At 44.1% G+C, this 71,468-nt stretch overlaps 1 protein-coding gene across 1 annotated transcript; it reads right to left on the reverse strand.

Moving 5' to 3' along the window:
• Positions 1 to 13,197: 13,197 nt before the first annotated feature.
• On the reverse strand, positions 13,198 to 39,711 carry GLRA1 (glycine receptor alpha 1). The gene is made up of 9 exons (XM_059825291.1): positions 39,599 to 39,711; positions 36,838 to 36,968; positions 32,796 to 32,863; positions 24,280 to 24,503; positions 20,433 to 20,515; positions 19,628 to 19,765; positions 18,884 to 19,098; positions 18,058 to 18,204; positions 13,198 to 13,488 (listed from the first exon to the last, which is right to left on the reverse strand). Exons 1-9 carry the CDS (start codon positions 39,667 to 39,669, stop codon positions 13,198 to 13,200), a joined length of 1,368 nt encoding a protein of 455 aa, XP_059681274.1. The 5' UTR covers positions 39,670 to 39,711.
• Between the last annotated feature and the right edge of the window lie 31,757 nt (positions 39,712 to 71,468).

The following is a 71,468-nucleotide window of genomic DNA, read 5'->3' on the forward strand; positions in this document are numbered from 1 at the left end:
TGAATGAGAAACATTCTTCAGTAGTGTCACATGGGAGGATTGCCCTTAGACCTGGGGGTCTGCTTTCCTTGGTGAAGAGGGTGGCTCTGGGTGCAGGTATGAAGACTTGGAGTTGTTCTCTGCAGCTGGTGATTCTGCATTTCTCCATGGGACATCATCTTTCTGAACAAAATGTGTTTTTAATTGTTTCTGTTTCTTTACACGCTGCTGCCTGGGGCTAAGAGCACATGGCACACTAGCAGTTTCCCTAAGTTGTTGCATGCTTTAGCAGGAAGTAATTATCTCAGTGATTATTTCATTTCCCAGCAGTACCATTCTTACCCTGGCTGGTAACTTGAAAAACTGCTCTCCTAAGGTCTTGATAATCTTGTTTGCATGTTGTGTGGAAGATCGGCAAAGTATTTGTTAATATCTTATCTGGTTATGAGACATGAAACAATTGAGTAAAATGCTTTCAAACTCCATCATTCCTTAAAGACAACAGATTTTAGAGTAATGGTGTGTTCTCAGAATAGATTTGAAGGGCAGGATGTTGCCCTTCTATTTTCTGTCACAAAATGCCACTTGCCAAGCCAAGTGGGATCTGCTGTTCCACTGATGATATTTCAAACTTGACAAAGCATCTGACTGTGGAAGGAAAAATACTTTATCGTGTCCATCTTTGAGACTCAGTATGAGTGGCAGTCCAGTAACATTCTGAAATGTCATTTTGGGTGTCTGCACCAAGGTCAGTTCGTCTACCGAAGAATTTTAAGGCTATGTATAAATAATGCCATGTCCTAGCTTGCCAAATGGTACATAATTTTTTCTTTATATGGACCCTAGGCCCAAACAGCTAAGCTCCTTGCCAGAACCTGTTTCAGCTTGCATGAGAATATAAGGCATAGTTTGGCTCTGTTTGAAAGTACTGCTGTTCATTTGTGTCTGATTTTAAAATCCAGGGTATTTGTAAAGACAACACAAACAGAACTTTCTGTTTGGGTACCTGTCATTGCTGTGTGAAAGACCAGAGGAACTTAGAGGTGTTTTATGCAGACTAGAGATGTGATACGTCCCTCTTGATCACACTTGTGGAAAACTTGCTTCTGCTGCCTGGACTTGATCTTGAATCCTGGGAAAGGAAGGCTGATGGTGTGTTGGCTAACTGTGTTAGCCTTGCAAGAGTCTGAAACAACAAGGAGCAGTTTGGGAGTCTAAATGCTAAGGCTCTCTCCACGGACAATGCTGATACTGCTGCTGTTGTAGGAATTCGTTTGTGGGGTGGAGCTCAGGAGGTCACAGATGGGAGAGATTATTCTTCAGAATAAAAGGCTTAACAGTAAAACTGTCTTTTGCCTTACTTTCATAAAGTGTAACGTTGGCATAAATGCACCAGTAGTGTGGGCTGCAGCATGGAACCTCTGGCACTAAAAATTTGTGGAGAGAATTTCAGAAAAATCTTTTATTTTTTTTATCGGAATCAGCATGAATGTATGATTCAATAAACATTTTATATACATATAACAGCAGAAACTTTACATTCCATCTTCAAACTGCTGAAATAGAAGTTCTGTTTTAAAATTTTTTACAAGCCAGAAAAATAATCTGCCACTGTTTCTGTGTGGTCATGCAAATTGTATAAGTTACAGGTTTATTTCATCATGATGTAAAAATGCTGCTTTTAAGGAAGCAGTTGCTCTGCACTCTGACCAATGTAGCAAAATATCCTTAAATGGAGTGTAAGGCCATACCAATTTTGCTATGCATATATAATAAATTCATACAGAAAAGTCAGGGAGGTCCCTTTTCAAGGTGTGTAGGGAGAAGACGTGTAAGCGCTTCATGACTAAGCTAGTTTATTCTTTTTGAAGAATTTTACGTCCTCAGTTTTAAGCCTGGGTACCACACTTTATATTCTGTATTTCTCTAGTCACTCCTCTGTTGTTGACGACAGAGTAGCATGAAAATTAATAAGCATTGACTTTATCCATTATTTTTTTCAGACTTGTGTTGTTAATGAACCAGTAGAGGTGCTAGGAGAGCACCTCACTCTTCCTTCTGACCTTAACTCTAGTGATTATTTCTAACTCTGAATACTTTTCTAATTACCTCCTGTGAGATGCTGATATTTTAGCACCTGCCTTGCAAGGAAGAAAACTAAAACAGCTGAATATGAACTATTTCAATGCTTGTTTTAAAGAAGCTTATTTGAAGTTAAAGGGAGGTGAGTTTTGTCCTCTCAACAGCAGCTGCCTCTTTCTCCTATGTTTAAAAGAGCTGATTAAGGTGGGGCAGTTTTAATGCCACTGCTTCCTTCTGAGGTCTCAATAAGATTGAAGAATGAAAAGAAAATGCTCTGGCCTTGTTGCCAGTCCTCTCCTGGTTAAGAACAAGCTTGAGAAAATACCTGTATCCCAACTGATATTTCTTTTAACAAGCACACCAGAAAAATTGCAGAAGTAGTTCAAATTTGGATTTAGTATTTACAAAAGAGCATTGATAAATGGGCTGTCATGGATGGGCATGTCAAGAGGGTATAATCTTCAGTGGTCTGTCCTGCTCCTTTGCGGGATGGTCTGCCCCACAGCTGAGGTCTTGGTCTGTGTTGGCAAACCCCATGTTTTTACCCTGAGCTCCACTGGAGAGTGGAGGGTGACTGGTATTGCCCTTTCTGTGGGGGACAGTGAGTTCTCGCAGAGGGATGGGGCAGCCAGTAACATCTTAACACTGTGGCTGCTAATCCCAGCCCAGTGCCTTTGTCAGAGCCTTTGGCTGTCCCTGGTATAAACAGTACCAAGGCGCTGTTGTGTTTTGGAACAAATGAGCTTTAGTAAGTCGAGCTTTGGAAACAAAGATTTTCTTCATACAAATGGCTTACAGATGGGAGAGATACAGAAAATAGGACAAAACAATATCACTACTTCATAGGCTTTTTTCAAAAGTTTTTGGGAGGTATTCTTCCTGGATACCAGATTTTTGGGGGTTTGACCAGTGAGTTGGATACTTCTGGGGAAACTGAGACAATGTTTATCAAGGATACAAGGAAAACACCCTCTTAAGTGCTGAACGGTTCCCACTTCTATTTATTTTGTATGTTTTCAATTAGAAAGTGTTCCTGCTGTGTGTGTGTTTGTATCTCCCCTCCAAAGTAAGACCAAATGTGCAATGGTTGTCCTGAACAGAAATATCTGAAGTATTTTTATTGTTCTTCTAAAGATAAATTCATTTACAAAACAATGTAAATGGGTGTGCGTTTATAGTTGGAAGGGAGAAATTCCTGGGTCCTCCCTTCCTTTTTTATATCACTTACATGTAAGTTTTTCATTACTCCTCATCTCAGTTTTAATATAATTAGTGTGATATGCTGTACACTGTGGTGGAATGTGAGTAGACAACACAGTCCATAAAATGTCACTGTCCACAACGATGTTATGCCTGCTTATGGCTGTTGTTTGATCTCAGGTGGGTGGTTACAGACAGCTGCTTGGGACAAGCTTGTGCATCTTTAGGATTCAAAGGCTGCTTCCAGAATGGTGTTCACCGATGCTGCAGGGATGGTAAACTGCGATGAAATGTGCTGTGACCTTTGCGTGTCAGGCCATTTTTGGGTGAAGTCCTTAGGGTGTTGCTTCATCTTTGCATCTCTCTATAGATCTCTTAATTCACTGAAATTTTGCTGTTTCTCAAACGCATGTGTGAATGGCTTTTAGCACAACTGCCTTCTGTTCCAGGTCATTTGAAACAGTCATCACTTTCCTGCAGCTCGGCAAGTCCATGAAAGAGGAGCTGAGCTCTGGCCATGATTAGTGCTGTCAGTATGTCATGGCCAGAGTCAGGAACCACACAAACTTATCTTTTTGCATATGAATTCCATTTCACAGTAGGCTTGAGATGCTCCAGGCGGTGCATTTTCCAGGATAATTAATTCCACATCTGTGTGGCGAGTTAAGTCACTTGGCCTTTGTGCCTTAACGTCTGTGTCTGTCACCTCATACGCCTCGAGTTGGCCCATGTCTCCTGACCTACCGCAGCGGTTGCAGGGAGTGCAGCGCCAATTGTACAGTGAGATGCTCTGACATTGCAGTGAGCAGCAAGATGGAGCTCAAAGGCAGAGTTCAAGCACAACAGATCGCTCTTCCCAGCGAGGGGAAGGTGGATTACATACCTGTCTCTCAAATTCTCACATAACATCACTGTTTGGACCTTAATGTTTATTTCTCAAAAATTCCAATTTGGATACTCCCAAAGCTGACAGATCCCCAAATTAACCTGCTGTCTTGACCTGATTTAAGGAGGGATGTATCAATCTCGGTTTTGAAGTGCATGTGTCTTTCAACTGCCCTGTCAAGCTAAGCAACCCTGCTCAGTGCTGGAGGACTGTGAAGGGGGCATCAACCTGGGGGGGGCAGGTGCTGTTTTTACAGTTCTCCACTTTGAGTAGGTTACCTTAGAGATTTGTCAGCTTGGTCCATGCTGCTTCTGAGCTTATTTTCCCTGCTTGCTTCTGATCTAACCCTGGAATTGGAAGAACGCAAGTGTTTCGGACAGAAACATAAGCAGGTTTGGGAAGAGGGGTACAGAAAGGAAACAGTACAAGTTCAGTGTAGGCAAAGGCAGAGCAAAGTCTTTCAAAGCCCTCGTTCAGTTGTTTCCCCAGCCTAGGCAAGCATAAGGTAAAGGAACTTGTGCTCCCTTCTGCTAGGATTTTGTTGGGCCAGCCTCTAGCTGAGCACTTCTTGTAGAGGTGAGCTCTGCTGCTGTGACCAATAGCACTGGCCATGGTCACTTAAAATGATAAGGAGAGGATATAACAATAGTCTAATTCATTAGTGGTTTTTTGTTTTGTTGTTTTTGTTTGTTTGTTTTAATTTTTCCTGATAAAAAGTCGGATTGATGGCAAGTGGAGGCATGCATCTATTCAAGGACTTGCCAGGAATGTTCATTATACTCCTGCCTGTGAAGGATGTACCGGTGCCCCTCACCTTAGTGTGCAGTTGTTCAGCGAGATGCATTTCCAGCACCATTCTTACATTACAGAGGCTGCCTCTTCTCCACTTCCTTTCTTTATGTGCTGGTTTCTCGAGCTTTGTATTTAGAGGTGACACTGCCCATGCTGTACCGTACCTCTTCCTCCTTGGGACAAGTCAAGCCTCATGAATTCTCTTTCCAACCCCTCAAAGAACAAGCAGCAGTATTTATAGCCTCAACTCCCCAGAGGACCACATGGACTGGGTTTGCAAATGTGACTGCACTTACTGCAGTGAGGAGTAAGTACTACAAGCTCTTGTGCCTTACATGACTCTTGATCTGCTCTTCCTTTCTCATCTCTTATCCCTGCCCTCACTCTACTCTTAGGTAGGGAGCTGAACTTTTAGGACTCCTCTATTTCTAACACTGCAGCCTCAGAGGAGCAGAGCTGGCCTAGAAACTGTGGTCACGACACAGTTGTGTCCATCTGTGGCACACCACAAGCTCCAGAGCTGGCCCTGCTCCTCAGGGGCTTCTGTGTTTGGTTCTTTAGCCCATCACAAGCAACTGTGATGAGGATACTTTTAAAAATGTGTAAGTGCATATCCAGGAGAGGTGGCTAAGGCACCGCCCTTGGCACAATCTGTTCAATATTGCATAGTTTTAGTTCAATAAAGGTTAGTGTGTGGGGATTAGGTGTCAAGCAAGGAATGCTGAAGCCCAAGCCCCAATTCTGCTATTGTTAGAAGTTATGGCCTGTTGATTTCCACAGGGCTATGATGAGGCAATGCTGATTTATGCAACAGTACTACCTGGCCTCCGCTATAATTGTGACTGGGAGGGTGTCTTCACTGCAAGGTTGATTCAGGCTTGAACCTGGAGCTGTAATTTAGTGCCCAAATTCTGTGGTGTGCTCAGCTCAGGCCAGCTGGCTCAGCTGGTCTGCAGCCTAAAGCTTGATTCATGTCTTTGTCAGACGAGTAACCCAACAGTGCCCCAGTATCCCCCAGTGCCTAAATAAAGCAGACATGTCCTCCCACTGACCCACCAAGGAAGGTGATTTCAGCTTGCTACAGTGCTAACAATCCTGAGACCAGCTTCCCAAAAGCTTTAGTTGCAAAAGCTACTTGTGAGCTCTGTGCCCCTCGGACCCGGCAGCTCCAGGCCAGCTCTACCTGTCCCTGCTTGTGCCAAGCTTGACTCACCTGCCATAGCAACGATGCACTTGCAGTGCTAAGCCAGAGCACGTAGCTGATGACGGTACCTCGTGCCCCAGCCAGGCTCAGCCAAGTTCCCTGGGTAGGTGAAGAGGGTGGCCTTGTTTGGCTTACTTCACTTATGTAATTCAGGTGGCAAATCTATAAATAAAAGCTAATTTCAAGCCAGGCTGCTGGCTTGTTTATGGTGGTATCATCCTATGCCCAGGAAAAGATGGATGATTTTATACTGGAGGTACCAACATACTTGAATGTCAGGCTGGGAACAGGTAATAGGGTTTTGTATCCTCTCTCCTTGCTGAGAACTACCGCTGTCGGGAAGCTGCTGAGGTCCCTCTCCCTTGTGCTTTTTGTGGCTGGCTTCTTACTGTTGGTAGGAGTAGTGGCAGCACCAAGCACAGCCTCCACACCCTAGCAGTGATGCTTTGAGTGCTGGAGGGATTGTTAAGCCAACATGAAGCCATCCCTGCCTTCCCCCCAAAGTGGCAACATCCCCTTGTGCTGAATCTGTTCCCAGTGCATGCACTCTCCCTGAGGTTAGCCAGGGTTTGACCCAAGCCATGCAATCTCCTGCTGGGAGCTGGGCCTATTCTGGGATGGGCTTCAGCCCTCTGTGATATTCCTGCTCCTGGATCTATTACAAACATAAGACTCCCTTACAATTTCTACTTGGAAGCCTGGCAGTAAAGCGCATGAGGACTGCAACTTAGGTTTGTTAGACTTGATGGTCGCGATTCCTTCATACAATCTCGTCATTCCTGCTGCCAGCTTTGACTCTTGCATCATACTTGTTAGCACTGTCTGCCTTGAATGCCAGGAGAAGACAATGATGTGGCATGCTAACCAATGTCTCCTATTGCTTTTCCTTTTCCTTTCCTCTGTCTTCCAGACTGTGCCAGAATCCTCATTTGACAATGTAACCAGTGATTTCCTCTGCTAGGTGCCGTAATAATCCCTCTCTTTATAGACTGCCGTGTGGTTTGTGTCCTTTACCATGTTACAGTACCAGGAGCTTTGGTCCTTTGTTGGCAGCATGATGCTTGGGACAGTGCTAAGGTGACTGAGGGTAGAGATGAACCAGGAGGGCTGCAGACCCTACAAACAAAAAGGTCAGCCTTCCTCTGCACAGGACAGGACGCCTGCTGCAAGGGAGATCACGGGTTGGGATTCCTCACCTGGCTCAGCCTGTGCTTCCCATTACCAAGCTCACTCCAGTATCTCCAGTCCAGGCTGTGCACTTCAATGTTGCCTCAGTGTAGGATCACCTGAGGGCATCACCCTGGGGCTGCTCATCCCAGCAGTTCTCAGAGGAGAATGACTTGCTTAGGACAAGCACCAGTGTCTCCCCATCGGCTGCAGGCAGAGCCTGTAGGAGCTCCAAGCAGATGCCTTGTGCAAAACATGCAACAGCTCCTTACACGGCATCTGGTTCACAACAGCTTATTTCTTCTGGGGCCCTTTGCTACACACCACGGTAGAAGGAGACTGGGCATATAAGATCTTGATTTCCAATAAACAGCTGCTATATAGCTGGATCACTGAAAAACATAGAGCCCTACAGGGCTAATAGCCAAAAAGTCTGTGTTCTCTCTGACTTAACGCTGCTTTGCTTTCACACAGAGCACGGTCAAAAAAGACCTTGTTGGCCACCCTTGCTTCCTCAGGAGTCCTCTTCATGCATGCTTTGCTATGAGAGTGCTTCCCTGATAACCCTGTTACCCTGCCCTCTTCGGAGGAATGGTTTTAATCATGTATTCTGCCCTGTATTTCCCAAGACACCTCTCTGTGCCAGGCCCTTCAAAGGTTGCAGAGCTGAGGAACTTAGCCCCATAGAAATGAAAGTTCAGGTGGTGAAAGAAAGGAGGTGAACACAGAAAAATGCAATACACTTGAACGAAGTAAGAGACTTGTGTAGATTCATTTGAGCAAGAGAGATATGCAACTGCTCTTAAGAAATAATTGTTAAGGAGATGAGGGGATGGGAAGACTTAAAGGACCTGAAGTAATTTTGAAGATGCTAAAATTAATGAATATTAGCTTCTGCTTTGGTGCTCATCCTAGCACCCTGACGAACAATCAAGTATCTCAATTTTCTACTTAAATAGTACAATGTCTCCATACAAATGATGGAAATCTATTGAAGCAGGAGCAGCACAAGATACCCCTTACATCTCCCTTTGAGAAGAAGACAGGAGAGTGCCAGGTGCTTTCTAGCAGGGAAGGGATCAGACACTTCTTTCACTGAACTGAGCTCTGTGGGATGCTCCAGCAGGGCAGGACCTGCTGCTTGCAGTTACCCAGGCAGGAGATGCCCAACGTCCAGCCGGCAGGCAGTGACCCCAGACCTGCAGCCACGCTGGTAGGATTGGCTTTTGTGGGAGAAGGGGTCCATATTACATTATCCACTGCTGCCCGTAGCAAGGTTTTGGAGTAAGGAATGGGGTATTGAAAGAGGTTGTCTGTCTTTGGCACAGGCATAAGAGCTATGTTTTATTAAGGAATGGTAGTACAGTACAAAAATATGATTGTATAAAATCTGTGAAAAATATGGCACCATTTAAAATAGCCTTTTCTCCTTTCATATGTTCCTTTCTTTTTAAAAAATATATATTGTAAATATTTCTAATCTTTTTTCTACTAGCATTAGGAAACCCAGCAAGGTCTTCAAATTACAGTTAAGATAAAGGACAACCAATAGTGTAATCTGAATTGTCTTGGATTTGCCTTGAAATTGAAGATAGTCAGAAGAGACAGAAGAAAGAAAACCTTCCAGAGAAGTCTGGGGAAAACAAAAAAATGTTTCTGTTCACAGGATGTGAGAATATTCAGCATTTGAAATCGTTTGATGCTTTTAGGAACTAAGTCCCCCAGCCCTGACCAGCGAACGGTCCTAGGACAGGAGGAATGAGGGCACTGGCAGACCATGGAGCGAATGACCCTGCCCGTGTGGTTAAAGGCAAGCTGGTGCTTTGCCAGGGTCAAGGCTGAGCCTTGCGGTCTGTAGCAGACCACGTGCTTACTGGTCTGTCCTGGACCCTCTTCAGCACCTCTCTCAGATTTCCATGGTACTGGGATCCCAGATAGAAAGCTGCTTTAATCAGGAGTTAAAATGGGAAAAACTCATCTACCTGACCAAAAAATAGTAAGTTTATCCTACTTTTTTTTTCCACAGTTATATGTAAGAAAAAATAATTCCTGCTCATGAAGAGATACATTTCCAGCAACATCTGGAAATAATATTGTTTGGGATAAAGCTCTGTTTTTTCCAGAGTCCAAGTGAATTGGGACCCTATTTTCTCTCTTTACTGCCAGACTGACTGCTGTCTGTTTTATTCACAGGTTTTGCTTCTGAGCCTTGTTCTTGACAAGAGCTAACAATTACCGAGTTAAATTCCATCAGTATGCCTGGAAGCTACCCTGCAATATCAAATCCTGTACATTCTTACTAGTAAAAGTAATTGCTGGCACTATTAAAGCAGCCTACTTTGAAGATAGATAAGTTATCAAAGCAAGTTCTGTTGCAATACAGAGACTAAACACAGCCTAGTACAGATGGAGAAAAATGTTTGATTTTGAAAACTGCACAGACTTGCCAGCGGCTCCTAGGACAGTCTAAGGTCTTGCCTACGTGGGGAAAGCGTCTGGCAGGAGGTCTGTGGGACAGCTATCTCAGCACCGTCCAACCTTCGCCAAGACCCCAGCATCTTTCATGTTGGGATGTGAGGGCTGCTCGCGTCACCGTGCAGGCAGCCCTGAGGCTGGAAAATGGCCCGGATGGAAACTGGCTGCTTAATGAAGAGAAAATAACACTGTTTATGGTGAGCATCAAACGTGCCTAGTGCTTGGCAGAGTCGAACTGGATGCAAAGCCAGGCTGATAAGTGTGTAATTCTTATTTCAGTCCCTAAACTCCCATGGGCTCCACTAGCAGCTGAAGTGCTTTTGTATGAGCAGGAAATGCAAGCATCTTTCTGATGATTTCTAGTCCCTAATTTGCCTTTCTCTGGTCTTACTCAGTGCCAAGAAGTGACACTGGAGCTCTAGAGAAGCAGTAACCGTGAGCTTATCTGCATCTCCAAGCATTAGGTCTAGATGAACATGGGATTCCTCTTCAGTCTCAAGGCCCTTCTCTAAGCTGGAGCAGAATGAAGTGAGGTGGGAATGCATTTCTTCCCCTTGCTCTGGTCTTGCCCTTGGGATGTAGGATCAAAACTCACTTGGGTGGGAGGATGGTGCATGGGATTTGTTAACAACCTATGGGCAACTCCTTAGAGCAGCTTAGGAAGGAAACCCGCAGCCCTGCAGCTGGCTGTACCCTGGTGAGCCATCCCAGGTAGCCTGGGGAGATCAAGAAGTAAATGAATCACAACCAAATTGCCCTACTCCTAAGTGCAAGGTCTGGGCATCGAGGCAGGCTCTTTTTTTTCCCAAATGACAGCAATTTGCAGTTGTTCCCCTGCGTGAGCAAGGTGCTGCGGTGCGTGGGCTGCCAAGCCTCTGCTCTGCTGCTGGGCAGGGAGGGGAATTCCCTGGATTTGCTCTTTCATCTCAGACAAGGACGCACCGTTTAAAGCAATTGCACAACCTGCAGTTGGCACGACTGGCTGTCGCGGATGCAGGGAGAGTTCAATAATTCAGCAAGCAAAACCAGAGCCAGCAGCAGACCTGGGCTCCAGCCAAGGCTCGGGAAGTTGTCCTAGCATCAAATAACAGCTCTGCTTGACAGCTTGAGATCTCCCTGCTTGGGAAAGCACTGTCTGCCAGGAGAAGGAGAAATCCTCAGCCCACAGGTTTTCTGCTGCTCCAATAGAGGGAAGGGGCTGATGTACTGGTTCACACTGGTATCGCATGACCTTTCCCTGTCTCATCAGTGCAAAGAGACTCAGAAAGCTAGGTGACCTTTGCCAAAACATTAGGAAATACTGCCATTTGCCCTAGTCCACACAGTGACCATCATGTGTTTTTCTTCTTTTCTCCCTTTTTTTTCCTTGTTGTTGTTATCATCTTTTGTTTCTTTTTTTTTTTTTTTTTTTTTTAAATAAAGTGTATTTAGTGCTGGTGAAAGGTGCTGAATTGGCAGCCTTGGAGAGCCCTGGTGCTTTCTCTGGGCTTCCTCCTCTTGGCACCCACCCTGTGCTAGGACAGCTCACAGGTCCCTGCGCTCCACTGCCCTCTCCCATAGCTGCCTCTTGCTGCACTGGTTGGGACACCCACGGCTGAGCATAGGCTCCCAACTCCCATCCCAGGATTGGAGGCTGCTGACCTGGGCCAGGCTGGATCTGACAGTGCCAGCGGGCACTTTGCTGTGAGCTGCTCCAGCTGCTATGGTGGATGCAGCTTCTGCAAGCAGGAACCTGTCTGTTCCTGGAGCAAGCATCAGATCTGCAGCCCAGCTCAGCTGTGGTCCAGTCCTGAGCAGGAGATGGGGATGAGGGGAGAGGAGGGAGAGTGGAAGAACCCCTTGGGTGCCACTTGTCTCTCTGCCTTCATTTAGTGCCTAATCCAGACCTGATCCCAAGTGCTTCAGTGCAGACTGATTGTCTCTTCCTTCACGCTCTCTTTTACCCGTCTCGCTAAAGTGCAAACGAACACAACCAAATCACCCCGGGTGCCGCAGCCCGGCTCACGGCCAGGGGCCCAGCGAAGCAAGTGGGACATCAAGCCCTTGACTTGCCCATGCCAGCCCCAAGCCAGGCTTTCAAATAACACCCTGGAGGCATTTGTGTGTACCCCCCCTCCAACCCAACCGCCAACACCAACCTGTGCTACCACTTGGCCAAAGGGAGACCCCTTTGCTCACCCCTTCCCACCTCCCTCCCCCCCTTCCCCATCCCCCCTAAACTGTGCCAGCCTTCCCCGGGGCAAAGCAGCCTGCTCTGTCTTCCCATCCTTGTTAAAGCTAAATGCAGCACCAAAATAGATACAAAAATAGAGTTTTGGGTCCTTCGGCCCAGCTTCACTATTAATATTACTGCTATGAAATGTCTGAAAATAAGAGCCGCTCTCTCTGTACACACCTTCCCCCCACCCACCCCTTACTGACAATATTGCCATTTGCCCGATCACGTCACAACAAGGCATGAATATGCCTGCTTTCTCTATATTTTAAGAATAATTTCTGCTTTAACTCATCCAATAATTCCATCCCCCCATTGTAAACAAACATGGCAGAATGGGATTTGGAAAAAAAATAATCCTTCATCATTTCTAGCATTCTGAATAGTATTTCTGACTCCTGGAACTCGAATCCTGCCAGGTCATTTAGAAGGACAGAAGGTACCTGCGATTTCTGATGAAGGCCCTGATGTCCTTCTCGGGTTTCCCATTGGATGCTCTCTGATGGGGATGAGAGAGATAATGTATTTGCTTTCCTCTATCCAAAAGTCACAAACTGTTTGATCGGCAAACCCGTGACTAAAAAAAGTAAATATATAAAATAAACAACAACCCACAGCCTCTTTCTTAAGTTTCCCCGTCTATCCAGTTTTCAAAGTGCAAAACCTAGAGAAGCATAGAATGATTTTCTTTTTTTTTTTTTTTTTCCTTTTGTTAGGGCTTTCTTTCCCCACGTGCTTGACTGGTATGGCCTTTCTATAGCAAAAGTCAGATAAAGCGTAATTGCGGTCGTTTCTGCACATGGAATTATGAATCATTCCAGTGACTTGAGAATCTAAGCTGTTAATAAGCTAAAAAAAGGAAATTTTTTTGTTTATCTTTTTTTTGATTGTTTTCTTTCTGCATTATAATTAAGCATGAATATATATTAATATATTACACTACTTGGATTGCAGCTGGAGCAATCCAAACCTTCCTATGCCGTAAAACTAACCCCCACCCTGCACTCCCCAGATCAAGAGATTTTTTTCTCCTCCCTGTGCCTCTTATCCTCAGTTCACATGATTAAAAGTCCCTCCCAGCCCCCCTCCCCTTTTTTTTTTAGTAGATATTGCCACATTCTTAAATTCATGCATTGCTGCATTGCTATTGCACATATATAAAGGATTGCTCTCTCCCTCCCAGCTGCTCCCCTTCCCTCACTGGTTGTGCACATCCTCTCTGCGGACGATCTTGTAGATGATCCAGTAGAAAATGTTGAAGATGAGGAATGCCATAGGGAAGCCGATGCGTGAGATCTTGTCAATCTTCTTCGCTCGCTGAATGAAGAGCTTTCGCATCTCCTCGGGGGAGCGGGACGGCGGGGGGACCGGGTTGGCCGTGTTGTTGTTGTTGGCGCCCTTGACGGAGATGCCATCCTTGGCTTGTAGGCAAGCTGGTCCCATCCCATAGGCAGTGAAGTTGAACCTGCCTTCACCAGCTTCATCCTCCTGAAACAGATTCAGCATGGGACTCTACTTAAAATGAGATATAGACAGTGCACCCTCGCTATAAGGCTCTCCACTGACAGCTTCCTGCTCTGCAAGGGAAAGACACCTCCATCATGTCCCGACCTCAGTGCCCTTGGACAAACCCTCTGCTCTTCGGAGATGAGCCTTATAGAGGGGTGCCAGCTGCGTGATGCACAGATGCAAATCAGGGGATCCAGGCACCCCATGGAGAACAGGACTGACTTCCACCCCACTTGTGTCTTTGACATCCTTGAATGGTTTGTGGTACTGCGTTCCTTTTTCCAATTGCATCCCCTGTTTTGCTTCTGCCTCTCCATCCCCCCCGCTCCTATCAGCACCTTCTTTGCTTTGCCTGTGCTGTATCAGCACGCCCAGAAGGAGTGGGCTCCATGTAACTCAGGTAGTCGAAGCCGCAGCACGAGACTTCCTACAGAGTTACATGGCTGCGCAGGCGCTGAGACCTGTCCAGGAAAAGACCTCTGCAGGCAACGTGCAACCAGCCCTCAGCTCGCCTGCCCACGGGACCCCCGAGCCCCACAGCCCTCCCCCCCAACCCATCTTTTAGGTGAGGAACAGAAGTGCCTTTCTGCGGGTCAACAGTATGACACAGCTGCTTCTGCTAATTCCAATTATTGAGCAAGAAAAAGAATTTATTTTCCAGTCTAAAGGCAAATGCTATTGCTGTTTTTTGGTGGAGGCCTTGCAGTCTTCTCAGAACAATTTAGCCCTATTTTATTGAACACAGGGATGTAATCACAGGAAAAAACAAGTTTAGCCCAAGTAATACAACCAGTGAGTTGCAGAGGCAGTGTCAGAAACCCAAGTCTCTTGACGACAGGTCACCGAGGCTAATTGTTAGAGCAATGGCACTAATTATCTGTCACAGAGGCTGATCCACGCTGTGTCTCCCAATGCTGACTTGTGTCCCCCAACACTGACCTACCGGCCCCCTCCCTCATAGCCCGCCTGCCCGCTGCGCCCTGCTGCCCCTTCCGCTCTCTTCTTTGCAGAGTGTCTTTTCTGGATGGCCCCAGTATCGAGCAGGCAGCTGCGTGGGATGGAGGCGCTGTGCCATGGGTCTGGGGTGGAGGAGCAGAAGGAAGAGCACGCCGGCATATCTGAGCAAAGCAAAACAACCCAACAAGCGTTCTTTGTTTTTTGGTTTTTTGGGTTTTTTTGAGAGGGTGGCAAGCTGGTGAGTTGTGTGATCTACCGGCAGGCTTATTTGTTTCAAAGTCCTGGCTGAGACAAATTTGCAGGCCTTTGGATAATTCTTCCCTGCTCTGTGTCCCCTTGGTGTGTCTCTGGTCCCTGGCATCTGAGACTTGACAATCCTTAAATGTCTGCCTCCTAATGATGCCTCCGCGAGGAGGCAGTGCTCTGGTCAGGGAAACTGAGGCACCAAAAATTAGGACCCAGCTGCTCTCAGGGCTGGGTGAGTCCAGGTGGTGAACATGTAGTAAGAGACACTTTGTGAGCTAGGAGTCAAGGTTCGCAGAAACTCTTCTCTTGGCTCACTTGGAGGGAATTTTTCCATTAAAAGGCTGATTTTCTGGTGATAGGTGACTCAGGAGCTCTAATTTTCAGGCAGCCAGAACCTGCGCTGCGGATGAGGCACTGGCAGTGAGGGTGGATGGGGACCTGGAGGGGTACAGGCAGTGGCGGCCACTTCTGACCTTCCTGCTGTGCTGCCAGCTCCTGCCAGAGCCTGCCGGCAGTGGGACGGGGCGATGCGGGAGCCCCGAGCTGTGCCGGGGGCTGCGCCTGGGGGGCAGCGGGCACCGGCATCCCTCGGCTCTGGGGCATCAGGGAGAGTTTTGCAAAGGTTCACTCTCATCCCTGACTTGTCCCCCTTTCCTTAACAGCACTCCTTCGTGCAGCTAATAATGTGTGCATGGGCTGCAAAGGCCTGGCCGTCAGAGATGCTTAGAGCTTATAGACCTTCTCATCACGTCTGTATTATGGGGGTTCAGGTAAAACTGCCTCTGCTCTTCTCTGGTTGCACAAACACATATGCACTGACACATGTCTGGTTTAGCCTAAATCACCTAATTCTCTAATTTACTGAATTTCTTTTCTCTCCTCATTGCCGAGAGGCCACTGGCTGTTTTCTGTGGCCGATCCATTTTGTGTGAGTGCTGTACCCAGGATAAAGAAGCTAATGGTGCCTTTTTCAAGGTGCCGTCTCAAAGGAGAAGGGCAAAGGCATCACCAGCCACACTGGGCTGGCCTCCTTGGGCTGGGTCTCCAAATAGACTCCAAGTGGGTCTGATCATGGTGTCATATTAATCAGACTAGTCCGTACCTCGAAGGGACAGTAACTCTCCTTAGCCATCATGGTCCCTACATCTCCCCATGCCAGGACCTCTCTGCCTCAGTACATACGGAGTAATGGGTTTGGAGAGAGCTGTCTAGTTGATCTTTCTAGTCTAGTCCTCCCCCTTCTTACAGAGGGAAGGACGTAAGAGGTGGCTCAGAAATGGAAAGGGCCAATTGAAACCTGGCAACAGATATTTGTTGATTTGATTTTTATTTTTCAGAGAGGAAGAAAGACTCTTAATGATGAGAATAAGCTAGCACCTTGCATCTAACTCTGAGGAAAGTAAGGAACAGATTTGTCTGGATTCACTTGTATTAATGCCAGAGAGTGGCACGTTGTCCGGTGCGTTGAGCTGTGAAGAATCGCTAGTAGGTTTTGATTTGGGCAGACCTAATAAAGGTGGGCATGGGCTGGTCCTCTCCCCGGCTGCCTCCACCAGCATGGACCACCGCAACATCTCACTTATTTTTAGCCTGGCATGACATAGCTAAATCAGGCAGAGCTACTCAGACAAGTCAGGACATCGGGACAGAGCAATTAGTTTCTTTGGCAGCTGCACTAACCCATTTGCATATTTGCAGTCAGCTCCTAGTTTTCTGATGAGCCTGCAAACCTTGCTCATTTTGCTTTTGCAAGTGTTTTTGTTTATGCTTTGTTCCAATTAAATTTCTGTGAGATTGGGCAGGGATTGTAATAACTGCCTTGTGTTCAGTGGAACATCTCTGGCAAGTATCTTTTAAACTCATCTCTGTATTAGTGGCTTTTTTCTCCTTATTGTTTTATCAACAGAGCAATCTGCATACAACTGCACGGATCCAGAGACAGGATGTCTGAATCTAAATGAAAAGATAAAGGCACTATAAGGCACCCGTGTTGGGTGGTTTTAGCTTTGGCTGTATTAAGCAGGCTGCATCTTCTGAACCAAAACTGTCTCAGTTGATTTTCAGATGGCAGGGTTTTGCTCTGGCCAGACGAAATCAATGGGTGCTGATGGTCTCGTCTGTTACTTCTTTTCCCTTGCATTTGTCCAACACTATTCATCCCTGGTCCTGACTGGGTTGGGGACAAGTGAACAATTATCTCCTGTTTTGCAGATAGGACAACTGAAGCAGAGAGAGGCAAATCTACAAAGAGACAAGCTTTCCTGCTCCTTGGCCCCCACTGTCTCCTGGAATGGTGGCAGTTCTCCAAGCGCACGCTGTGAACTGCTGTAGGACAGGTTAGACCCTGGGAAAGACTTTTAATGGCAGGGACAGTGAAGCAATGGAATGGGGGGGTGCCTGGATGGGATGGATCACGGAGGACTCTTTAAGGTAGAGGGTAGACAAATACCTATGAGGAATATTTTAGGCAGACCTTAGTGGTCTCCTAGGGGTTCTCTTGAGATTCCCACCAGCAAAATTTTCTCTGTGGTTTTTTTTTTTCTTAGCAAATTTACTGTTTTTTAATGTTAGCTTGAGGGCAGTCTCTCAGACCTGGTGGTGAAAATTTGATACCACCTACCTGATTCTACTAGTTAATTAAGAACAATTTTTAAGTGCCTTTGGTCTTGTGATCACAGTCACCTTTATGTTTCTTTCTAGTGCATCCTGTGAGGTGAAATCTTTGCTGTGGTATCTCAGCCTAAAAGCTAGTAGCGTCCAGGCTGCAGGAGATGAATGTCTATGTGATGCATGCATGCTTGGGTTGGCATCAGTCATGGCGAGTAAGCATGGAGTAAGGCTAAGGCTGAGAATAATGCTCTTTCCTTCCAAGAGGAATTTGCAGTCAGTCTGAGAAGCAGATGCTTTTGAACACGGAGATGACAGAGACAAAAGAGGTGTCACTTACCTCCAGGCTAATGTAGGCTGTCTTGTTGGGGCATGCTGTTCTCTGATAGACATCCCTCACACCTCCCTGCCTGCTTCCCCCCAGCCCTCGCTGTGTCTTCTGAAGAGAACTTAGACCACAACATTGCTGTGTGGAAATTGCTCTGTTGAGAACAACTTTTTTTGGCTTAGACCACTTGGCTAGCTAACAAAAACCAGCTTGCTAGACTCCTGGGGTCAGCAGACTGTTAGAAGAGACACAATTCATTGAGGTAGCCCTGCTTTTTGATGTGCGACCCTCCTTAACATCTGACCACATACTGAGGACTTCCCTGGGAGCTAGTGGCTAGTTCAGTTGACCATGTACTGACGTTCTGCTGGGACAGATTCTAGCCGTGTCTTTCATGCTTTATGTATTACCTTATGGTGCCTCCTCTTCCTTCTGAACCTGAGCAGCTCTTTGTGCTGCCGAGACACGAAGTTGACGGCAGCGTACTCTAGAAGTGCGGAGAACACAAACAGCAAGCACACGGCCATCCAGATGTCTATGGCCTTTACATAGGACACCTAGGAGTCAGAGGGAGAGATTGAGATGGGGTGGCTTCTTCACCCAAATGCCTTTTTTCTTGGCATTTTACATGTTACTCCCAAGGTCTTTGGAAGGAGTTGATCAAGCCATGATATGGTTGACATCTGCTCTTGGATACCAATATCTAGCTCATTTAACACGAATGTATTATCAGGCCACTGAAAGTGCTCCTGGGCTCTTAAGTAGCAATAATTCCACAGTTTTTAATTTATCCAGGTCTTGATTGTGATGGTTTATATGCAAGGAAAATAGTAATCCAGTCTGATCACACCAGAAGCTCTTCATAATAGGGAAATTCAGTACTTTTATAAAAGTACGATGGTCAAGTGAGTAAAAAGCTAGAATGTAGAGTGCATATCCATGTGTGGTTGTTGCAGGGGTTTGTAAGGGACAGAGCTCTTGGCTTCTTGGAGCTGTGGGGGATCTTGGGGTGAGTGCTGAATCTTAGAGGAAGTTTTGCTGTTGGTCATAGCAACTCTGCTAAAATTTTTGCAGGAGGGGACAGGAATTTGTTCTGCTTGCCCTTAAACTGGAATAGTGCAATGGCAGCAGAATGTCTCTTGTGTTAAGCAGGAGGATCTGTGTGGTGACTTACTTATGTGCTGTCCCCAGAAAGTGCACATTTTGCCCCTCTGCGAAGGTAAGTGTGTTCCCTACCTTGGGCAGCGATGCTCGGGAACCAGAGCTCTGCGTGGTCATAGTGAGCACAGTGGTGATCCCCAGGCCAACACGAGCAGGTGCAGCATCCATATTGATCCAGAAGGAGATCCAGGACAGAATGACAATAAGGAGGCTGGGAATGTACATCTGGATCAAGTAATAGCCCATCTGCCGCTCCAGGTGGAAACGAGCTTCTATACAGGTGAACTTGCCTGAGAACAACGGAAGATACATGGAAGATTACTGATAAGGCATGGTGAGCCTCCTGTTTTCAGCTATTGTCTGGGGACTTCCCTTGCATTGCCTAGAACCAGAGTCTTGTTAGAGGAGGAAATTAACAGCTGTTGCCCAGTTCTGAAATATGAATGTGCAACATCAACATAGCAAAGAAAGCTCTTGGCAGTATGTCCTTTGTCACTTAAATTTCACCTGCTCCCCTGCATCAAAGATAAAAGAAGATGTTGGGAGAGAAGGTACAGACCAAACACTCTTGAACAGATGCAGATGTAACTGGGTACAAGACGGTTCCACATACTTGTGTCTACTAGCCTTTTATTGGCTATTTATGTGTATGTTTACTGGCAACATATCTATGTCTATTTATATTTACATTGTCCCTAGCTGTGTAGGACAAGGCTTGCATCACCAGAGTGCCATCAGACATAGCAAGAGACTCTGGCAAAGGCACAATGCTGAATTCCTCTCTAATGAACCCAGCAGCTAAGGGTAAACAGCACTGACCTGTGTTGTAGTGCTTTGTGCAATATCTCAAGTCCTTTTCTTCTTTGAGGATAAACTGAGGCAAAGTCAGCCCATCAGCAACTTGAACAGCTCCTTTTTCTTGCCACTCAAATATGAGATCATTCATTGTGTAGCCAACTGTTGAGAGGAGGGAAAAAATACCATGTGAAACATATTAAATACTGATCTGGAAACGGACAGATTTGTAGAAGAGAGCTGTGCTTGGAGGCAGGGATTTATCCTGGCCTTCCTTGGCAACACTGTAATGAATGGGACTTGGGTTGAGGCAGAACTGGTTATGCATATGGTAACAACTAGGGTAATGACCTGCACTGGAGCTGTGATGGTGTGCAATGAATTGTCTGCAATAAATCACATTTTTTCTTGAATTTGGCTGGTTGAGTTGTTTGCTATTTTTTCAAACTTGACCTCTTTCTCTGAATGAAGTTGTTCATCGTCTTTCCCTCCTTTGGGATAAGCAACATGTACAAGGGGCAAATGTTCATCCAGAGAGAAAAAATCCCATTTGCAGCTGAAAGCACTTTCACCTTTCTCCTCCAAAGTGAAAGGGCAATGTAAACACAACCAAGCCAGGGTTCCTCTCATGGGATCTTTTAAGGTTTGGCTTCTCTAGCAAATGTCACATGTTGAATGAATGGAAAATCCTGAGCAAGTGGTTCTTGAGCAAGCCTCCAGTGAAGGCTGAACTGGGAATGGGTTGCAGCTGGGGAGGGAGATGGTAGGGGAGAGGGAGCGGGAAAACATGTTGTCTCCTCTCCAAAACAGGGAGGTGCGCAGGACTCACAGCTTTCTAACTGCATGATGCACGTCTGTACGTCCATGGGGAAGTTCTTCAGGTCCATGGGGCAGGCCAGAGTCAGAGTGATCCTGAAGAGAGAAGACAGCACAGGGGAATGCCAAGCAATTTGTGGTACTGATGGGGGGGTGAACCCTCTTGGACACCCAATGTTGCAACAGGTTGGTACCTTGCCCAAGACACGGTGGTGTGCTGGAGGAATGACTGATCATTCACCTCTTCCCTGCCTGTGTTTTCACACGTGGTGTTGGAAAGCATCAGAAATGCCAAGCATTAGGGTCTGTGATATAATTCCTGGCAGAGTTGCCTGCTGCAGATGGCGTTTCATTGCAATGTTGCTTTGAACTGTGCAGAACAAAGAGTTCCCACACCAAACAGTTTTGCTGCTTCTGCCTCCATTTCTTGCCTCAGGTTCACAACAATCTGAATTAGCAGCAAGGCCAAACTCATCCTCTGAACCCCTCAGATACCTTTCTAAAGACCGTGACTGGAAATCTTTGAACAGAACATTCTGGTGTCAGAAAAAATAATGAAGTTTGGTCAAGATCACATGTTGCTGTGGGGGAAAAGAGAGACTTTGGTGGGAATTTCTGCAGCAAAAATGTTCTGTGGTAAGTCAATATGACTCTCTGCATCTTTCTGAATTCCTGCTCTGCCTCTTGAGACCTCTACTTTTGTCTCTCAAGCTCTGTTTTCCACTAGGTGCAGGCTGCATTTTCTGTGGTATATTGCTGTGCTGCCCTATACCATGGTCTATGCTCAAAATGTTTGTTTGGTTCAACAACATGATACTAAATTTTTTGATTCAGAGAGCTAGACTTATGTTATTTGCTTTGATAATATTGAAAATGTTGTTCCCTGAAGCGTTCAGATTTTTCAGCTTTTTGTCTTGATGTAGAAATAGCAGAAATTCCTGGGGGACAGGAATTGAATTTTTCTATCATCAGACCTAGAAGAAACTTAGTAGGAGGGAAAGATATTTTAACTTAAATCCTTATGTCGGAAGAAATTCTCTGCTTGAGTCTAGAGGCATGTTGGGACAGAAGATGTGACAGTAGAAAGAATCAACCTGTTCCAGTTTCCATTTTATGAAAACAACTGCATTTTCTGTATTTAAACAAACACCTTAGTAGAAGAGAGTCACCACTAGCCTTTGCCCACTTTGTTTTTCTCATCGCATCTCTGGCAGGGGACTCCATCTCTGATCAATCAGGGAGATAAGCCTTCAATTAGATCTTCAGACAAGCCCCTTGAGAAGAATTTACTGTAAATATCTGCCAGATGTGAAACAGGGGTGACTGTGGCTGCAACTGGGTCGTGAGATGCTGAGCACATGCTGGACAAGTGTGTTTTGAGAAGGGATCGGAGAGTGAAATCCTCAAGGGTGATTTTGGGTGAACCCAGTGCTGAGCATGCTGAGTTTTGGGTCCATGGGACAAAGTCTACCTTCTTGTAAGTGCCTTGACTAGAGTTTGACTATTGCAAATAGTAGTAGCAAAGAGCCAGTTAGAAAATGGCAGAGCACTTTAGATGGAAATGTTTTTTAAAAGGGAAAGACTATTTCTCCTTTAGGAAACTATTTACCTTGTGCTCTTCCATCATGAATGTCCTCTTTCTTTTTGGTTTTCACAGGAAAATATATTTTAAAAGATACCTATATTTTCATTTGGAGATGAGGGAGATAGGAAAGTGATTGGCTCAGCCACATTGCTCCATGTCCCCTGCTGAGTCATTGCTCTGTTTTGCAGAGCAACCCCAGGGCTGGGGTGACCCGTTATTCTCCTTCTGTGCGCCTGCAAACCCATCTGGAACAGGACTCTGTGCCACGCTCACTGCCCAGTTGCTGGTGGCGGTTTTACTACCTGCCTGTTTTTAGAAATTAAGAAATGTGAGGTTTCCACATTCAGCCAACATGCATGGCAATTCTCTTACTGTTTTGGCCATCAGGGATCTGGTCTTTGGACTGGAACCACCTTGATGTTTGTTGGAGGCTGTCTACGTTGCAGAATTAAGCTGTTTATCTTCCATTTTACAGCTCCATGCTGCTTTTTCTTCCCCATGGCTGCCACTGGGAGCTGAAGTGTGAGATGGGGTGTGCATACCTGAGGCAAATTTACAGTATACATGAGATTAAAAAGTCTTCAAGATAGAGTTAAAATTTCCGTCTTTAAGCTCATGAAATTTGATCTTAGTTTCTTTGGTTTAAAATAAAGAGTGGATGGGGTTGGAAGTGAAGTGAAGGTGGGGGATTGGATTGATTTCCAGTGGGAAATTCAGTGCAATTAGTTCAGCTTCACTGATGGATTCTTGGATGTAGCAATAAAGGGATAAATGGGAAGAGTTATGCTGAGACAAAACCATGGAGCTCTACTTAGCAGTTTCCCTAATTTTTTGTCAGGAAATGCTGCAGCTTTTAAAACAGAGTTTTTCATTATCTTCTACCAGTTTTCATGTAGTACAGTTGGTTTTAGGCCTGTTTAGTATAATATCTCAAGCAATTTTACATTAGGGATCTTAAGAAGTCTATTAGGGAGGAGCAGACATCCTTGGACTGAGAAAGGTAGAGATGAGATGGATTCCTTCCCAGACCAACCCTTGATCTCAATATGCCTTGGCTAACACCTTCCTGGTTATTACTTTTCTACCTGTTGTAGAAACAGCAGCGAGTGGTGACCATCTGACTGAAGGACCCACATCCTTCTGCTCCAACATGGATTCAACCACTGATGTAAGGAGGCATTTCCCATCCTCCCTTTTTCACTTAATTTTTTTCTCTCTCTTCTGCAAATAAAACTGTTTCTGAAAATAAATTTCCCAGGCATAGTTGTGTCTTAGCAGGTCTTGAGGACAGAGATGCCTGGGGGTCTGGAACTACCCCCAGCTATCCAGTAGTCTCTGCTGTCTCAGAGGCAGCCCAGGTCATGGTGTGCAATCTCCGTGCCTTTCGAAAGCACCATCCCTCTCCAAGAACCTGGCTTCTGGAAGGAGGCACGAGGCACAGGAAAATTTGTCTCTGTCTCAAGCTGTTCATTGGTGTGTGATAGAGCACTGCAAGGCTGCCCAGTCCTTTGGGATGGGCATCTTCTTATTTAACCATGAAGAAAAATAATGGTGTTTTGCATGCTTTCTTTTAAAGGAAAGCTACTAATGCAAAATTAGGACTTGAAGCTCAGGTAGCTGGTGGCACTTTCTCAGAAGGATTCCACACTTTTGCCAACCTCTTCTTACAGTGGCTGGAGAAAGACATCTTCACTTTCAGCACATTACCCTGCTCCCACAGGGACGTGCTTAGACATGCAAACAGTGAACTGTATACCTCACTGCTCTTAAGCATGTGTGAATGCTGGATGTAAAGGTCCAGATGATGGAGCTGGTTAATGACCTTTTTCTTTCTTTTAGCTTGTGCAGCTGTATTTAACTCAAAAAAAAATTGAAACCATACTGGTCAGGGAAATAAGGATGTGTTTCACTTTTCAGTGATTTTTGTGCGAAGGAATCTGCCCCAAAAGGAGGATGAAACACTGGCACAGGCTGCCGACAGAGGTTGTGGGATCTCCATCCATGGAGCATTTCAATTTGGCCAGAAAAAGCCACAGCTAACCTGAGCTATTGTTGTCAGTCATCAGGAGGTGGTTGCACGGGAGACCTCCAGAGTTCCCTTCCCACCATTTTGCTATGGCACTGTTAATTGGATGCTCTCCCACTTAAAACCCGTCAGTTTCTTTTATCCAATGGCATGCTCAAAGTCTCCGCTTTCTCATTTTAGGCTTGAACAGTGGGAGTTTAGCTCTGCCTTCCCCAACCTTGGTGGAGCTCTCCCCATTGAGTCCCTCACCTGATGCTGTAGAGGACATTGCCATTTCTGGAGATCCTCAGAAGCTTGTTGTCTGTGGTAATCTCATGGAAATGGGCCCCCTTCTCATTAGCGAAGAACAAGTCGGGCTTCCAGATGGAGTCCAGCATAGAGGGGTCCAGGTCCAGGGAGTCATCAGGGTATTCATTGTATGCCAGCCGCGGGTCATTCCACTGCTGCCGCAGGAAGATGTTCACCCTGTAATCCTGCACAGTGTAAGCAGGGAGAAGAGAAATGCAGTTAGTGCTCAGAGCAGGCTGAAAGTCCTGAGAACCGGGGAACATGTAGTAAAATAATTCTCAAAAACAAACCATGTCTAGACCTACGATCCCAAGATATGGCAAGCCTTCTTGGCATTATTTCTCAGGGAGCTGTTGCTATTTTTAGCTCTGTAGCTTACAGCTATCTCACAGCATGAGCATCTGCCTATCCTTGCATCCGTCTGTCACAGCAATTGTCAGCTGTGTGTGAAGTGTCAAGACCTCTGATCTGAACCCCGGGGCTGGGGAAGCAATGTTCAGTTGCAGGGGTCGTAAGGACTGGTGTCAGCAAGACGACTGTTGCAGAGGATTAAGGGGGAAAGGACATCGAAGCCTCCTTCCTTTCAGTGTTGAACCACCCCATATTGTGACTATGTATGGTTCCTCCAGCCTTGTGCAAAGAAAAGGCACAGTGAGACAGGCAGTCCATGGAAGGGATATTCCCTGCGTGTTCACTAATATAAGGGTCACTCAGATGAACTGATGGGAGCAACCACCCTTGGTGAGAGTATGTGAACGTGGGAGGAATGTGCATGAAGTCTGCTCTCCTCATCCTAAGTGAGTGTTCTGGGTTCCCCTCTCTAATGTCAAAATGCCATAAATGCTACAGATTTTATAGGATGGCCGTCTTCTTTAATTGAAGCTAGTCCTCCAGCACTATGCGAAATGGTATCTGCCTTGTAACCGTGTGTCTTACAGCTCCCCTGAGTTCCCCAGGCCAAGGCTAGCAGCTGAGGTCAAGCTCAGACACTCTCCTGGACAATTAAAGGCAGTTTCTGTTCTCCCTGTCTGATCACTAGCTTCCCAGGGTGATCTGCATGCCCCTTTTCTGCTGAATTTCAAAGTGAGCCAACAAATTGAAATGGGGAAAGGACATGCCAGCTGTCAGGAGAGGGATAAAAGCTCCATGTCCATAAATTAATTGACATTTTCTAAGTTTAGAGGCAGACTGCATCTGAAGAGCAGCATATAATAAACAAATTTCACTGCCCTGGCCCAAACTAATAGTTGCTATCATGATTAAGGGTTTTCTTTGGTTCCTTTCTAATACTAATGTACTTTGAAGACTTTTATTAAGAGACAATGGACCATGTCTGACATGCTTACAGGTATCTAATACCTGCTGCAGGCACAAGGATCTTTCTTTCAGTGAGACTATTTGGCATCTCTGAGGAGATCTCTCTGACTGCCATCAGGTCTGTTCTTTCCATCTGGAGAACACAAAGCTCTGGAGTTGAAGGGTGCATGTGGAGGAAAGTCTTTCTGATGTTGCTGCCTCAAGTGCTTGCTTGACTGTGAACCTCCAGCCTCTTGTCCAGGAGGGCATGACTCTTGTGGAGTCCAGTCACATGGGGGCATTGGGAGACGACTGTGTCTTGGGTGCTTTGTGTTTTTGGGTGGGGCAGTTCATAGCCAAGCCCATGGGCTAGAATCTGTTTCAGGCCACTTAGTGCCATCTGCATCCTTGGAGCACAGAAGCTGCTGATGACATTAATGATTAGCAAATGGACCAAGGACTTGATAGTAAAAGGAGCAGAGCTCTGAACATGAAAAAGAGTTGCAACACTCTCTCCTTCTGCTGATATTCCAAATGTCACCTTCACAAGCCCTAGTGCATCCCTCTGAGTTAATTATTCATCTCTGTCCATCCTGGATAATGTGTCTTGAGAAAATGTGACTAGCTGTGGACAGCTAGGACCCAGGGTCTTAGTGCAGGACCAGCCAATCACTCAAGCCTGGAAAAGGAAAGCAACCCTGAATCTCCAATTCCTGTGGCACACAGCAGCTCCCTGAACAACTTGTATACTTTCGGTTCTCCCTTTTCTGTGTGTAAAGATCTGCAGCGATTGCAGTCAGGGGAAATCAATGTCACTGACCTAATAGGTAGAAAGCAAAAGGTTGTTTTGCTTATTCAGCTACAAATAAGCTGGATGCTAGCGGGTCAGCTCCAGTTGGGGGCTTATGTCATGTACAACACAAATTAAACTCATGTTTGGAAGAAACTTCAGTGGTAGCTGCCCAGAAGTATTCTCAGCCTGATGGAGTGTTGGAAGAGGGGGGGAAATGGAGCCAATCTCTCTACAACAGCCTGTGTTGCAACAGATAAGCTTTGTTGCTGGAGTAAATTCATTGCTTCAGCTGCAAAACTTACCAAAAGGAAAGGAAAGGGTGAGAAGAGAGGTGTAGTGTGGTTTATGTTGCCACCACAGCAGGCATAAGAGGCCGTAGACAGAACGACTGCCGTAGTCTTTGTCACCATGATGAAGGATCTTAATTACATGCTTGTGGACTGAATGAAAATTAACTTCTCACAGTAGATGGCTGTGAGAAGGTCCTTCCTAACTCACCTCCAGAGACCAAGCTACCTCCATCCAGGGGATGTTCAGCAGTGTAACCAGAGTAACTCTGGTGCGTGCTATTCTTTGTGCTCCTCCTTTGGAGACAAGTGATTGCAGTGGATGTTTTTCTGTTTTGGAATATAGACACCTGAGCATTTATGTTGTGATATAAAAAAGGCAAGGACAAAGAAACATAATATGTGCACTGAATGCAATTCTCTGGCTTTGCTATTTTATGGCATTAATATTTTACTTCTGTGTGTGTGTTTATGAAGATCTTCCTTCTCAGTGGGTTTATTCCACAGTCCTTTCCTGGCCACTGAGAATGGTCATTTCCTCCAGATGCCTTTTCCCTTATGACAGAGAGCTGCATTGCCCTGTAGTATTGAAGGTGCTGAGCAGCCTTTTAGATTTCTTGTGTCCAGGCTTATTTGAACATAAATGTAAAAACAAAAACTGTGACTGCAAACAACATGACACTGCCTGAGGAGCCAGCAGAAAGCATGGAGAGCAAATGGGGTATGTCTGTGGCTGTGACATAGCCTAAGATAAAGGTTACAGTATTCTGTACCAGCTAAAGGATCCTGTGTGTTGAAAGCTTCGTGCCTAGGCATTGCAGTCAAGCTGAGAGGTGATGAGCCAAACAACACTCATTTGTTGGCTACCTGGAGATACACAGTGTTTCTCCTGGATGCTGTTGTATGAGATCTTAATTAGCATCACCAAAAAGTCCATGGTTATTCCTAAATGACGGACAGAACAGACCAATTTCTGATATGAACTTTCAAGCAAAAAAAAAAAAAGGTTTTACTGGGGCTGCAAACTCAGCAAAAAAAAATCTCTTTCTCCATATCCTTTTTATCACTTGAGTTCCTCATTTGTGTGCCAATCACATCCAGGCATTGATTATCTTGTGCAGCCTGCTCCTCTGGCTGGCTTGGGAGTGGAGAGCAGCAACTCTGTGTTGTGAAGGCATTCAGGAGCTTTGCGATTTGGCACAAAGGCATTTTACTCCCAAGGGGGAAATGACACAGGGTAGGAAGAAAATAACTGAAGTGATCAAAGTAGTTCAATTGGATAACGCTAAAATGAAATTCTGCTTAGTGGCCTCGCAAGGAGCCAAGGAAATGGAAGATCATTTCAGACTGTTCCTTCCCAAGATGCCACAGTCTCGGCATCTGATGATGAGTGAGTTGATGAAAGCAGTGGCAGACTGCAGTGGAGGTAGTGCTGTGAAGAAGGGATGGAGGCTGTCTGGAAACTCAATAGGTTTCAGCCCCTGACTCAGTCAGACCAGCCTGTGCACTGAACAGTTTTGGTTAGAGTCTTCACTTTGCTAAATTAACATTTTGCTGATGGAAAAAACCAGGGTAGAGACTGAACTCCCTCAGGAGGGGATTCTGTTATCCCATCTGGACAGCAAAGCACAAGGGTCTTTATTGACATTGGGTTCAGTCTCTAGAAAGGGAATGAACAAACATTTTTAAGGTTATTTGCCCTGCAAAGGAGCACCACATCTGATTGAGGGGGAGGAAAAAAAAACAAAAAAACCCACCCCACACTGGGAGCAGACCATGGAAGGGTTAATAAGGGACCTCGTTAACTTGTCACAGCTGTAGCCAAGTAGCCAATTTGAAGCCTGGTGTGAAAGCCACAGGTGGACCAAGTGAAGGAGGTGCTATGAGCAGCAGTTGCGTTGGAGGTGCTGCTGAGGAGGAAGTCTGTTGCTCGAGGAAGGTAGGCATGTGGTGAGGGGTGGGAGCAGTACCCTGGTGCTTAATATGTGTGGGTTTTTTGTTGTGGAACCCAAAGCAGAAAGTTTTTCTGGGTCCTCCTGCAAAAGGAGGGGGAAGCGTATCCCTCTGGGCCAAGGATGGGGCTGCTGGTGGGGGTAGGCTGTAACTGCTATCCTGAATTTCAAGCTTAGGAATTTAGTAGTGAGGTTTTGTTCTTCAGCTTGGGTTTTTATGTCCTTGTATTTGAGTTGAATAGTCCCATTTCATGCCTTTTTTCTTTTTTTTTTAAATTCCCTTCTCTAATCAGTGCAAAGACAAACTGCAACCACAGAGATGGCCAAAACGCTGCAGGTCTAACATTGAAATTGCAGCAGGCTGAGATGTTGTGAAAACCTTATCATTTTGTGTTGTGTGACTTCTTACATGCTTATCATCTCTGTGGGACTGATGGTTAGTTTTAATAATGACTGACTGCAGAAAATTGAGCCCAAAACCTAGCTTTTGCTACAGGATTTGTGCGCTGATACTTACCTCTTTTGCTGACCTTGGGGTGAGTGGGCCCGGTATTAAATGTGACCTGTATGCTTCTTCAGTCATATTTGCTGTCTGTTGCACTGTGGCTTGTGAGGCTGGAGTGAATTACTTAGTCTCTTTTGCAGGATGGTTTGTTATCTCATTGGAAAGATGATGTACAGATGTCTCTGAATAAGTATTTAACGTTTGGACAGTTGCAGCCTCTAGCTTCTCCTGTCCATAGGAGATGCTGGGAGACCAGTAGTGGCTCTGTTGCAGCTGGCTGGAAGATTACGTTTGGTTTGCTCAGGCATAACTATGCGTGAAATAAGCAGAAATAAATTTGTGTATACACTGTATCTAGGGGAGTCTGTGCTGGCTGTTTTGTGGTTTTCTTTCTTTTACACTCTCTTGTTTGCTTCATGTGGGTCCTTTTTAAAACTTGGGACTAGGAGCAGTCATCTTGAGCATTGAGTCCAGCTCCTAGCAGCTCTAGATGATGATATTAAAAAAAAAAAAAATTCCTCCTTCTCCATGTGCCTTCACTGTATACAAAATGCTCCCAACTGCCTAAGCCACTGAGAGATCTATAAAACTGCAGGTTCCACTGGAAGAGAGATCAAGGGCATGGCTTAATTCCAAGTTTGCAGTTAAAGCAGGAAATTTGTTAGATGAAATACTCAGATAATCCTACCAGTTGTCTCATGCTACAAAGAAAAGCCAAAGCTTGTGCAATTTATTCACTTAAAACCAAGACCCTGTTCCCTAGGTGCTTGACTTCTGTTTCCTTTTGAATGAAGAATTTGTAGCTTTGCTATAGGTTTCTGACTCTGGTATGGCTGGGGGAAAGGTGTTTATGCTTTTGAAGAGCAAAAATGGACTTAACAGCTTGTGTGTGGGGGTTGTCTGGTGTTTTTAATAAAAGTAAGCAGATAGAGTGGATGCATCTTGCATTTGTCCTCTGGAATCCCTTGCTGTTGGATGTACTATTGCAGTAATGCTTTAGGACAGAAGGAGACTGTCTGGACTTGTGGTGTTTTTTTTCCTCCTTTATCCTTGCAACAGTTTTCAGGTCTCCATTTCTGGTCTTGTTCATTTTAAACCTTTGTTCGGCAGATACCATCTTTCTGCCCATTCTGGAAAGCCTGTGCATTCTCTTGGCCCAACTCATTATCCTCCCTTCTGAGGTTTGTAGACCCAAGTGGTTGCATCAGATGCCTGTTTTGTTCTATTTTCCTGTATTTTTCTCCTCTTCCTCTACCTTCTATGATGCCTCGAGCTGTAAGTGAGCAATTAACTGCCAATCTCTCTAATCCTCTGCATGGCGACCTCATGATTTATGCTGATTTGTGAGATTCAGGCAGTGTAAACTTAAATGGCAGCAGTGGTATTTCCTGTAGGAACTAACAGCCCCACTATGGAGATATTTTAAAGGCTTCTCTAATTGGATGTGTGGTATCCGGAAAAAAAAAACCACAACAAAAAAAAAACCCCTGTGACTCTTCTCCTTCAGGTAGTAGTGCAACAGTAACCAAATATAAGATGATGTAGTACTCGGAACCTGAACCTGGCCGGGTTTACGGTGCCAAATGATTAAAGTTTAAACCATAATGTTGTTTTTTCTCTTTTGGCCAGTGAAGCAGCTGGGGTAGCATTACCATCATCAGTCCCAAGGGTCAATGATGGAGTATTGCTTTCTTCATGGTAAAACATTGAATTGCCTCTCTGCCATCCAAGCTTTTCCCCCCACAGATATTTGATCACTGGTCTGAATTCAAAGAAGTCAGGTCTGTCTCAAAATCCATTAATGACAGAACCTTCTGCTGTTCCCAGAAACTGTGGTGGGGACCTGACACTGTCTGCTTGACCTGCTGCATCCTCAAACAGTGAGGAGAGACTGGCTTCTCTGCAGAGTAAATCCCAAGTTAGCAAATCCTAAAGACTGCTCTAACTTGCTGGGCTCTCATTTTCAGACGCTTCAGTACCTGTGTTGCTTGTGTTCTCGTCAGCATTTACAAGCAGAATCACTGTCCCCAAAGAAGAGCTTTATATTAGGTTGTGCGCAATGCTGCGTCAGCCTCACATCTGGACTAGCTTGTCAGAGCTGGCTTGGGTATTTCTAGACAAAGCAATGTGCCCAGAGGGTGTTCTTGGGTTCCCATGGGAATTTTTTCTATGGAAGATAGACTATGAAATGAGTGGCAACTGGAGAGGACAGCAAATCCCTGCAGCATGTCTTGAAGGTGAACCGCATCTCTCTCATGCTAGTCTATGGTAATTTTATGGAGCATCCTGCTGACTGGGATCCTGTGGCGTCTTTGTATGACTGCTCCAATGCATCTTGCAATGTAGGACAAATATAGCGAAAAACATGTCATTGTAATGCGCTCTGTACATTGCATAGGGATCCCTTGTGGGCCTGCCCCTCTCTCTTGCAGTCTGTGGATCATCTCTGCTAGATTGTGTAGGAACAGAATACTTATTGCCTGTAACACCAAAGGAGCTATCCAATAAAACAGTACATTAGGAACAGATGCATATTTCGTTTCTAGTTCTTTCTCTTTTGTTTTATATACAAGTGAATCCATGAATACAATTCTCACCTATGAACTCGGACGAATTCTGCAATCCAGTGATATGTGTTTCTTTATGCTTGGATGGAATAACAGCTTTTTTTTTCTTACCACTGGAGCTGAATTGCCCCAACCCCAAATATTTCCAGAAGAATGGTATAGTGTCAGAAGAGACTTATAACCCCAGGTATATAGCTGTTGATCTCCTCTGACAGTGGTGTGCATGATAAGTAACTTGTTCAAGTCAAGGGGTGTGATCTATATGTAAAGCCTATAACAACCTGCTTGAATGCACGAAATGCCTGAAGCTGGAGTCTTGCATTCTTCATTCAACATCTTTCTAGAAAAAGAATTACCAAAGAGTAATTAAGCACCATATTTCTGGATTACCTTTAATGAGCACAGAGGTAAGGCACTGTACCTCCAGAGTTTTCCTTTGCTGTTCACTGATTATGTCACAACTGATTTTTAATAGTTTTCAGATGGAGCAATTATCTCCTGTTCTAGTGATCCTCCTCTCCTAGTGTCTTGCCAATTAGATACAGCCTTTAGTCATGTTCACTAATTTTGTCTGAAGTGAGCCTTAAACTGTCAATACTTGTTTTGATTTTTTTATTAAAAAAATCATTGTTTAACAGAAATTTGTCTCTGAGAAAGCAATCATCTAGTGATTTTCTTAATTCTTGAAATCTGGTGCAGACTGAATTTGAGTTCAGCTGATTTCACTGAAAGTGGTGATTCAAACTTCTGGATTTATATACACTTAAACACAAAGTATCTGCAACTGTCTCTGAGCTTGGAGCCTTAGGCAAGTCTTCAGAAAAGACTATTTGTTTCCTTTTTTGACCTTTGTACTTTGCCTGTACAGTGTTTTTGTGGAGATGCAGAGAGAGACTGTGTGATCTTCAACTACATGCAGTGTGAGTCTTGTGTGTTGACCATTAATTTACCCTAACCTTAGGTAAACTTGGGAACACGGAGACAATATTTTCCTCTGGTCACACTAAAGAGGAGGGTGATGCTGCATTTGCTGGGAGTGCAATGAGGCTGAGCAGCTGTGCTGTGGTTTTTACTTACCATAGTTGTTTCTGCAATTGAACCAAAGCTGTTGATGAAAATGTTGCAGCTGACATTCACTGGTGGGCCTGCATGACAAATACAGATCAGAACAGCAGTTCACCATGTGCTTGTAAGACAAAGTATTTCCACTCTAGTATTAAAATCTGTTGTGGGAACGGGATGACTGAGGGCTGAGTGTGGGAATAAAGTCTGGATGACCTGCCTTAGTCTAGTCTTGGTTCTGATGCCTGTTTGACATAATGTTCCTGCTTTGCCTCTGTTCCCCTGTTTGGGAGAGTGTTTATATCTCTCCTCTGTTAACTGTTTTCATGAAAAGGGACAGGTCACAGCTAGGCAGGACAGCTTTCTAGATATCTTGACGTTGCTGTATGGGTGCCAAGCTCACCTTGAACATGATAGCAATGTATCCCAGAAAAGAGCTGAGAGACTATTGACATGCCTTCTTGTTTAGAGCTCTATACTTTTAAAATACTCATTTAAAGCATCTAAATATTTCTAAACTAGGACCATATGCTCCCTACGGAGCCAGTGCAGCAGTGTGCTGTAGGGATCAGGCTGGGTAAAGGAGCAGTACCCCATGTGATAATGGTGGTGTCTGCTAAGGCTCACAGCTGGATGGGAAACTTCAGGGCTCTGCCAGCAGAAATCCTCTGGCTGTCCTGTTTCAGGAGAGGGTAATCCCAGACTTTGGGCCATGCCTCTCCTGGGCTTTATTTGCTTTCAGACCAAAGCCTTGCTTAGCCTGCTTGTATTAGAAAAGTTAAGGGGCCACCAAAGGAGGAGAATGAGGATTAGGGGATGAAAAGATTGTAGTTAGAAGGTATGGGAGTCAATCTCTTTGTGTGGTGCTGGTGCCCAAAGGTATCAGTATGACTGGAAGTGGATCACAATATTGCCTGGCAAATTTGAGGTGGAAATGCTGCATTTGGACTGAGGGAGATGCCAAGAGCTGCAGTTCAGCACAATGCAAAAAGCTGGAGAACATTTTGGAACCAGAGGCATATCTGGTGCCTGGCAAACTAGTGGCTTGCCCATGTATTTCCTTAGAGCCTTAACAAGGGGAGGGGAGAAGTAAAAAGGGTCCCTGCTCTGGGGGCTCCTGAAGGAGCTGCTGCTGGTCCTGCCCAGTGTGTGGTAGGAAAGGGAGCCCAGGCAGAGAGCAGAGGATACTGCCCCAGGAACCAAGGTCCCCCTTTAACACTGGGGAAATTAATCTCCTATCATCCCTGTGATGTATGCTTCTGGGAAGATAAGATCTGTGGAAGTGGTGAGTGTGGATTTTTAGATTATTCCCCCATCCTTCATGGAGATGAGGATGGTGTCTGCATTTCAAACACCGCCTGATGCCTCAGCCTTGCTCAGGGAGCAATGCTTGCCCCTCAAGGCCTCATCTGTAGTCTGGCATCTACTGCAAGATGGAATACTGGGGGGAAGGAATGGCTTTAAGGAGAGGCTTGTGCCTCTAATCAGTGCAAACTTCCTCCTGTGTGGAAATTAATGGAATTTCCTGATTACTAAGTAACATTTGGAGCTTGGTTTGCTCCTCTTCATTTCCCTTTCCTCCTCTCTTACTTCAGCCTCTTCTGAAACTTTGTGCCTGTCCTCTGCAGGAGTAGGATTGCAGCCATGTTACAGCAGTGCTCTCTGTGGCTGGGATTTTCTTGGTATGAGTCTTGGGCAATCCGAGCAGGCTTTTGTCTAACCAGCTCCCAGACAGCCCTTTGCCAGCACAGCAGCAGCTCACATACTGCTCAGTCTGTGCAGCTCTTCCTCCAGACTGTTAAACATAGGCATAGGCTAAAATGTCAGATACAAAATTGTTTGGTGTTTTGCTTCCTTCACCAACCCCTCTTATCCAACAGGCTTGCGAAGTTTATCCAGCAGCTGAAAGCACACACTTGATGAGGCTTAACACTTATTTTATCCCTTCTGTAGTGTTCTTGTTGAGCTCAGAAGTAATAGTCTGGATCCTTCTCATGATCCATCTCATGAATAGTCTCAGATACTTCTCTGGATCCATCTCATGAACCATATAGAAGTTCCATGTGCATGTGATTTCCCTCTTCAAAGGGCACAGCATAAGAAAAATACTGAGCTGACCTCCCAGATGGCTGCATGTGCTCATGCCTCTGACATGCATGGAAGATCTTGGCCCTCCTCTTCCTGATCCTGTGCTGATGTGAAGCTGAGTGTGGGATGAGCTTGGCCAGTGCATGTGAAGAAGACTCTCCTTGGGGCAGCCCAGCTCTTGTTGAGGCACTGTGCTCTTCCCACTGTGTCCAAGGGGAGCCATGAGCACTCTGCAGGTTCTTTGGTTTTTTATCATGTGTGAGGGTCTAGAAACTTCCCTGCCTACCACTGAAATGTGCCACCAGTAGTGGGATGCAGCTGTGAAGGAATATAGATTTCCAGCAGTGGGGTTAAGGGTACAGGCCAGGTGAGAGATCCCTTGTTCCACATCTGCCAGGTTCAGCTCTGTCCCTGCCTGAGTTACTGACTTCATCCTTCAACTTAAACCAAAGTCCAAATGCATCTTCCTTTTTTCTTGGAATGTGAATCTCTAGCTAAGTCTGGACTTTACAGTGTTTATGGAAAAGCTGCAATTTTCTTTTTGTTAATCTTCCCCTCCCCAAAAATCAATCTGATGTGGATCTTTGGTATTATTTTTGTTTAGATCTAAGCCATTAAAATGCCCTTATGAGTTACTGCAGTTAATTTAAATGATGTGCTTTGAGAGCTACAACCCCAAGCTCTGTAAAACACCTCCTATGCCTTCCATATAAATTGGAGCCTGATTTATGTGTGGGAGGCTAAGCCAGCAAAACTGCCCTGTGGGGAAGGTGTAGTTCATTGAAATAAAACTGGAATTAAATTATCTGAAATAAAAATGCAATACAGCTGCCTTCAGCAGGAAGATAATGTATACATTTCATTAAATATTTAAGTTTAATTTCTTTTATGTGTGTGCATAATTTAGTGGTAGGCAGGTTTACAGGGTTTTTTTTTAACTCCTTGTGGTTTGGGTAAAAACAGCAGTGTTTTCTGTTGCCTAGTTGATTACTAGGACATAAGCTTCCCACCTATCTTTGGGTTTAAAAGCCCAGAATAGAACTCATTGTTTGAAGCTGGATGGCAGGTGCTGTCACCATGATTAATGGGTCCTGGGAGCCCTATGTTAGCATTGCCAGTGACAGCTCAGGGTGAGGAGGAATTGGTGGTAGGAAACAAAAGAAGTGAATGAAACAAACATTGAAAAGGTCTAGACAGTGGCTGAGACTGGGCAGGTCCTGCTTTATCTCTGGATGTGATTCAAGGGCAAATAGCTCTGGGAACATGAGCTTAGTTAAAAAGAAAACAAAAAATCCCACAAAACCCACCCTTGTTAGAAGAGTTGTTTTGAGAAGCAAAGAAAGATGTTCTGTTCCCTCTTCCAGGGCCTGTTTCAATGCTGCTTGGCTGCCAGTGCTTACAGGGTGAACTGGGGAAATCAGGTGTGAAACACAGCTGTTGTGATGGGGCTGTGCTGGGCACCAGCCTAAAAGCCCCTCTACTAAGGGGGCAGTGATGGGTCAGAGCTGCCCCTGGCATCTCGCTGAAGTCCTCTGGAGCTGATGGGAGAGACTCCTCTTGGCTTCGGTGGTTGTAAGGGGGGAGCATAGCCCACTGTTACAAGGTGCTGTGGGCAATGACTTAGGGGGAAAGGAAAGTTGAAGGTTTTTCTCATCTTCTGTAAGACGCTCAGCTCCCTGCCGGTCACTGCTTGGTTTGGTGGGATCCCCAATCCCTCAATGTGTTGATATTGAAGTGCTTCCTGCATATAAAGGTATTACAGGGTTGTTCCCATTCTGAGTGGAAATCAGACTCCTTTCCAGACATCTGCAAGGGATTTATGTGCCAAATCTCTCATTATCCTACGTATTTCATGTGAACATAAAGATTGTTCATATTTACTACACAGTTAAGGAGGCATTCATGAGGATTGCATGCAGTTTTCAGTCCCAAAATGAAACAAAGCCACAAAAGCAGGGGTTTTGCATACCTTTAAAATTTGGCCTGATCCTGGCATCGTATCCTGAAGTTCGCCCCATCAACTTATCCAAGAAGTCGGAAGGAGACATGGGTTTGGGGGCAGATCGTGCTGCTGCTTCAGCTTCTTTGGAGGCCGCCAGGCTGTGCGAGTAGAAAGAAAGAGCGGATTTTAGTGTACATCCCACATTGGGGAGTGTCTGGAGTCCAGAAACCGAGCAGTCAGCATCTCATTCCTGCTGTGAAGCAGGATGGGTACCCATGTGAATTCCTAATGAGGCTGGTCTCTGTTAATTTGTTTGCCCAGCCCAAACATCTCTGAATACAGAACCCCAGCTGCCACCAAAGTAGAAGAGAGATGATGAGTGGAGAAAATCCTTTTGTGAGTTTAGGTATAGCTCCTTGGCATGCCACTAAATTACAAATGTGAACTTTGGTGTTGAGCTCCACAGAAAAAATACACTCTGAGATTAGCCTTGGGCAGCAATTACTGCTTAATTATGTGGCAAATAGCAAGGAGCATATTTGGTACTTCAACAGTCTCATTTTCCAGAAGGCAGGTAGGATCAGTGCAATCTGGAATTTGAGGCTTAAATGAGTGTCATGTGATTGTATAGCTCCTGCAGAGCCTTTGGGACTGTAGAGGATAGGTGTACTTTTGCTTCCCGCTTGCTGGTCAGTCCAGCGTTTGCTATTGGTACCTGCAATGCAGGGGTCTGAGTTCAGTACAGGAACACAGTCTCTGGACTGGGAGGTGTCTGGAGTGTGGTCCTGAAATCATACTCATGTTGGGTTGAGGAGGAAAGGAAATGAAATCTTTTAGGGATCTGTATGGCCTCTGGGGCAGAAAGAGTGAAATTACCAATTTATCTGTAGAAGATTAAAATCTAAGGCTGGCAATGTGCCTTCTGACTCTATGGGAGTCTGCAAGATCTGCAGGGTGATGATTTTTGGCTTAGGAAGTCTCTGTTGTTGCCATCTATGCAGGAACAAGTGACCCTTGGTACTAGGTACTCAGTCTCAACTTTGTAGGAAGATTTGATTTCCAAGACAGAAATAGATGCTATCTGGTTCCTTCCCTATGGTTATATGGCTTCTATTCGAACACAGATCTGTTCTCGCATTGAAAGTGTGGTGTAAAATTGCCTAGATTAGCCAAAAAAAACCCCAAAAACCCCACAGGTGACATGCAATATGCTTAGGGCAAGAGCTGTATCTGCCTGTGGGTTCAGGTGCCTGATGCTAGTTAAAGCCTACAGGCAGTATTGCAATGCAAATGTATAATAAGCCAAAGAAAGCTGCTCAGGAGGAAGTGAGGCACCTTGCTTCACCCTTTGCAAAACTCCTGATTTATTTTTTTAAGTACAAAGGCAGTGTGGGAATGGTGAGAAGCCACTGTGGCTGAGCAGCTGAGAGGCTTAAGCGTGTTTACAACAGGCACAAGGTATTTGGCTGCATGTGTCCTCGCAAATGACACCATGGAGTCCTCTTGCAGCATGAGGACCTCACCTTAGGAAGTTTTGCATTTCTTGTCTCAAGAGTCTGCAGTAGTCAAACCTGCTGTCTTTCAGAAGCATAGCGCTAAGTATTGACACAAGATCACAGAGTCATTAAGGTTGGAAAAGACCTGTAAGATCATCAAGTCCAACCATCAACCAAAAACACCACCATGCCCTCTAAACCATGTCCTGCAGTGCCATGTCCACACGTTCCTTGAACACCTCCAGTGATGGTGACTCCACCACCTCCCTGGGCAGCCTCTTCCAATGCTTCACCACTCTCTCAGTAAAGAAATTGTTCCTCATATCCAGCCTAAACCTCCCATAGTGCAACTTGAGGCCATTTCCTCTTGTCCTGTTGCTAGTCACTTGGGAGAAGAGACCAACACCCACCTCTCTGCAACCCCCTTTCAGGTAATTGCAGAGATCTACCATGAAGAACTTGGGGATGGTTACTACGCATGGTGTTAACATGACCCGGCCCCCAAAGACCTGTTCATGCAATGCAGGTTTGAGCTGAGACTCCAAAGACACAAATGTTATCTAGACAAAGCCTTGACAAGAGCATTTTGGACCACTAAGTTCTCTGGGACTTTAAAAATGGATGGGCGTCAAAAGGGCTTGGGTGCCATAATTTAAAAATGGGGAATCTGTGTTTACCTGTATTGCATTGACTCTCTACTGTTAGCAGTGATGGCTTGCCAAGCCTTAGTTTTCAATCCTGCAAACTCACAACTGCAGTCTGGCTTCTTTTGCAAGCTGCAACTGTATTAGGGTTCTCCGATTGCCAGATTTTTAACTGTTAAAAACTGTTTTATTTCTGCAATGAAGAGGGGAGATAAATTCCAGATCACTTCCCGTGAGAGTCTAAACCTAGGATTTTGTTCACCCTTTATATATTTACAATCCACTCCCACACTGAACCTTATCTGAACTGGCTGATGCACACGCGTGCTTGGAGGTGATCTGACAAGGTATGGATCTAACTTTTACAATAGCCATGTGCCATCTCTTGTTTTGTCCTCATCTCTGCTCTAAGAAACTACGTAAAGCCAAACCAGTGTGTTTCAGGTGTAAACGGTGTTGTAGAATGTGTGATGGCTTTTAATTTATTTTTTTAGAAGGAAAACAACAGGGTGCAATTGATTTGCAAACTCAGAGGAAGAAAGCTGGGAGTGGGAGGACAATCAATACTGGGCTCCATTACTGCATTCCAATAGAGTGTCTGCATGGCAATGAGTCTAGAGAAAAGATTTCAATTAAGCAGCAAATGACTTGATAACCAAAGACTCCTGCCACTTCAGCAGCAATATGCCAGATAGTGCAATACACTGATTTCTCCTCATTAACTGTAGACTGGAGGAAGTATATGGAAGGGGGGGGGGGGGCGAGGGAAGAATAGGCAATACAAATCTAATAAGCTTTAAGTGCAAAAAGATAATTAAAAACTGCAATTCCCTTGGCATTAATTTTAAAAATGAGGTGAAAAAGCACAGAAAGCAGTGTTCAGCTTTCCTGTAAATCCAGTGCAAAAGCCCATGCTGAATATGTTCACTCCACTTCCAATGAGTGAGTCTGCTAGTATTTCTTGGGTGCCATTTTCTAATTCTTTTTGCTTCAAAGTTGCAAGTAAATGAGTTTCATGGGCTCAGGTCCTACATGGAAATATATATACCTAAGACAAATGATTCCCACAAACATCTGGAAGAGGAGTACCTTCTCACAGCCCCACTGCTTTCTGCAGTTTCATGCCAATCCCTATGAGCAGTTTCTGCAAGCGCCTTTGGGAATGTGCTGAAACTGTCCAACGTTGTTTCATGCCTCCTGGCATGTGTTTTAAAAGCTCCGTTTGGCTGCTGTGTGGTGTTACCCAGGCGACCTAGGAATGATGAGTTCCAAGTTTCTTCCAGTTTCTATTTGGTTACTAAATGTTTTCCTAAAACTAGCTGGTAACAACTTCTGCCTAGATTTAACAAAAAAGGCAAGAAAGCAGGGGATGAGGGAATAGCAAAGACTTTCTAGCAGCAGGTTCTGTGGGCAGATGTGTCTACTTTCTAGTTCAGAAGTAATGGTAGAAAACAGCATTGGGAGCTACAGAGAGGCTGGCCCACCCCACCATGCTTGGAGGGATGGGTTGCATCTGACACAACCCTGAAATCTTCACTCTGGTTGTGACAACTAAGCTTTGCTATGGCAGTTTAGCTCAGCACCCAAAAAAGTTATCAGTTTCTGCTCTCTTCCAGGTCTGTCTTAACTAGTACTGTGTGCTGCCTCGGGAGCTTTCTGGGATTTTTTCCATCCCTTAGTTCTTAGAGAAGCACCCTTGAAAGTCCCATAGGACTATTCATCTCCTGGCCCAGCAGAGACAAGGAGAGGGAAATTGCCAAGTGATTTGAAAATTATTGATGATAGAAGAGAATTGGAAATTTAGGGTGGATTGTTGTGCTGTTCAGAGAGAAAATTTATTCTACAAATAAACAAGAAGAGGCAAAATATGTAACAAAAACACCGAGGATCTAGTTTGCATTGGTGCAAGAGTGTTGTCTGAGCCTAGAGCATTTTGGTGCATTTTAATAGCAGCCAGACAGCAGCTTATCTTATTTGCGCTGGTGTAATCCCTAGTGCATCTGGCTGAGAAAGTGCCATCAGGCAATCATCACAGCAACAACAATGGAAAGGATCTCTTCAAAGGGTTGATGAACTAGCACAATCTTTTGTGATATTAATGCCAGCAGGTAAGCAGACACCACCAAGCCCGGAGGAGATCCGGCCCACCAGTAAGTGTGTGAAGGTGAAAGCTGGTGGAGTTGAACAGTGGAGCTGCTCAGGATACCTAAGGAATGCATTTCTTAAAATAGAGCAATTGGGCTTTGCAGGACACCTATTACTAGTTTCTCCCAGTCTATACAGGCACTATTTTCCGTGTCTGCATTATTTTGTTTCTGCTAACCAGATGATATATTCTTATAAAAAGTTATTTGGTTTAGAAAGTGGCTCTTCTGCAGTCTGGACATGTCAGTTTGATCAGTTCCCAGCTCTGCAGTTGGCTGTTTCCTCCCTCTCCTCCCCCTATTTGTATGGCCCTTGTGTGATATTTTAATGCTTTTTTTTTTTTGCTGTGCCCATGGTTGTCCATCTAATTAAGTCCAGCATCACAAACTGCCCTGTTCTGGTTGAATGCTGATACTGAGAAATACAATTTTTTTCTTTGCGAGGAGGAGAGACGTAGGAATTTAATTAGCACTGGGCCTCTATTCCCCTGTCAAATAATTTAATTGTTAATCATTAATTCTGAGGGCAAAAAATAATGTCTGGCAGCAGAAGCATGAACTGTTGCAGAGCAAGTGTTTGCAGAGGAAATACACCTCTGCCAAGTGTGGAAGGCTCAGGTCCCTGTGAAGGTAAACTGGTGCAACACCAGTGGCTCAAGAGAACAGCACTGGGTTTATTCCTCTGGCTGGGCTCTTTGCAGGTTGGGGAAATGGAAGATACCTGATCACTTACCCTGTTTCAGCGCTGCTGGGCAAAGGTTTCTGAAGTGGTTTGGTGGTTTATTTTTGAAACACAATGCAAGCCAGAAAGCTTGGCAGGAGTGTGTTGGGAATAGTATTCAGGTGAGCTGGCTTACACATTTGTCCTTCAAATGTGATGTTTTCTGTAAGTGGGCATTGCAGGGGAGAGGAATGGCCATCAGGTCTTTGAGGCAGGCTGAGGTGACCAGTGTAACTGTTTCCCCCGTCACCTTCAAAGTCAGGCCTTTCTAGAGCAGTGTGGGGTCTTGGGGCACAGGAGAATTCATCAGCTTAGTTTTATTGACTCCAGCAGGCTCTGAGAGGCGTAGTCACAAAGAGAACATCAGATGGTTGGGTGCAGAAACACCTTGTGTCATCAGTGATTAACTAGCGTTATCCATAGCCACTCTCCCTCTGCTCTGCTTGCCTGGGTTTCCCGAACCATCTCCCTGGTCCCTGAGATGGTGCCTCTTGGGCACAGAAGCCCCTGAGCAGAAACTGGAGCTCAGCAGAACCCAGCCTGTACTCAGCCTCTGCTGATGCTGCCTGTCTCCATCTTGTCCTCAGCAGCCAGAGAGAGGAGGGACAGACGAGAGGTTTTTTCCTGGTGAAAAGAGGCAGCCCTGAACTCTGTACCCAGACTGTTATTCCTGACTGCACACCAACATGTTATCTTGAGGGAAATGCTGCCAGACGCTGGCCTGGGAAGGCTTGGCAGAGACTGCAAGCAGACTTTTTTAATGATTAGATTTACTATCAAAATGAATAGCACAATCAATATTGATATGCAATTTAATTAAAAAGGATGAAACTCATTGTCTGTATGATTTTCTCTGTCACGTTGTCTGAATTCCTGGCCTACAGTGGTAGAGGTGGAGAGGATAAAGGAAGAGTGGAAGTGCGTGGGGAGAAGAGAGCCCTGATACTAAATTTTTGGCCTGGTGTGGTGCAGAGCAGAAGGAGCTCCGAGTGTTACAGATATACTGGTTGCAATCCATGTGGTAATGCTCAACTGCTGGCGATTACAGTCTCTGCAGTATGAATATGGGGTGTGCTACAGGGGTGAATTTGCAAAGCTAATTCTCCGAGGTGGGGAGGAAATTTGAATGTGGTTGTTTTCTTAATTCAGCTGAGAGCTTATGCAACGGGGGCATGGAGCAGACCTGGATGTTGGGACAGGATAGGAAAATAGCCGTGTACAGTGAGACTGGTGAAATATGGGGTTTGAGAACCTGTGAGGAGATTTCACTCTGAGAAAGATATGGGCAATAAGCTGCTGTTTATCCCTATTCATAGCGAGAGGAGGGGAACGGGAAAGAAAAAGTAGGATTGTTAAATATTGCCATCTCTGTCCTGGATGGTTGTGCTGTTGCTGGGAGCCGTTTAAACCAATTCCAGCTTTTGCACCAGAAGTAACTGCATTGCAGTAGTCTCAGGATGTAATCGGTTAAATTTTTAACCCAAAGGATCCCAAAATGCTCTCAGAGGTCCAGCACAACACATGTTACCACTGGTCCCTGTGGCTGTACAGGAGGCGAGGAGCTGGGAGGCACTTTTCTGTGGGCCTCAGGGAATTAACCTTCTGTGATCATTCCCATCCAGGGAAAGCTGCAATAACTTTACTGGAGCAAGAAAAATCTCTTCTTCAGACTGCAGCATTCAGATGTCTCTGTGTTCCACCGCCACATTCCTGCAGCCCATGACTCCTACCCCATATGGCAAAACACCCTGTCTAGAACTATAAAACTGATTATACTGATTAACTCTATGGAAAGACACCAGCACTTGGAACAATTGCTGACACAGCCTGGACAGAGCAATAAGAAAATAATAAATGACTAGACAATTGGCTGGGTGGGGAGGACTCTGCACATTGTATATAGCTGAGATGGGGAGAGCACAGGGAGACCAACAAATTGCATGGGAATAGTGTTCAGTTGCATGTAAGATCCCTGCTTTTACAAGGACTGTTGTTCAAACTCTTGTGTGTTGTGTGGTCACTTTTGCTTATTGCTTATTATAAAAATGTGTGTGTTAAAATCAGTTTTGAAGACACAGGCATTCTCTCTAGTGACATTCTCAACTATTCTCCCTTCCGGAAGGGTCTACAGCTCTTGGAGCACAAGTAGAGACTTTCTGGAGATGTATGATCCTAAGCCACTGAGAGACAGGTTTGAAAATGTAACTCAAACAATGGAGATGCACAAGTCAATGCCCAGGTTTTAATCACCTGTGAAATAAATGCAGCAAACACCAGCATTGACTCTTACATGTGCATATACTGAAGGGTTTTAAAAAGAAGTTATGATTGCATTTTTCATAAGGAAAAAAACAAGGGGGAAAAAAAGTGCCTGCAAAGACAAAAGCATGTGTCTAGCTTCACACACACTGAATATTCCCTTTAAAGTCAGGGGGGCTAGTTAGACAAAGTTATGCATAAACAGCCTTCCAGAATGCAGTAAATAAAGGGGGAAAATGTCTTTACAAGATGAGGCTTCACATTCTAGGTAACAATATTCTCTTCACTGATGTGCTCTTGATTTAGTGTTTGGATGGAGAGCTGCAGTGGGAACCTCAATTGACGTCAGAAGGTTTTAGATCACAGACCAGACAAGTGTCAGAGAATTACGAGAAATCACGGATGCTCTTCTATCTATAGCTCTGCAGTCACACTACCAGTCGTTTTCATCAGTTCAAATAGCTTTTTAAAAATTAGTTTTAGTTTAAGGATTTATGCTGCTTCTTAAGATTGGATAAGAATATTGTAACTGCTTTTTTCTTTTTTAATAAGTCAGAGGTGGTATGAATAGAATTATTTTAAGAGATATAACATGCAGTGCAGAGTGGTGGTGGGTTTTTATCTTCTGAAACTTCTTGCTACAGATCCTTTGAAAAGGCCTCTTAAGCTAACACACATAACCTACCTACAAGATTGTGGGTCCCACAGTAAAACTGGGGCTCTCTGTGTATATATTGTACTGTGTAAAATGAGTTATGTGGTAAGAGAGCTCACTTTGAAATTTTCTGATAGAATTGGTTGTTGTCGTTGCGACGCAAATACTCTGTTGGAGATGAATGTTCCCTCTGTGCTGTCTGTGATTCCTGGTGTAATTTATCAGTTTATTCGTGAACTAGAATGAAATGTAACTTCTGGAATGAAAGGCTAAGCTCTGGGCCCCCTGCCCAGGAGGGCTCTTCTCCTCCCCACCCTGCCCGCCCTCTGCCCTTGGTCTCTTCAGCTCCCTGACAAAAAACCCCATCTTTTCAACCCTGGCAGTACTGCAGGACCCCCCGTTGGTGTAGGAGAGCAGGTTGTGTTTGATGAGGCTTGTACTTTGTCAGCCACGCTGCTGGGAGATGATGATTTCTAAACCCATAGCTCTGTGTCAGGGTGTGATGGATGGGGCTGGAAGCTAGAGGATGCTTGCGATTGTCAGGCACGTGGGGTGGCAGGAGAGGTGGGATGCACACATTTTTGGTTTATAAATCAGATCTTGGGAGCTCTGGCGCAGGAAAAAGATCTGTATGTGTGTGGATATGCCAGGAACTATTGCCCTGCTCAGGAGTGCTTCCAGAGGGTTAAAGCACTGGGAGTGAAGAAAGAGACAAAATTGTAAAGATACCCCATGAAAAGTCAGTCTTTTGTCCACAGCCTGTCTTTGCAGTTCTCACAAGATAAGAAAAGGCTGCCTCACCCAGGAATTCAGAGCATCTCGCTTCCCTACTCCCAACTGCAGTAATACATGTGGTGTGCAGATCCTGCTGTACTGGGGGACTCAACCCATCTTGCACAGGGGCTCTTGGTACCAACAAGGACATGTGGAGCTAAGGATTTTTTAAAGGGTGCTGATAACAGCTGACCCTTGTATGCTTTCAGGTTTTATACCTCCTCCGTAACAGAGGGGAGGAGGGACCTGTGCTTGGGGCTTTGTACAAAGCATCTTTTTACTTGCATCATCTGAAATAAAAGAAGAAAAAAAATTCCAAAGGAAATCGGGTAAGGGTGAGAAGTGATGAATTTTGTCGGGTTTTCTGCATGATTCCTGGCTCAGCTGTGTTTTGCTGCTGACCCAGACACATGCGATAGTGGTCTGATCCACCATTGATTCCCAGTTCTGTTGTTATTTATTGATTTGTGTGTTTGCACCAGCCCGGCTGGGGCTGGGGGACAGGGTCCATGTTCTGGGCAAGTGGTCGTAGGGGCAGGTGTGTGGGGGGAGCCGCTGTCAGCAGCTTTCATCTGAAGGCAGCGTGTGTGATGATTGATTGCACTGCAAGCCCTGCTGTTCATGCATGTGACACCCCTTGACTTGGCAACATCTTGGTGGTTTTTTTCCCCCCTTCACCCACCCTGCAATGAGGTCCTGATTAAAAACAAGAGTTCCCTGGCTGTCTGCTAAAGCATTTGGGTGTTTTGTCTTTTTTTTTTTTCCTGGTGAGCTGTGAGCCACAGTGGAAGGATGAAGAGGGAGAAATCAAAAGGCAAGCAGGTGCCAAAGTGTGTTTTGTTTCCCCCTCCCTCTCAAAATCCAAATTTTGTGGGGTTTGGTAAATTAAGATTTCTCCTGCTTTTCTCAGCTGGCACTTAGATCCAGCCGAGATGTATTTACAGGATGCCAACTGTGTCTATGTACCAGGCAGATGTGGTGCAGTCCCCAAATCAGCAGCTTACCAGGGTGCATTATATGGATGAAATAATTGTCTGCATAATGGGGAGTGCTCAGCGCGTCTAAATGACGGGTGCATCTGTCTCTATCTATTTCTGTTCTCTGCAGGCCCTCTCTGTGCTTTGGCCTTACCGAGGGGACAAAAACTATGTTTCTGGTTTTTTCAGTTTCTGTGCATCAGTATCTTGAAGTATGAGGAGAGATTTAGGAGCAGCTTGGAGGTGTGTATCTGATCTATAGCACCAGTGGGATCAAAGCATGCAGATCTCCAGGACCAGATCAGCTAGAGTGTATCAGCAGTTTCCCAAGAGGTTAAAGGGACTACATCATTTTTGCACCAACCAGTCATCCTGGCTAAGAAATACCAATGCAAACCACCTCCCCACGAGGGAAATGGTTTCTGTTGTCTGGCTTTGTAAACACAAATGTAAATTATTTGGATGCTTTGGGGGAAGGGTGGGAGAAACAAAGAAGAGGTGAATTTTTATTTTTTGCCTAAGTGGAACTGACCTGCTGAATTAGCAATATGTTATTATGCTGAGTGCAATGCAGAAGTTGCTCTTTTCTGGGCTGTGCAAGTAGGTCTAGAAGCCAGCAGCCAGACAGCCTGGTGTTGAGTTTTCTGGTTGTGGCTGCTAAGGATCCTTCTATTGTCTTGCACTGGAGCAGCAGGAGGAATTCCTGCTTCTTTCATTCCTTTTTTGCTTCATTTATCCCAAGTTGGTTTTTTTGGGTTTTTGTTTTTTTTTTTTTCCAAATTGAAATGATCAAAAGTGCTTGGAATGACTCTCTTGTCAATCAAAAAATTGAATCAAACCATGGTGGGGAGGGTATGCCGGAATGACATTTTTAGCATGTGAAAGAATGTGATGAGCTGTTTTTTCTTGAAAGGTGTGAGGTGCACAAATGTAACCATACTTCACAAGGATAGAAATCATCGTGCTCTTGCTGATAGATAAAGGTCAATAGAAAATATGGAAGGTAACGATACCAAAAAGGTAATTTACTGGAAATAGTGAAACCCTGATTTAATGTACCACAACAGCGGGAGCTGATACAGGCAAATAAAACGGAGAGGTTGATAATACATTTTGACTTTTATCTGTTGTCTAATACTAGTCACTTTGGGATTCTCGGAAAAGCTCCAGGTTATAGAAAATGAGCAAGTGAAATTCAATGAATAGATTTAGCTGATTTGACATATTTGAATGTTGTGGGTTTGATTTGAATGCTGTGATTTTAAAGCATGATTTATTTTTTAAAACCCTTGTCTTCCATCAGTAGCTAAATAGCAATTATATTCATTAGGTGGTCTGACATTTTGTTCTCAGTAGTGAAATTTGGAGAGTCTTTTTAACCTACATGCTAGGATGAAATGAGAACAGACTTCTCTGCTGGTTTTCTATCACAGATGAATGATCACTGGTCAGTGCCGGGATAAGAAAATAATTTAATTTTGGACATTGATTCACATCTTAATTCAGATACCAGGATCCTTTTCTATCCAGGTCAGCTCATGAGGATTTGGCGAATGAATTTTGTAAGCCAACAAGGAAGGTATTTGCTCAAGACCAGGGGAACTGCAGTGTGCTGTTGCTTACAAGTGCTTTCCTTTTTGGCTTGAATCGCTTGTTCAGTGGCAGAATGAACTTCTTAGCCTTTAGTCTGTGCTATTAAATCTGAGACACTTGGAGTCCTTAGGCCCTTTCTTGCTGGTTTGCTTTCTACATAAGGGTCTCCAACACCTCTTTCATGGGAGAAGAGGAATAAGGGGGGACCAAATTCCCATGCCGAAATTCTTGTTCTTGAAGGAAGTCTCTGTAGACAATTCATGTGATGTAATGTTCTTACATGTAGGGGCAGAATGCTATAATTTCCTCCACATGTTCATCTCTTTCCAGAAACAGCTCCCTTCAGGTATTTGAACAGTAAATGTGTTCTGTTAGTGGGACTTGCTGCAGTATAGGGTAATGCTCAGTGGCAGTCAAGGTGGACAGCCAGTCTGTATTACCCCAAATCTGCAGAACACCAGTGCCTCGGGGATAAAGGATATTTTATTACTGCATGTAAGAAACAGCAACAACTTTTGTAATTTTTAGTTAAGCAAGGTGATTATCTATGGTTTTCCTGCTCCTTGGACCCAACGTAATGGGGGGGAATGGTTTTTGCCCAGATATTTGTGGAACCTTTCTTTTGTTCTGATCTATCCAAAGAGCAGGTCTGAAGTAGTTTAAGACAGCTGTTTAGAGAAGAAGGTTAAGATTAGACTGCATTAGAAAATGTTTTGTGTACTTTATGTTGATTTGTATTAATTGCCTAAAATGCAAGTGAGTTGTTACGGATGGACGGAAGTGTGTATCAAAGTCCCTGCAGAAGGCAGGGTCCCAAACATTTTGTGCTTCTACTGGGATGACACCAAATTAATCTTTCTTTGTGGAATGATTTAGAAGGATTTCTAGGTAGAATTGTCTACCTCATCACACTTTCAAACCTTGATTATGTAACCCTTTTAGCAGGATCTCTAATGGGAGTATTACAGGTTGCAGGCCACGGAAGCTAAAGAGTGTCCTTAGAGCCATCTAGTCCAAGCCTTTGCTAAATAATCTTTTTATTTTGTGGAGGAGCCAACAGAGTCCACTGAGGCACAACTTCTAGATTGTAGATTTTAGTTAGCGTGAGGAAAATACTCTTTAACTATGGAGAATATCTGCTACATTGCTTAGCTTGTGGCTCTGGAAGTCTCTGGTTAGCACTTCATTCACAGGTACCTCTGTAATGCTATCTAGCACTGCAGAGCTATAGCAGAAGGTTTGGAGATCACAGAATCACTAAGGTTGGAAAAGACCTGTAAGATCATAAAGTCCAACCATCAACCAACACCACCATGCCCACCAAACCATGTGCCGCAATACCATGTCCACATGTTCCTTGAACACTAGATAAGGGGAGTAATGTGCATGTTTTCCTTCCCCTGCCTTTTCTTTTGTTGTATTTTCAATGGGCTGAAATCAGCAGCTCTCTGATCACCTACTTTACTTGGCAAGTCTGTTTTAAGAAAAAGTGCTTTTCTTTCCACAAAGTTGAGAGGCATCATATTCACAATGACATCTTACTGTTTTAAAAACTGGAATCAAAGAGCTCTGTTACTGACAAGAGGGAGTATAAAAATGCCAGTTAGAGCAATCCAATAGGGTCTGAGGCTGGCAGCAACTTTTAGCCTGTGAATCACTTGGAGCAGTAGCCTTGAATCACTCCTGCTAGCTGACAGATTGCTGTTCAGAAGGGGCTAACTGATCTTGATTCAGTGAAGGTCATGCTGCTGATTCCTGATACACAGAAGTGCAATTAGGACGAGAATCAGGCCCAAACAATTTCAGAGCCTCACAGGACAGTGTCCAGTTGAGTAAGGTGCCAGTTCTAGGCTATCTTTTATCTCCTGACTTGTACAAAGTGCATTCCTACCCCCAGGCTTATGCAGTGGTGTTTTTGGACCACTATAGCTATTAAAATGCGATGATACAACAGAAAGTCCAGGCAAGATCATCAAAGGGTAGGGGTAGTTTTTTTGTTCTGCATGAAGGGATTCACAACTGAACCAGGCTACGGACATGCAGTGTATGTAGTTAGACTTTGGGAGAATGTTTGTACATGTCTCCACAGATATAAGCAGGTCGTCTGGAAGTTCCCGTGTAAATAGTGTCCTATTTATTTTTATTTTCAAGAAATAGCATTTTGCCTTAGATATGTATAGGGAAAGGATGGTCAAGCAGCCTGTCTGAGAGAAGATCCTCTTCACCCCAACCCAATTTCCATCCCTGCCTCTACCCAGGTTCACAGTAAATGTCTTAGTCACAGCTAAGTGAACGCAGTCCGAGAAGGCAGGTAGAAAAATGGGAAACGCTGTTCTATAAAGAAAGGCATGTCAGAATAAACCACGTATTGCAAATTCCTTCTAAAACACCCCAACTGTAACAGAAACAAACATTATGTTGGCAATACCATAACGTTTGCATTCACACACCAGCTGTTACTCTTTCCCACAGGGTTTTGTTTTTTAAAAGGCTGATGAAGGACACTTTTGTTAAGCAACAGATCTAGTCTTATTTCCTGTATTGACTGTATCTCATTTTCCTTTGGGACTTTGGATTTTTCTTTATTTTTGTGGTATATGTGTTAATGTATAATGGATTCTCTTTCCAGAATATTTTTGACAGGCTTACGGTAAAGTCTGATACACCCTGTAATTTAAAGTAATGCGTACTTCTGTTATGGACTATTGGATTATCCGCTTGTGGGTTTTTTAAACATCATGTATGACTGAGTGCTGGAATAATTGGCATGCTCAGTTTATGAATGACTGTTAATGAATAAACTTCTCTTACTGAAACTGAAATAGCAAAGCTATTCCTGGACCAGAAAGGCTGGTAGATTTTTGGCCTGTAATAAATCGAACACATAACACAAAGTGGCAGAAAAAAGGAAAACATCGCTTAGAGTAAGTTCTGAGCAGGAATTACTGATTTCTTTTTTTTTTTTCTTGTTTGGAAAATGCATTATATAAAACAACTTGGTTTCAACATGTCCCTATAATGGAATTAAAGCATTTTCAAATTTTCTTAAACATTAATTTCAGGAAAATTAGCCTTCCAGAAATACTTTGTATGCAGTATGGCATAATCATATATAGCACATATGTATGTATACACATGTATATAATTTATAACAATATAAACATTTACATTAGAACCTGAAGGGACAAGGTTTTGAATGCCCAGGATTTTAACTGATGTGCTGAGAATCTATAAGTGCTCACATGTGTCGTGTGATGCATAAGTGTGCATCATAGAACAGGATCAACCAGACAAGTATGTATCCATTTCACTTGTTCAGGCAGTTCAGAGGGGAGCTGGACAGATGCTTTAATGCTGGGGCCATAGGAAACTCAAGCCTGGGAATGCTCCTTTTTCATTTTCCTTTTGCCTTCTAGTTTATTTATGGACAGCATTCCAGAGCATTTATGTGTTGTTTAATCTTGTGTTTTATCTCTATGCTTCAACATTGTTTAACTAAAGCGTTTATTGCACATACAAAGGCTTCCTTTTGGTCCACCCCACTATATTGTGCAGTGCTGCTCTACACTTGTGACTAAATAAGATGAGAAAGGAAGGCTCTGAATGTATTGGATGTTGTGCATTGTTTTTCAGATATTGGTGATTTCAGTTATTTCTAGAACTTCTTTCTTGGTTTACCTAACAGATAAACATCAAATGCTTTGAGTTCACATTACAAGCTTGTTATCTTTGATTTTCTGTGGAATTATAGGAAAAAGTGGGGCTATCCCAATTTTTATGCCTGGGGAGGTTTTAGTATACAAAAAACCCCAGACTGCTAGCTAGAAAAGTCTGGCCAGTATTAGCAGGTCTGCTACTGTGACTCATAAAATAAGTATTACACCAGTGATGTGTATATAAATAATGTCTGTTCTTTCATGTTAAACTGTAAAATGAGACTTTGTTAAAATACAGAAATGCAGAAGCAAAAGCCGTGCAACTGAAATGAAGTCTAAGACTGATGAGCAAGTTCAGATCATGAAAGAAGGATTTTTTCAATTGCATGTATCTAGCATCTATCACTTGCTACAGCAGGCTGTATTATTCATGCAAATACAGAAGAGCTTTTACCTTCCAATATTCTTTCCTGTCCATTTAATAAAAAACACTGCAAGGAGAGATGGACCAGAAACAATTCTTTAAGACTAAAACTGTTCCTTCTCCTACCTTAGCCTTAATGAGAAACTGAACACATCTAAAACAAAGTTAAAATACAGCTAGTCAATAATGGATATAATAGCAAAAAGCTCCCCACATCCCCTTTGGCTTTCATTTAGATTCTGCAAGGGAAGGATGTTGAAAACAACATGAAAGAAAAAAGTTGGGAATGAAGGTGATTATTTCTTTGCTTTCAGTGACTTTAGACATAGCAAGCTGCGGAGACAGGGTGAGTCCTCCTTGAAAAGGAGTCCCACGATTTCTCAAGGTAACATAGCTAAGCAGTGAAAGCATCCCACAGAACTCACCTTAACCTGCAATCTGAGGATGGGGAGGGGGCGAGGTGGGAATATTTACCCGGGCAAATTCAAGTGCAGCGTTCCCAGCCGCCACTAGTTGTCACTTTGCAACCAGCCGGGGTCGGTGTTTTCAGCACTGCGGTTAGCGAGATTGCGGTGCTAATTAAACGGAGTAACTCCCAAAGCCGCGGAAAGTCCCGAGCCCGGGGCTGTGCGATAGCCAGTGTCGGGGAACCGAGAGGAGGTGAAAAGGCAGCTCGAGAAAGGCGGAATGCCGCTGTCCTAAGGCTGAGGCTGTGCCTAGGGGCTGTGCCCTGAGCTTGGGGTCGGCACGGCAGTCTAGCCCGGCAGCACCTGGTGCGCCCACACTCCTCCCGCAAAGCGGAGCCTTACCTGAAGAAAACGATTGTCTCCCACACGTAGACTCCGAGCGTGTTGACGTTGCACATTTTTTCAGCTCTCGCTGTGGTTTTCTGGTTTTTTGGGTTTTTTTTGTACTCCGTGAGGGGTGGGCCGCTGGGGTTGGCCAATAAAGTAACCCGGCACTTGGGAGAAGTGGTAGGGGAAGCGAGCTGCCCCTCCCGAGGCAAGCTGGGCAGGGGGAATGCCGGGAGGGCTCCGGTCAGCACCCTGGACAGTAGCAGGAAGGGTGGCCCCGGTCAGCACCCTGGACAGCGTCTGGCGGGCGCCCCGGTCAGCACCCTGGACAGCGGCGGTGTGTGGCGCTCTGCGGGCGCCTGCCGAGCGGCCGGCGGCTCCGCTCCGGCGGTGCCTTGGCTCGTCCCTCCTCTCCGCCTGTGCCCCCGCCACCGCCACTGCAGTGGTGCTCGGGACCGGAGGACCAGGCTTTCCCGCACCGAAATCTCCCTTCAGCAGGATCTTGCTCGGGACATCAGGCTGGCGAGAGGGGCAGACGCAGGGGGTGTTGGTTTGCCATCAGGGTCGTGGGGGTAGGATGGGAGCGGGGGGGGGACGGGACACACAACCCTCAACAACCCAGGGCTTTAATCTCCGCTGCTAGCCAGGGTGTCTTCCTAATTACATCCACAGGAATCTGTCAGTGTGGAGCCGTGCTGCAGTCCCGGTTGTGTCGCCTTCCTGCCCGCCGTTTGGCTGCTGTTGATTCTTGCTTCCTGGGCTATTTTCCTCCCGAATAAGTTATTGCTGCTGTAGGGAAGGTGTCCCATTGCTCAGGGCTAGAGCGGAGGGGAGCGCAGGGGAAGTTTCTTGGGAAGCACTCCCATTGTGCTCAGGAAGAAAGTGGCTCAGTGTCCTCCTAATGCATCTCATTTCCCCTCTGCCCTTTCTCCCCTGCTAGGACTCGCCAGATCTTGGGAGTTTCTTGCTGCATTAATTTACTAAACTAAAAAAAAAAGGAGGGGGGAGGTGGAGAAGAGGGAAGGCAGAGGGGAGGGGGTAACTCAGCCTCTCCACCATCCCAAGGCCCTCCTCTTAGCCGTGCTCATTGGTCTCGGGGCTGAAAAAACTACTCTAGGACGCGGTTGGATAAACGCATGTTGTTCAGCAGAGGCTGTTAACCTCTAAAGCGCTGATACGTTTTGGTTTATTTCAATTTTTTTAACCCGAATCCCTGTCTTTTTAAGAAGTCTCTGAAATCGTCTCCCTTGACAGGGCAAGCGTAACGTGCCTTAAGTCTCCATCTCGTGGAAGATCTGCTTGGCTAGCAGCTGCTATGTGTTGCTGTTGGCTTTTAAGGAACGTCTCTGAGTGTTGGTTCTTTTTTTTTTTTCCCTCCGACCTCTTTTCTCTTTTACTTGCTTATTTTTTCCCTTTTGCATTTGGTTTGACAAACACCAGAGCCATCAAGGCCAGGGCAGGTAAGGAGCGTTTAGCAGTTTCTTATAGCAGCTCCAGCACCCTGGGTGCCGGCTGTGCTCGCAGGGTGCTGAGTGTGGTGGTCGGGGCGGGGAGGAACGGGCTCCTTAGTCACTTTGTCAGTGTGTAACTCTGCTCGGCTTCTCACCAACTTCTGAGAATTGAAATTAAAACTTAGCTTTCCTAAATCATCTAGGATTTCTTTTTTGTTTCTTGTCCCGGTGTAACAGGATTTTTCTTCTTTAAGTTCCGTTTTGTTTACTTGTCCTGTGATTTGCAAAACTCCCCGTGGCAAAGAAAGAGTTGCTTTTAACCCCTTTTTAGCTGTTTTTAATGTTCAGAGACTCGTCCCATCCCATGTTAGGAGGATGGAGGTGAAATGGACTGCTGGCTCCACCACTACTGTAGCCCCCTGGGTTAGGAAATAACCAAGTTTTTCCTCTCTCTTTGGGTTGTATTTCTAAGGACCTTACTGCCATACTAAAATTCACCTGAAGTTTTTGAGCTCCTGTTCTTATTTGTTTTAAAGCAGTGTGTTTACTTAGCTAAGCAGACAGAAATATCCTTTGGTTTATCATTCAAAAGAAAAGAGAAGAAAGACCTGTTTAGCTTCTAGCCATTGATACAGAAGGAGTTTAATCTGATTTACTCCAGCTACTGCATCTTAATGTCTAGCTAGATTAATAACAGGCTCTGATGTCAACTCATGGAGATTCCTGGGGATGCTATTCCATGCAGCGATTCCTGCTTGATGGCTCTTTCTCTCCTGATGTTTATCCCCACACAGATGAGCCTCTGGATGAGCCTCTGTCACGGTGCTTTTCCAGCCCCCACTGTATTGACAGACCAGAGAAGGAGCTCCAAACTGGGAGTGTTAACAGGACCTGCACAGCAGGAGAGAAATGGTGTTTCCTTGCATTTTTACTGAGAAGCAGGACAAAGAGCAGGAGGCAGAATCATCTCTTGGCATCTGTGGGTTAAAACTAGAGGCGAGTCAGCCTTCTGGTTCCCTTAGAAATGGGCTCTGTAAGAGATATGACTGTCTCATGGGATTTCTCCCTTGGTTGTAAGTTTGATCTTTATACCAAAGGAATCTGGACTTGTCTCCTTTTGTCGCCAGTTGCTCTCCTTGCACTACCTTGGGTTAGGCGAGCAGGGTGGCTGTGCATAAGATTGAGAAAGCAGATGAATCTGTGTGTGTATAACATGCAGAAGCTTCACAGCTATTCCTGCTGATGAAGGGTCTCGAAACTGCTTTTTCCAGGGAAAGAACTTACCCGCTTTGCTGTCATCTGTCCTGGTGATGATGGTGACTGAGTGATTTGCGTGGGCCTAGGGACTCCTCTGCTGGTCTTCAAACATCTCTTTTAACTGGAGGGAAATAGGAGCATAATTTGCTTTGGCATTTGGGGAAACAGAGGCAAATCCAGGTTGCAACAGATGTTCAGAGCAGGTCTTGGCATCAAGATGATTTAAACCAGGGAGTAAAATCAAAAGAAATGTGAGTGTAAGGGATGTGAGTTTTGCATGTCTTATCAGGAGAACCCCCCAAAAAAGGTACCTGCACCTTCTGCATTATGTATTTTGTTGGGAGAAACAGGATAAAACTTTCCTTGTCTATTCCCTCCTTTTTTTTTTTTTTTCGGTTGGGGATATCTGTCTCTAGACCATATGCTCTTGTATCTCCTCCTGGTGCCAAAGCAGTTGTTGCTTGCTTGTCTTGGTACAGTGCTTGCTACAGTATGTGCTGTTGTGTGTGTCAGACCTTGGTCAGGGGGGCTCCAGATCCTTGGAGCTCCCATCCTCTGATTTAACCCAGGTGATTCAAGAAAAAGGCAATCAACCCCCACTGAAACCCATCTTGCAGGGTTATCCATGGTGAAGTTACCCTCATTTGTTCTGCACAATGCCTGATTTTTAGTTTCCTTTTGCTCTCCAAGAAGCTAAGGGCAGATAAACTGGAAATCAGGTCTGGAGATCTAATAAGAGCTGGAAGTCAATTTTATCACTGTTACTATAAGTAACCCTTGTCATCAGGTACTGGTTGGCAGGACTCCTCTCCTTGGATCTGTCCTGGCTTGCTCTTTGATTTGGGTTTTAGCTTTCTGCTTGGTTTTGCTGCAGTGTTTTGTGAATTTTTTTTTTTTTTTTTTTTTTACTTTGGAGGGTTTACTTGCCAGGTCTCTTATTTTTCAAGCAGAATCCAAATGGTTTTGAAAGGTATTTGTCTTTCTCTGGTGGCACTTGTGCCAATGACAGAGTTGAAGATAACTTATCACGATGTCAAATGAGGCTCTTAAAATTAGAATTACCTGCTGTGTGTTCACCTTTTGTTGTTTTATTAGTTAGTTTTAAAGTGGATGAGTCTTGTAAAACTCGCTGTAGGTGAAGTTGTCTGGGAAGCTTCTGTGTTGTCATCTTTCTGGGCTGTGAGTGATGGATTCTGTTCAATATAAGACACCACAAAGATGCTTATTGCAGGGTAACTGCTGGAGTAGGATAAAATGCCCTCTCATTTAAGAGGTCAGTATTTACACCTAAACATTCAGGAGCAGGTCAATATTTTAAAAGTTGTGGCTGACAGTGAAACATCACTGGCACAACAACCAACAGAGGGGACTGAATTCTGTGCAGTTCTAGGCTTACCTTGTTGGAAAGGAAGGTGCTGGGGCTGCAGGATTTGGGCTGAGGATGCTTGTCCTATGACAGAGGGCTAGATCTTGACCCTGTCTTATCATAATAGTTTCATTACTGTCTTTGCTGCAGGTGACTGTTTTTTTTTTTATCCTTCCTCATGGTGATTCAAACCTTTCAGTTCATACTGATGGCTGAGGACTCTGTAATGACTCAGTAGAGCTGGTGGGTTTTCTGTTTCTCTCCACTTGTTCTTCAGTGTTTTAGATAGATGGACAACTGGTTTTCATTTTTTTTTTTTCAGGCATCACTGGCTTCTGATATTTTCTGTATGAGAACTTAACCTTCAGTGATATCGTGGTTGGCTATTCTACAAATGCTGATTACCAGAAACAGGATATGACTGTACTCAAGAATGGGCTGTTAAGTGACTGGTGGGATGAGATGCAGCTGTGGAGGGAGATGAAGTCAGGGGTATGACAAAGAATGTGTGAAATAACACTTTTGCCTAGGGCTCTCTGGACATGAGGGCTACCAAAGCTAGAAGTGAGTCTTGCCAAGACAGTGAGGGCTATGACTTTGAAGGGTACCTGCCAGCTACTACTGTTCAAGAAGGAGGACCTGCTGTTATATGTTGCTGGGGGGACATTGTACCCCCAGCGCTGAAATGCGGAACTGCTGCAAGATCCTCTGAAAGCCAAAGACACATAGACTGAACAAAGGGATGAGTTGAAGTCATGGTTAATTGTATAAGGCAATTGTACAAGATATCATCTCCTGGCCTATCTCCTCTCCCAAAAGCTCACCATGTCTGAGGCTTTCCAAATCCTATTCTTCATAGAGGGGCAGGTAGCAAAGAATAATTTAGTGATGTATGTTTATTAATTACCAGTGAAAGGCTGAGTCTGATCCGGAACAGAGTTACTGAAATGCACCTATAACCGTAAGTCTCTGTTTCAATATGTCTTCTCTTGATTTCTTGTACATTAGGAGCAGATCAGGTCTTTTGGTAATAAGGATCAAATCAGACTTCTCAGGGAATGCAACAGGAGCCATGGGAAACATAATGCTTAAAAAAAAAAAAGGCATAATGCTTTTAATTTCTCTTTAGCACTTAACTAAAATTTGGGGACACCTGCCAAAAAGGGTGCATGAGGAGTAATATATACTCAGATGATATGTCTGTCAGTAGGTACAAGTCTTTTGTGGCTGAAAAAATCTTCTTTCTAACCTATAACTTCTTCTTTCTTCATTCTTTTTCTAGCTATAAGAGTCAAGGAATATCTGCTCCCCCATTTTCCTTCAGGTGGTTCCTCCCTGATCCTTTCCCTTTGAAGAATGCAAGTGAATTTCTTCTCCTCTCTGTGAAGAAAATGAATCTTTCAATGTTCCTGGTAGTCTGTGAGTTCATTTTCTTTTTGGAAGTTAATAGTATCACTTAAAGACAAGGGGAACCCAGAAGTCCTTGGAAATTGCTCTGTGATGAGATGAACATGCACCTTGTGCTGAGGATTAACCTGAAACCTCGTTCACACCTGCAGGTTGATTTCATTCTTGATCTGTTTTTCATCTCTGGATTTTATAGCAGGTAGAACTGATTTTAGTTTCTTTTGCTTGCCTTTTTAAAATTAACATTCTGATAACAAATCCATATATTGGGGTAAACTCCTTCAAGCTGAACATGCACACGCACTGCCTTTTTTCCCCAAATAAATTACAGGATTTTCTGTGAAGAAGTGGCTAGCATAGTAGTAAAGTACACTCAGAGTATCTTGGGAAAACTAAATCCATTATTGTCAGTTTGTTCTTTGAAGAATGGCTAATGAGGAAACAGTGCCCCAAGAACTTGGGTTGTGCTTCCCAAGACAGAGACTCAAATTGCTACAGCAGCGCTACTTGCCTTTCAACACTGAACAAATGAAAAACAAATTTTAATTTAAAGTTAAGTTCAGGGAATTTTACTAAGAATTCTATAACGTTAATTCCTATTCAGTTAATTTCCACACGTAGTAAGCTTTTTTCTGTGCAAGATGGTTCAAATAAATATATTTTTCTTAGAAACTTGAGAAACCTGGGACACGATTTTTTTAATAGTTGCTGGTAAAACAACACCATAAAATGTTCCTGCAATGTTTTATAAGGTTAAGTGTTTAGTCAAGATTTTTTACTGAAAAGATACACAGATGAAAGAGAATTCACTGTAACTAATGCAAAGGCTCATATTATCCATATTTCAAAAAATATGTTTAAAATTGAACTCTAGTGAAAAGTTTAAATTCTGTTTTGATATGCAGTGGATCTGTGGAAAATAACCACTAGAGAATGTTTTGCATAGGAAATTCAGCAGAACTTGCAGACTAAGGTTAAAAGGCCACTAGGGATGGAGCTGAGGGATTTGTGGTGTAGGTGATTGATATTTTTGGCTGAAATGCAGACTAAATATCACTGTTGACAGTCTTTTTCCTCATTTGTTTAAAAAATGATGGGTCTAAGCATAGACATAGAGCTTGTCTTAGAAAAAGTAACAAAAATGAATTCAGTCAATATACTGGAGCTTATTGGTTATGAAGTACTCCATCATGCATAGTGTATGCTTATAAAATTATCTTCTGGTTTCGTAAGGATCTTTTCTTAGGAGCTGCGCCCAGGATGAGAAATGCTGAGAGACACAAAACTCTGAGGTATGTTACTGGCAATCTGAGCTCTTGATGGGATGACCCAAAGCTGAAGAGACAGAGCAGATAAAAAACAGTTTGCAGGAACCAAGGGCCAGACAACAATCTATTAACTACCTTTTTTTTTTTTAAGCTGGAGGAAAACTTACCTTGATACTTTGAGCCAGGGAAGGTTTCTACAGCCATGCACACCCACATCCACCCACATGAGTTGTGTTATTGCTACACACAATATTTGTGTTCTCATAAATGTGTGTAATAGTCAAGTAGAAGTGTCCTGTACGGAACTGCTGAGGCCTTCATATCCCCCTTCTTCCCTACAGGTTGTACAGGTACCCGTCTGAAGTGCCCACACGGTGCACTGAAGTTTACTGTCCTGTTTCCACCAGTGCACATAAGCTTTCCCTTCATGTAAAGGCATATATACACTGTATGCTGAATGTCTTAAATATGAAGATTCCTGCCCTACATCATTCTCTGCAAAAAGAGCAGTTATATAGATTGTCCTTGACCTTCACACTCCTGGGCAATATGTTTCTTGACAAGTAGATTAGGGACCTTATTGATTTCTCATCACTGGAAACACGGCCCCCATGAGTCTAGTGATATCTAATCTGTGGTCATAGACTCTTTGGAAGTGGTGTGAAGCCCTGTGCTCAGATGACTTCAAGACAGAATGTATGTTTGCAGAAGGCCACATGAAGTGCTTGCTGAGTGCAGCATTCAGGTCTTCCTCACCTGAATGTGTGTTTGCCTCCTGTGTCAGGTGCATGAATCAGGTTAAGGCAGTAATCCCTGAAGAGGAGGAAATAAAGAAGAATGGATGGTCATTTTTCCCCTAGCAGTGCTGATTTACTAATAAATTTCCATGTCTCATACGTTGTATAACAACACTTGACATGAGCTGTGAGTAGTCTTGCTGCATATCATAGGCTTGTCACTGTTATAATTTATGTAGTAAGAAAGCAGCACAGACCTTGTAGCCCCAAAGAAAATACACTGCTACTTCCATTAGAAGCTTGACTTGCAGGTAGTAAGTTAATTATTTTCTGACCTGTACAGAATAATTACCATGCAATCCTAGTGAACCCAGAACTACTATTTCTTTCAAAGATCTTGGCCAATAAAACTTTTGGTTACATTACCATGTGAATGAAAAAATCGGCCAAAGCTGCTTTTACAACTGGCCTTGCCAGAACTTTTCAGGTGCTGAACATCATGAATTTGTTGGAAATATAATAATAGCTTTTGGTTTTGTGAAGTCCATTGTTCCTGCCTTAGCAGCCCTCAAGTCCTGCAGGAAACAGGACTTTCGTAACCTGTGCCTTTCTTGTAAAAGAAAGAAACCATCTATTTATTTTGAAGTCAGCAGGCACTAGCTTTTGAGACATGCTTGTACAGAGGTAGAAGCATACAGGGCAGACCTAGAGCTATTGACATCACCCTCTTCATTCCTGTTGTTGTGGTTTTAAAAAAAAAAAAACAAAACCAAAAAAACCCCAAAACCATAAGAAGAGAAAGAGGGAAACAATATGTTGCATACTTCCATTGCTTCATTTGTCTGGTGAATTCAATACAGTGTGTGTCGGAGACACCAAGAAGTGGAACCTTTTAGAGGAAAATTTTGACTGAAAGCAAATTGGGAGATGACAGACAGTGATGTTGAAGTGGCCCTTCAGTGTCCATGTGTTTAGATATCCTCTTACATGCTCCAATTAGCTCATAGGACCAAGTAGCATGATTTATCTTCTGGAGTGAAAGAAACAAGCTGCAGCTTTTTTTTTTCTTTAAAGTTTTTGCCAACGGAAATATTTGCATGTCAGACATCTAAAGGATAAAAAGAAGCCCTGTAGGACCCCTCTTTTAATGAATAAAAAAGGTCTGATCCTCCACCCACTTTAATGATGCTTTTTGACTCTGAAGGGAGGAGGTATGGACCTGCTCTTGGTAACGATCTCGGTTTCCAATGCACCAGAAAGTGCTGATAATAGTGTAGGTTTTCACATTGCATTAGCAGAAGAAAGGGCTTTTCACCCATCTCAGGTGCCTTCAGATTTGATAGCACTGCTGAGATGTAATGTATCAGTAGAGGTCTTGCTCTGGTAGAATGTGTTTCTTGCTTTAGTATAGCGGTCCTCTTGAACTGTACAAGTTAGTGGATGTGCTTTAAGGTTATTTTACTCATAGGGAGTGGCAGCTCTGGCTGCTTCATTGCCATCCAAAGCAGTCATTCCCTAGTGGGGTAAGCAGTGATTTTTGAGAGGTCATTAGGCAAAGGACTTATTACCCAGCTATATTTTATTTTATTGCTCAAAACTCTGGCCCTGTGGCCACAGTAAATTTGCGGAAATTTACTTGAGCTACTTGTTCGGTCTTCATAAAAACATCTTGCTTTTACCACTCTATTTCAGGCAGAGAGCTGATGTAGGGTTGGGTTACTAAGGGCACTTCTGCACTAGATTTACTGAAAACTGTTTCTGGAAATCCTACTGGAGGTTAATGGTGCCATTTGAAAATCTCAGCTGGGTTGTGTGCAAGTTTAGACGCTTACCTCACCTAAAATCCTTGCCGCAGGTGCAGTACCTCATGCCTCAGGTGAAAGACAGAGAACGGGGATTTTAACACATTTGTTAAGTAGCTTGTTATTGCCTGGGCTACATATTTCTTTGCGGCTTGATGAGTTAAACCCTACAACAGGTACAAGCTCTCTTTCATGCCACTTCTCAGCCTACTGTTTGCCCAGGGCTTGGCCAAATTTTCCCCCACAGAGGGACAAATTTTGTCCAGTGTGCTCAGTTTTCTACATTTTGTGTGATATTATCGACTCACCCATTGGAGAAGGGTATTAAACAATGTGGACCACTCATTGGATTCCGCAAAGGGAATTTGGTGTAGTCATCTTTGCTGACTTGTCCTCTGCCAACTCTAAATGGAGGGAGTGCTCCTCTTTGGCGCAAGCTTGTACATGCTCTACTTCATCGTAGCACCTGATGAGGCTCCTTTTCTAAATGACTGCAGACATTAATGAATGGAATCTCTTGATTTTCCTAAGATACTAACGATTGATGACCCTTCTCTTGCACAGTGAGTATTCCTAAAGGCGTGTGTTGGAGAAGGACAGTGAATCTCCTAGATCACAATTTTTTTTGCCTTAACTTCAAGCTTGCTTTTTCTACTAGAATCAAAATCCTCTTCCCTCTTCAAAATATTTAAATAATGGTGTCTTCTAATGACTCTCAAGGCAGATAGCTTCCTCATCTACAGTGCAGCTAACGCAAAGGCACTAAAGTGCTACTGGTTACAAGTTTTGCGGTATTGTTCTATTGCTGCCTTTACCTGCTGCATGCCTGGCAAAGACAAAAGTTGCAAAGCCTTTGCAAATTCCTGCTAAGCATCAGTGGCCTGTATTTATTAAAAGGAATGGAAGTGTAAAACCCAGGATGTAAACAGAATGAATTTTTTTGGTAAAAATATGCTAGATCTGTGTTTTGGTTCCGCCCCCTCCCCCCCCCCCCCCCCGACATCAATACAGTTCATTATGGTAAAAAACTGGAGTATTATCATGCATTTCCTTTAGACAAGTCAGAGAAAAGAAATTGCAGACCATTCATGATGTTTCACCATGCCAGTATTTTTCTTTTATATAGCTTTCCCTCCCCATGAAAATAGTTCTCTACCAAGGTGATTGAATTGGACAAAAGTGATTTATGTAGGCTGTGCAGAGAGAAAAGGCTTTGTTAGGTTTCAGGGAAGACATGGAACACTGAGGGTGAGAAACAGCTTGGCTGAGACATGGGGAATCACAATCCTCTCATTAAATCTCCATGCCTATGACCAGACGTGGCCTCACTTTGCATTTGCTGCTTGATTACCGAATCTATGAAGCTGTTGTCTGGAAACAAAAGGCAGTAAATCAAATCAATGGGCATCTTTCAATGGGAACTGAAGAAGCTTGTGATGTATTCTCCTTTGGCTCATGTCTGAATGTAGCAGATGCTAAAACCTGGCCATGCACGTTTCTGCTTGTATGTGGAAGTGCAAATAGAACTCAACTTTTTAACTCTTCATGTAATGTGTCATGGTCTAGGAGAGACTCCTCTCTGTGAAAAGAAATATCCCTCTCTCCTCTCTGATAACTTATCCATGGGAAAATCAACCCCTTCAACTGGTGGAGAATTTTATTTGACAGCATACTTTTTCTTTTCCCTCCTTCTTAAACCATCTTGGGCTGTGATAAGGAGAGTAAAGCAGGGAGTAGTGCTGGTTTGAAGCAGTCTAATTCACTGTTAGGGTGCAACAGAACTGTGTGACTTCTGTGTGGGAAACAAACATTAGAGATTTCTGATATTGCACTCCTTGTATTCATATTATTTGAAGTGGAAGAACTCTGCCAAAGGGCCAGAGCTTAAGTACTGAATTACATTTTTGAGAGCTTTATTGTATAGACACTAGCTATTCTAATGCACTTTTCTTGCTATTTGAGAGCTGGCTGAATTGTCTGTGAAGGAATAACCAAAATATTATATAAACATACACATAAATAATATATTTGAGTGTGTATATATATAATAACCAGTAACACCTACATGGGCTTTCTGGATAGAAAGTATAAGCTGAAATCATAGCATCTTTTGTCTTTCTGACATGTTGTGAAAACCTGGCATAACATCATAGCTCCCAAAACCTTGGTAGCATGGTATGTAATCCATGTACATCATCACACTACATGTAGTGTGATATGTAACCCAGAGAGCAGCTCTGTATGTAGAAACATTCCTGCAGGTTTGGTAGAAGTTTCCCCTTTCCAACCCTCCACCAAAAATGGGCGGACATTCCTTCCTTTCCAGCAAGGTATTTTATTGTACCTCCAAGCAATCTGCTGGAGTCTCTCACAGGGAAAGGGCCTGCAAATCTGGGCTGTGTCATGTGTCCCACTTCAAGGGTATGCATATTCATTCCCAGAGATATTCAAGAACTTCCATAGCCTCTTTCTCCCACATAAGTGCCATCCATCTCTTCAGAAGACCTTTATCACTTCTGGACTTTTAAACTAGAAAACACTCCTGTTCTAAAGTCTGTGGCTGCTAGATTGCAGCTGTCCTACTTGTTGAATTCCTCTGAGCAGCTACGGGGATAAAGAACTGACATTCAGATTTGAACCACTTTATGGCTTCCAGAGGTGGGCTGTCACAGCATTTACATTATCTTTATCCCACATGCAAATAGTCCTCAGATCCTGGAGATGGGCAGCTTCTCATTTACCTGACGTTGCTGGCAAATCCAGGGAATCCTAGAAAAGTCTCTTGCAAATCTCAGCATTCCAGAAAGCCCCAAAAGTCTCCGATATGAGAAGTTGAAAACTGTGCAGGAATGACTACATCTGGCTATGTCTTTGCTGTCCTAAGAACATGTCCAAGCAACTGTCTAATTCCAATTGAGTAGAAATTTGTGAGAACTTCTATGAGCTTATGGGAACTGAGGCTTTCCAAGGACTCATAAGTTGGCTGAAGTTGGACAGGTCTCCCTGGGAAGTGTAAGAGGCACATCTCCCAGCCCTACTGCATCTAAGTCTTCACTCAGAATTACTGGGAACAGGTTAGTGCCTATATAAATTATGCAGAGGGATACTTTTTTAGCATTGGTAAAACAACATATTTTCCTCAAAGCCTGCACTATTTTGGTGGAAAGCTAAGGAGAAATCCAGCAGAGAAAATGCCGTAACAGCAGAAGGTGGACAAAGTAATAAACAAATGCAACAGGGTGTTACAGTGGATTTCAGGCAGTCTGAAGTACAGGCTCTGCTCCTGGCACTGGGTAATATGATGTATTGTCTTGTAAATGCCAGTTAACATTACGTCAGCCTATAGAGGGTGTGTCTATGCTCCTGTGTAAAACCTGAGACCTCTGGGACCTTGTCTGTTAAACAGTTTGTTGGCCCAATAAAATGCCTCATGTGGCAGAGCTGTATATTAGAAATCAATACAGCTGCACTTTCCTTGTCCTAGCAGAAGAAGGGAAAGCTCAAGGGACTGATTAAGTTCTCTTTGCTGAAAAAGCTGCTTCATCCTGAAAGATTTTAAATAAATGCTATGTGACTACAGGTAGTTCTGCATTTAATTCAGATTTTAAGAGGCTTGCTGTACACTAAATAAATGCATTTTGATTATAAATAGCTTATTCACTGTAAACATGCATCTTATTTCATAGATTTTAAATCTCTTTATAATACTGTTTTTTAATTAGTATGATGAGCTGTCATAGTAATTATCATTGGCCAGACTTCCCTGGTGATGTTGTGAGTGTCTAAACTCAATTGTCCATTTACCATCACAGCCCCAGAAATAGCCATTTATTTATGGAGCATTTTAATAAACTAGATAATGTACATGCTCCTTTTCACTTGGCTTGACAGGCTCAGAATTGTTTTGCTTTCTGTCCAAAGCCCTCAATGACACCAGCTGGTCCGACTCTCCCCTGGGGCTGCTGCTTTTAGGAAGGAGAATCTCAGTTGTCCCCTGGTTATCTCTGGGAAGGCACAAGTGATGTGGGTGTGGAGCATATTTGACAGATTACCAAATTTTGGTGGTGAATGGGGGTTTGTAATGGGACCAGCACTTCTTGCTCTTTTGGACATGTGGTACCTCTGGATGCCACTGTTAATGAGGAGTCAGAGTGAGGACTGGGAGAAGCTTTCCTGTAGTGGTGCATGGGTTTTTGTGTGGTGGTATGTGTGCCGGTGATGGTAGTATGGGTACTCTCTGCCAGCCCTTGTGATGCTGAACGCAGGTGATGTGTTTGATGAGTCAGGTCTGTCCCTAAATGCCCTTTAAGAATTCAGGGCTAAAATATCACAGAGCATCTAGCTGGGATGGGAACTAAAGCTGCCTCAGGGCCAACACGTGTGTTTGTTTCCTGTTCTAAGAACCAAACTGGAAGGGTCAGGCAAATGGGGATACACATGTGCCCCACACTTGCATGTCTATATGTTTGAGTATTTTATGTGCATTTCTCACTGAGCAACAACATCCCCCCCAAAGAAATGGTGAGAAAGAAAGTCTGTTGATTTATGCTGCCCAGTGAATTACTTGGGTGAAACCTTATGCATGTGATTTGTGTGATTCCCAATTACCAGTCCCATAGGAGGAGCAGAAGGAGGGAGAAAAGGGGAACCTGCCTTGTTGGTAAGAGGGGAGTTAATAATCAGTTTAATTCACAATCTCCAGCTCTTCAAAGGAGTTGCTAATAAGTGTTTGTCTTCTCTTTCCCTCCCACTCCTTTCCCCTAGGAGCTAGTGAGAGACACAGACAGCACTGATCACAGAAGCAAAATTGTAAAGGAGAGAAGAAATCCCCAGTGGAAACTCTTTAATCTGCCTCTGGAAAGGGCAATTTGTGTTAATAGAACAAAACTGTAATGTTTAATATTAATTATAGGGATTTGGGGAGGAGCACATGAAGGATGAAGGCAGAGAACAGACTGGAGGGAAGGAGGGATCCGATTGCAACAGTCTCTTACTGCAGTAGGAAATAGAGCAGCCAGATGAGCCCTGTCTCTTCAGTCAGAGAGAGGAAGCTTATCTGGACCTCATACCAGCTGAATTCTGGCAGCAGAGGAGCTTCATACATTGCAGACAGACCCAGTTTCTCTGTGTGTTCCTGATGGGGTTGTTGGAGATGGCTGAGTTCAGCCAGCAAATAATAGGGTGTGTAAAAGATGAGTATGTAGATTGGATTTCATGGCATGAAAGTCCCTGTTTACTTGGGCTCTAGAGGATCTCAACACATACGACCTTAGCACGTTGGGAGCACTGTAGTAAATCTAGCTTTAAGCTAGACTTCTGCCTCAAACATGTGCCAATAGTGGATGCTGAGGCAGGGGAGTATGGAGAAGGCAAGCAGTTCAAGGTGCTGCCTGAAATCTCCCATAGGATTTCTGGAGAAACATGTGTGACAAACCAAAGGGTGTAAGGCAGAAATCCCAGTGATCCCAGTGCTTGGAAGGATACCTGCTGTTGTCCCTTGTCCCCTTTTGTTGTGCTGCTTCCCACTGCTTACTGCTGCTTTTCATTTGCATCAGGACGTTCTGAATTGGGAGGAATCAATTTGCAGCTACTACTGCTTCTCTTTGTGGTCACGTTTATTCTTTGTCTGAGCCCTTTGTGTGTTTGAATGCTTCCAAAAATCCTAATTGCATTTAGGCCCAATTCCCATACAAACACACCGAGGTGGATTTAATTACTTTTAGCTATTCAAGCCTTTGCATGACAGTTGAGGATTTTCTCATGTTATGGTCAAGAGGTGACATTCAATTGCTATGCCCTGGGGCAAGATGAGCACACAGAACCTCACTGACCTCTAGATGAGAAAAGGAAGGGTGGAACAAAGGGGATCAGCTGGCTTGTCCAGATGACCAAACACCCAGGGAACCTGACATTGCACGCTGACTGCCTCTAGATGTTCAAAAAAATGTAAATGGTGGGAACAAAACTAGATTTAACAGTGCACGTGGAGTTCAGGCTAGATGTGGCTACATTGCCATGTCCTTCTGAGTGGAAAGAGCCTTGTTTAGCACATTACTACTTCAGGGTTTCCATGGGCTATTTGATAATGTTAGCCAAACACCCTGGAAGTGGCTGCCTTCCAACAGTGATGTCTTTCAGTTCTGATCAGAAAATGGGGCACTGAGAGGGAAAACACTCTGGTCCAACATATTCAATACCCTGGAGTTTCTCTCTTGGTGGTGCCAGCTCATACCTGCCATGAAAATCTTGTTTCTGCTGCAGTGCAAACATGCTCTTCTTTGATATAGCTTACCCCATTGGGAAAAGAGAGAAGAATTTTTTTTTCATTTAGTAACCTGTTACAACACAGGTGTAAAAGACCTGATACTTGGTTCCAAGGCCAATCTGTGTGGCTTGTGGACCAATTGTCAAGAAAAGGGATGGTGTGGGAAGCTGAACTGGGCTAGCAAAGAGCATCATGGGCACAGAGCAAAGGGGGAAGGAATGTGTCTGTAACTTGTCTCATGCTCACCTCTTGCATGCTTGAATTAATGTAGCCCTATCGGTTTCAGCTCCTGCTTCTGCTGCTCATGTGAACACTGCATTTGGTTCCCATTTCTTTTCTCCAGAGTGTGATAAAAAGATGATAGGAGATTTAATTTCCAGAAAGGGACACCCAAGCAAGCAGTAGGATGCCAGCTGTTGGGTAGATTAATGTGGGAAGGTTTCCTATCAGACATTCAGAGTTTCTGTTACAGATAAGCAATTTTTCTCTAAAAAAAATAAAATAAAAATGCATATAAATGCTCCTTTGTTGATGAAGCATCTTGGTGGTGTTCCATTATAAGCAGGATGAACATGAACTGGATTTCACCTGACCTTTAAATTACTTCTGTTTTATCAGTTCCATTTTATCAGCAACTCTTTAGAGAATGAGTCCTTACTTGGAATTAATAGATTCCTTCATTGCTGGAATCTGACACAGGCCTGTGAATAGCCCAGCCAGAGTGCGTTTTTCTAGAAGAGATCACATCTGGAGCAGAGGAGTACACTGGCATGTAGGAAGGGTACTTAGTAGGGTGGGTTTTGCCCTGATTTTGTCTGTATTCCTTGTAGAAGAAAGTTCATCACAGACAAACGGTGACAGAGGCATAAAATCCTAATTCTTTCTTCTCTCTGTACTGCAAACCTCTGGGGGCAGAAGATGGACTGTCTCCTTAGCATACAAGATTGAAAGAAAATAACTTCCTAAATTTTGGAGATAGAAATCAAATAACTAGGTGTGTGAAGAGGTTGGATCTGGGGATTGGTAGGGAATGATACTGGAGGGTTTTGATTTCTGTGGTGCCTAGTGCTGACTGACTTCTGTTATACACTATCAAGGCTGACTTCTGTAGTAAAGGTGGTTGGATGTGGGAAGAATGGCAAGCAGCCAAGCGTAGCCCTTGCAGTGAAGTGGTTTCCTGGGGAGGAGCATGAGGGGTGCAGGGGGTCTCTCCTTCTCAAGCTTTGATCTACCTCTTGTTGGCACTATTTCTGGGGCATAAACAGCCCCAGGAAACGTTGAGGCTTTGCCACTGCCTTCATACAGCAGTTCAGATCCGAGCCATGGTGGTAAATGCAATTTTAATTTCACAGAGTGATTGCGTCCAGGGGATGAGATGAGGCAGATGAGCTTGCAAGGACCAAACCTTCTTGCCTGACCACAGTGGAGCTGAGGATACATCCTGTGCTTGTGCAGGTGTTAAATTTCAGTGGTCTCATAAGGGACAGCTCTTGGGACATGTATGATACAAAAAGGATGCGAGAAGCTGATGTGTGTTTCCAGCAGAAAGTTGCTTCATATCCAGCTGAATGCTTTTCCTGACTGACCTGTTGTGTGATTAATCACTGGCATATGCATGGAGAGATGGTTTTTGTTATCTAGACTGTGATTTGTCATATCAGTTCCTGGCAGCCTCATCTATGTAAAAGTTAAACTTCTCTTTAATTGTACTATTAGAAAACTCCAGAGTGAATCATGGTCATAATGCCATGTGTTTTCTTTCACAGTCAGTTTTAGATTGATCTATATATTTATATAGCAGGATGTCACCTCTCTGGTTGTCCCTCCCACCTTCGATCACCTTAGGGATGCTTTAAACTATGCTACTCCTGCATTTGGTGAGGAAGATGGAGTTTTATAATGGAGAAATATCCTGTTGATAGTAGTTAATCTCCTTGTTTAAAAAAAAATAGACCCATTTCATCTTCTAATTTAATGACAAATTGCAGTGATTGCAGTGAAGGAGGGTTTATTAATGGAGAGGATAATAAGTGGGCTGCAGAGAGATATGAGAAAACAGTTTTGTCAAATAAGGGGCTTAAGGGAAAAAATGCAGAGCATGAAGTCAGAACTGAAGTCTTCAGAATAATTGTTATCTCTCTGTACCCCACACATCACCACAAGCACCTTCTCTCCTTGTCTCAGACTTGGTACTTTAGGTTAGATTTATATTGTAAGTGACCCAAGAAGAGAAAAACCTAGGGATCCCCTGTATGCTCTTCAGGTCAGTGGCCATGTCTCCAGATCCAGAACAGGCATGAAAATATTCTGAATGACAGGAAATGAAACCAACTATGAATTTGGGTTGAATTTATGGAATTGTTTCTGACAAAACTTCCAACTATAAGTTGAAAAATACAAAATAATTCATTTTTCATATGGAATTCCAGGGTCTGGTGTCCACTTTGTAGAGACAGTGCAGGCAAAGTCACCCATGTAGTGATTTCCCTCCAGTACCTTGAAATGGGATTCTTCTTAGATTCAGGTTAATAGTAACCTGTCAAGTTTAATATCTGTCCCTGCAAATGCTGATTAAATTTGCTGGGCACAAAAATTGGGGGTGAGATTTTCACAAAGTCACTGACAAAGTCCTTGTTGTTAGGAAATTTTGCTTAGGTCTGAAGATACAGTTCTTATTTCTCCACATGGAGGGGAAAAATGAATCTGTATTTCCCCTGTTCTGGCAGAGCTTTTATTGAACAAGGGACAGGCAGAAGCTGTTAATCTTTTGAGAACATCTACCCCTTCAAGTCCTTTGCTTCTCTCAGGAGAGACTGAGGTGGAATGTTTTTCCTGTAGGCCACTTGAAAGGTTTAATCTGGCAGATAAATGAGATGTTTTAAAGTTTTGCTTTGGTGAACAAAAAAGCTAAGTTTTGATATGATTTGTGTGCTGTCTTTTTCCTGTTTAGGCCAGCAGCTAAACCAGT

The sequence above is a fragment of the Gavia stellata genome, chromosome 16 (assembly GCF_030936135.1).
Source record: "Gavia stellata isolate bGavSte3 chromosome 16, bGavSte3.hap2, whole genome shotgun sequence".
Lineage (NCBI taxonomy): Eukaryota > Metazoa > Chordata > Aves > Gaviiformes > Gaviidae > Gavia > Gavia stellata.

Bases quoted from the DNA above. Each gene is read 5' to 3' on its own strand.
- GLRA1 (XM_059825291.1), bottom strand. From the start codon at position 39,669: ATGAGGAGAAATCAGTGTATTGCACTATCTGGCATATTGCTGCTGAAG. The intron at 24,504-32,795 runs GTAAGTAAAAAC...TACACTGTGCAG, and splicing joins CAATTGCAGAAACAACTATG to GATTACAGGGTGAACATCTT. The intron at 19,099-19,627 runs GTCAGTGCTGTT...CGTTGTTCTCAG, and splicing joins CACAAAGCACTACAACACAG to GCAAGTTCACCTGTATAGAA.